This window comes from Borostomias antarcticus, assembly GCF_949987555.1.
Source record: "Borostomias antarcticus genome assembly, chromosome: 1".
Classification (NCBI taxonomy): domain Eukaryota; kingdom Metazoa; phylum Chordata; class Actinopteri; order Stomiiformes; family Stomiidae; genus Borostomias; species Borostomias antarcticus.
In genome coordinates, this window is record NC_140234.1 from 11567845 (window position 1) to 11638586 (window position 70742).

Sequence of the window (70742 nt, forward strand, 5' to 3'; positions counted from 1 at the left end):
CAACATTCTCCTTCACCGTCTGCACTCCACCATTGGACTCTCTGACACTGTTCACAAATGGTTTACACCACACCTCACTGGCAGAACTGAGCATGTCACCCAGGGAAAGGCAAAATCCCACACCCACAACGTCACCTGCGGTGTCCCTCAAGGATCGGTGCTGGGCCTCACCTTGTTCACACTCTCCATGCTCCCCTTTGGCCGTGTCATCAGCAGGCATGGAATATCTTTCCACTGCTATGCTGATGACACACAGCTCTACATCAAAGCCAACCCCACCCCCTCTGCACCTCTGCCATTATTCACATTGACCACCTGCCTGGAGGAGATGAGGCGTGGATGAAGCTCAACTTCTTACAGCTGAACAACTCCAAGACTGAAGCCATTCTAGTTGGCACACCCCACCAGGTCCGGTCATCCACCATCACCACCTTCTCTGGCCAGAACATTCCCCTCTCCACATCAGTCACCAACCTGGGCGTCAAAATGGACCCTCACCTCACCTTTGAGACCCACATCAAACAGCTGTGCAAGACGTCCTTCTACCACCTAAGGAACATCGCCAAACTCCGTCCCACACTAACCCTGGCAGATGCAGAGAAGCTCGTCCACGCCTTTGTCTGCTCCAGGCTGGACTACTGCAATGCACTCCTCATTGGGATCCCTAGTAACAGCCTCCAGAAACTCAACACAACAATAAATCCAAAACAGTGCTGCTAGGATTCTGATGAGGGTGTGCAAATATGATCATATCACATCAAGAAGCATCAAAAGGAAGTAATAGAGCAGTTTTATCTCTATGGACTCTAAAAAGCTATAGAACTCTATGAAGGTTATAACGAATATGAACACAAACAAGAAGCATATCATCACTGATGAACTACAAAAAGCTAATGAGCTGAATGATTTTTTCATCTTAGGTTCGAAACGCAGGACTTCTTTGGAATGTAATCATTTGCTTGATACCATTTCCACCTCTGACTTGAGTTTTAGGCTGGTAGTTGACCCACTCAAGATCTAGTCGCTCTTCAGGCGTACATGGACAAATAAATCCTCAGGCCCAGATGGCATCTCTGCTTTTCTCTTAAAAAACTGTGCAGAAGAGCTTCCTCCAGCATGGTGCCCTATCTTCCAGCGGTTGGTGGACTCACATATCGTCCGTGCCGTCTGGAAAAAATCCATTATTGTTGTTCTAGTTCCAAAGAAACCTTGTCCGACTGAAAATAATGACTATAGACCTGTGGCCCTGACTTCAATTGTTATTAAATGTTTTGAAAAATACATGGTGTCTGCATTACAGGCAGAGGTCAAATAAGAACTCGATCCGTTTCAGTTTGCCTACAGGCAAGGGCGGGGTACGGATGATGCCATTAACAGTATCACCCATTTTGCCATCAAGCACTCGGAAGATCCTAAGATTCCTACATGAGGAATCCATTACCCAGGTGTGCTCTTATAAATACCTGGGCGTTCACTTAGACAATACAGTTGGTTGGAACACCCATGTGGAAAGCTTGTGTTCTCATTTACAGCAGAGATTATACTTTTTGCGTAGACTCAGGGTGCATGGGGTGGACAAGATGATCATTTGTATTTTACCAGGCTGTATTAGAGAGCATAGTTATATATGGGATGACTGCATGGTATGGCAATCTCACTGTCAAATCTAAGCTTGCTCGTCTGGTACAGACTGCTAAGAAAGTCATGGGGAGAGAGGAACACCAATCCCTCCAGTCCATATACGAGCAGTCTGTTTCCAGGTAGGCACAGGGAATACTGTCTGACCCATCTCATATCCTATATGCTGAATCAAACCCCCCCAGGACCAAACTCCGCACTATGGGGGATCGGGCTTTCTGACCCCATCAAACCCCCCAGGACCAAACTCCGCACTATGGGGGATCAGGCTTTCTGACCTCATCAAACCCCCCAGGACCAAACTCCGCACTATGGGGGATCGGGCTTTCTGCTCGACTGCTCCCAGTCTGTGGAAAGCTCTCCCCGACCACCTGAGACTGTGTATGCTTTTAAACGAGGCCTTAAAACATTTTTACCAGAGGCTTTAGCTGATAACTCACTTTACTGTCCTTTTCGTTTCATTCTTATGTTTTGTACCTAGTTTTGGACTCGTGCAATACAAATAAAATGCATTATCCTTGACTCTCCACGTGTTGCACAGGGTTTCTCATCAGTCCAAGCATTACCTGTGTCTGTATTGTTTTTTTTGTGTGTTTTTTATCCATATAATCCTATGTGAAGGGCCATAAAGTGGAATGTCAAAAAATATTTAATTATAACCACTTTAGCACTGGTGTAAAAATTTGCAAATGGAACTAGCAAGAGCAGGTCAGTGATCGGAGTGATCCACGTGCCTCAGGCTCATCCTTGATAGCTTGCAAGTCAGCATTTTGTTGTACTGTGTAGACTCAAAATCTCATGGTTAAATATACCTGCAAGCAGCGATATGGGGGCCAAGCAGATGCAACCAGGGCATCAAAGACAACTAGGCTATAGTTATAGAGCTATGGGGCATCAAAGACCCCTAGTCTATAGTTATAGAGCTATATGGCATCAAAGACCACTAGCCTATAGTTATAGAGCTATGGGGCATCAAAGACCACTAGCCTATAGTTATAGAGCTATAGGGCATCAGACCACTAGCCTATAGTTATAGAGCTATAGGGCATCAAAGACCACTAGCCTATAGTTATAGAGCTATATGGCATCAAAGACCACTAGCCTATAGTTATAGAGCTATAGGGCATCAAAGACCACTAGTCTATAGTTATAGAGCTATAGGGCATCAAAGACCACTAGCCTATAGTTATAGAGCTATGGGGCATCAAAGACCACTAGTCTATAGTTATAGAGCTATATGGCATCAAAGACCACTAGCCTATAGTTATAGAGCTATAGGGCATCAAAGACCACTAGTCTATAGTTATAGAGCTATATGGCATCAAAGACCACTAGTCTATAGTTATAGAGCTATAGGGCATCAAAGACCACTAGCCTATAGTTATAGAGCTATGGGGCATCAAAGACCACTAGTCTATAGTTATAGAGCTATAGGGCATCAAAGACCACTAGCCTATAGTTATAGAGCTATAGGGCATCAAAGACCACTAGCCTATAGTTATAGAGCTATAGGACATCAAAGACAACTAGGCTATAGTTGAGAAAAAAGAGATTAAGTGTATTTCACAAAATCCAAAATGGCGGAAAATCCAATATGGTGGAAAATACGTCTCAGCATGAGCCCCGGAATCCAACGGTAGGCTACCTTGTTTTTGAAAAATCGGGCTGATGGCTCAAAAGTTGGATGCCTAAACGCACCTCCAAATTTGACACGTTGGTGGCGCTAGAGGGTTCGAGGTGTGGACATGACACTTGGTCAGGAGGGTTATGGCACTGTCCCGAATGATTATACCAATTTTCACAACTTTTTACCTTATGGTTCTATGGGCGGCCATAGACTCCCATTGGAAGAATAAGAAGAAAATGTAGAATCACTTAGGGTGCCTACGCAGCTTCACTGCTTGGCCCCCAATTAAGTTTTGTTCTTCTTCAGGGTGTGTAAAAGGTCTATCATATGGCAAAAAGTCTAGATTTGATGCACATACAAGAAACTATGCTTGAAGTCCAAAAAATGTCAACCTCAAAGTATTGGATCATTTGGTGCCATTTTGACAGATGTCCTTAATTGTAATCAGCCACTGATGGTCACTCTTACCTTGAAGTCTTAAAAACATACTTGGAGTGACTGTGTGTGTGTGTGTGTGTGTGGGGGGGGGGGGGGGTGGGGGGGGGCTCAGCCAGAATGAAACACTAATATGTTTAAAAAGGTTTTTATTGAAATGTCAACTCCTCAGGCACAGTCAGTCTTGGAGTGAAGCCCAATGACTGCCCTCTGCAGACCTATGGAAAGGTAAAACCAATTACATGGCAAGAATCTGTGATGGCACATTGGGCCTCATTCACCAACGATCACCAACGAAGTAAAGAAGTTCTTAAGAAGCATTTCTTCTTAAACTGTAGGCCTACTTACGCCGTTTCTACGAAAATTCTAAGAACAGAACTTGATATTGGTGAATGAGGCCCATTGACCTTTTAAGGCATACATTTATACTGTATACATACCCATTAAATATGATCCTTGAATCACTAGCCTTCTCCAGGAATCCTTGATGGGACCTGTAGAAGCACTGCCATACCTGCAAATATGACGTTTTCAAAGTTTAGATTATAAAAAGGTAGTGGGTTGACGTCTGTATTCTGAAACGGGTTAAAAGCTTTAAAAATTACCTTGTACGACTGGGCGGTTAGCCAGTCTGTGACCGGGTCTGGGGCCGAGGAAGGTAGCCAGTCTGGGGCAGGGGCTGAGGCCGGGGCTGAGGCAGGGAGGAAGAGTGGTATCCAGTCTGGGGCTGGGTATCAGACTGGGGCTGGTGCTCGGGCCGGTAGCCAGTCTGGGGCTGGGGCCGGTAGCCAGTCTGGGGCTGGGGCCGGTAGCCAGTCTGGGGCTGGGGCCGGTAGCCAGTCTGGGGCTTGGGCTGGGGCCGGTAGCCAGTCTGGGGCTTGGGCTGGGGCCGGTAGCCAGTCTGGGGCTGGGGCTGGGGCCGGTAGCCAGTCTGGGGCTTGGGCTGGGGCTGGGGCCGGTAGCCAGTCTGGGGCTGGGGCTGGGGCCGGTAGCCAGTCTGGGGCTGGGGCCGGTAGCCAGTCTGAGGCTGGGGCCGGTAGCCAGTCTGGGGCTGGGGCCGGTAGCCAGTCTGGGGCTGGGGCCGGTAGCCAGTCTGAGGCTGGGGCCGGTAGCCAGTCTGGGGCTGGGGCCGGTAGCCAGTCTGGGGCTGGGGCTGGGGCCGGTAGCCAGTCTGAGGCTGGGGCCGGTAGCCAGTCTGAGGCTGGGGCCGGTAGCCAGTCTGAGGCTGGGGCCGGTAGCCAGTCTGGGGCTGGGGCCGGTAGCCAGTCTGAGGCTGGGGCCGGTAGCCAGTCTGAGGCTGGGGCCGGTAGCCAGTCTGAGGCTGGGGCCGGTAGCCAGTCTGAGGCTGGGGCTGGTAGCCAGTCTGGGACTCTGCTTGAGGCTTGTAGCCAGTCTGGGGCTTGGGCTGGGGCTGGTAGTCGTTCTGGGGCTGGGAGCCAGTCTGGGGCTGGGGCTGAGGCCTTGGCTGGGGCTGGTAGTCAGGCTGGGGCTTGGGCTGGGGCTGGTAGCCAGTCTGGGGCTGGGGCTGCGAGTCAGGCTGGGGCCTGGGCTGGGGTTTGGGCTGGGGCTGGTAGCCAGTCTGGGGCTGGGGCTGCGAGTCAGGCTGGGGCCTGGGCTGGGGTTTGGGCTGGGGCTGGTAGCCAGTCTGGGGCTGGGGCTGGTAGCCAGTCTGGGGCTGGGGCTGGTAGCCAGTCTGGGGCTGGGGCTGGTAGCCAGTCTGGGGCTGAGGCTTGGGCTGGGGCTGGTAGTCGATCTGAGTCTGGGGCTCGGGCTGAGACTTGTGCTTGTAGCCAGTCTGGGGCTTGGGCTGGGGATGGGGCCTTGGCTGGGGCTGGTAGTCGGTCTGGGGTTCAGGTTGGGGCTGGTAGTCGGTCTGGGGTTCAGGTTGGGGCTGGTAGCCAGTCTGAGGCTTGGGTTGAGGTTTGTAGCCAATCTGGGGCTGGGGCTGAGGCCTTGGCTGGGGCTTGGGCTGGTAGTCAGGCTGGGGCTGGTAGTCAAGCTGGAGCTGGGGCTCGGGCTGAGGCTGAGGCTGGGGTTTGGGCTGGTAGCCAGTCTGGGGCTGGGGCTTGGGCTGGGGCTGGTAGTCGGTCTGAGGCTGGGGCTCGGGCTGAGACTTGTGCTTGTAGCCAGTCTGGGGCTTGGGCTGGGGCTGAGGCCTTGGCTGGGGCTGGTAGTCGGTCTGGGGTTCAGGTTGGGGCTGGTAGCCAGTCTGAGGCTTGGGCTGGGGCTGAGGTCTTGGCTGGGGCTGGGGCTGGTAGTCAGGCTGGAGCTGAGGCTTGGGCTGGGGCTGGGGCTGGTAGCCAGTCTGGGGCTGGGGCTGGGGCTGGTAGCCAGTCTGGGGCTGGGGCTGGTAGCCAGTCTGGGGCTGGGGCTTGGGCTGAGGCTGGTAGCCAGTCTGAGGCTTGGGTTGAGGCTTGTAGCCAATCTGGGGCTTGGGCTGGGGCTGGGGCTGAGGCCTTGGCTGGGGCTGGGGCTGGTAGCCAGTCTGGGGCTGCGAGTCAGGCTGGGGCCTGGGCTGGGGTTTGGGCTGGGGCTGGTAGCCAGTCTGGGGCTGAGGCTTGGGCTGGGGCTGGTAGTCGGTCTGGGGTTCAGGTTGGGGCTGGTAGCCAGTCTGGGGCTGGGGCTTGGGCTGAGGCTGGGGCCGGTAGCCAGTCTGAGGCTTGGGTTGAGGCTTGTAGCCAATCTGGGGCTTGGGCTGGGGCTGAGGACTTGGCTGGGGCTTGGGCTGGTAGTCAGTCTGGGGCTGGGGCTTTGGCTGGGGCTGGTAGCCAGTCTGGGGCTGGGGCTTGGGCTGAGGCTGGGGCTGAGGCCTTGGCTGGGGCTTGGGCTGGGGCTGGTAGTCAGGCTGGGGCTGGGGCTTTGGCTGGGGCTTGTAGCCAATCTGGGGCTTGGGCTTGGGCTGGGGCTGGGGCTGAGGCCTTGGCTGGGGCTGGTAGTCAGGCTGGGGCTGGTAGTCAAGCTGGAGCTGGGGCTCGGGCTGAGGCTGGGGTTTGGGCTGGTAGCCAGTCTGGGGCTTGGGCTTGGGCTGGTAGCCAGTCTGAGGCTTGGGTTGAGGCTTGTAGCCAATCTGAGGCCTGGGCTTGGGCTGGTAGTCAGGCTGGGGCTGGGAGTCAGGCTGGGACCTGGGCTGGGGCTTGGGCTGGTAGTCAGGCTGGGACCTGGGCTGGGGCTTGGGCTGGGGCTGGTAGTCAGGCTGGGGCTTGGGCTGGGGCTTGTAGCCCGCCTGAGGCTGGGGCTCGGGCTGAGGCTTGGCCTGGTAGCCAGTCTGGGGTTCAGGCTGCGGCTGGTAGCCAGTCTGTGGCATGGGCTCAGGCCGGTAGCTGGTCTGGGGCTGTGGCTGATAGTCAGCCTGGGGCTTTACACTGCTAGAGGCATCACTAGGAGAATTACTTGAGCACCACACAGAACTGCTGGGTAGAGGCTCATAGACATCAGAAGCAACTCTGTATCCTTCACTGCCCAAGGAAGGATTGACTGATTCACTCCAGGCCAGTCCATATTCGTCCACTAGAAAATTGAATCAATGTATTAGGAATTATACAAACAAATAGAAGTAGAAATTCAAATGTATGAAGACATACCTGTCCCTCCTACAGAATGACAACCAAAGACCAACACTGACAGCAATGTTATCCTGAAAGAAAGTAACTTATAAAATACTTTATATCGACACCCCAAGACTGATACAGCTGTCCCATTAATCTGAACAAGTAACAATCCAAAATTCAAACAAATTAAAATGACGTACCTTAACCCAAATATAAGGGGCTGTGCCATATTTTGCCTGAAATCAACCCGATAAACCCAATGAGCAAACTGGCTCCTTCCCAATAACCCAACCCTGTCTTCCAAGACAACCTCACATCATTATGTCTGGTCCTTATACAGGCATTGATTGCTGCCTCCTGCGTTCAGTCTGAATAGGCTGATTAGGACCAGCTTGTGGAGCTGCTTGTCATGTTTTGCAACAGGTGCCTCAAATTGGAAAGGAAGTATCTTTCTGGAAGTTGTTTATATGTCTTGAATGTACAGGTAAAGGCCTACTCTGGGGAAAAGTGTATTAGTTTGGGCAAAATGACAAAACATAAAAAGTAAAAGCCCATATGATCAGAGCGTGTTCTTTATTAAACTTTTCAGTCAGATCATATCATACTAAATCAAGGTCTGAGTGTCTGTGTAATATTAGGCAATACTGACATGTGTAGAGGGTGTCACATCTGCGTTCAAGCAATCAGTGGAATATCACAAACATGTAATTAGGGCCCGAGTACTGGCGGTGCGAGGCCCTATTGAAATTGTAAGGATTATTATTCTCTTACATCCTTTTCCCCCCAAAAATACCTTTTAGGCGGCCTAAACATCGATGAAAACGCATGAAACTTTGCAGATACGTCAGTCCCAGTGAAAAATGTGATATTTCATGGGTGACGGAAATGGGTGTGGCAAAGCGGCTCAAGAGCGCCCCCTGGCAAGCCCCACCTTCCAGTTTTTCGTAGGCAAACGAAAGTTGATAGACATAGCTAATTTATCCACACACACAAAAAAGTCTCTTGGAGCCATACCCTAAGTCTGACAGGAAGTCCGCCATTTTGCTCGTTTTTGACATTTCCATCCCTCGTACTTTAACTCCTCCTCCTACAGATTTAATCCGATCGACTTCACACTCGGTCTGCTTCATCTGAAGACCTTTCTGATTAAAAGTTATCCAAAAAATGTTACGTTTACTAAACACCCTTGTCGTGGCGCCGCGGCGAATTTTAATGTTTCGCCATAAAACAGGAAGTCCTCATATCTCCTCCATACATTATCCAATTTGTCCAATATTTCTCACGCTTCATGAAGGTTCTGTCCTGAACACATCTATGTGTCAGTATTGCGTCATACTTATAACGCCACCTATTAGTGAAACAGGAAGTCCTCAAAACTCCTACATACATTATCCGATTTGCACCAAATTGCTGACGCTTCATGAAGGTCGCATTCTGAACACATCTATGCGTCGGTATTGAGTCACACTTACAGCGCCACCTACTAGTGAAACAGGAAGTACTCACAACTCCTACATACGTTATCCGATTTACTCCAAATTGCTCATGCTTGATGAAGGTTGCATCTTGAACACATCTGTAAGTCAGTATTGCGTAATACCTACAGTGCCACCTACTGGTGAAACAGGAAGTCCTCATAACTCCTACATATGTTATCTGATTTACTCCAAATTGCTCAGGGTTGATGAAAGTCGCATCCTGAACACATCTGTGCATCAGCATTGAGTCATACTTATAGCGCCACCTACTGCTAGTGACAGAAAGTCCTCATAACTCCTACATACATTGTCCGATTTACACAACATTTCTCACGCTTCATCGAGGTACCGTCCTGAACACATCTATCTGACAATATTGAGTCACGCTTAGAGCGCCACCTACTGAAGTTTCTCTCAGAACTGGACACCAAAATAGCACACCCTTTAACAGCACCGCACCCCGACACGCTGCTGCTGCTTGCAGCCCTAGTTCCAAATGTCTTTTATGGTCCATGCTTGCGCTGGTTTATGGGTTGGATGGTATACTATTGGCCATATTTCCATGGTTTATAGATGGGTGTCTACATTGGTAGGGCTAAAAGGAAGAATGAATGTAGCAGAGGTGGTTTGGAACCCCATTCTTTGGATGATGTAATCCTGCATGACACTCTTAAGACAAACTCAATGACAGTTTTATAGCAGGCTACTACATTGTGCTTTCTGGTCACGGTAAGCTAGTAAACACTGCTCCCTGTAGGAATTGGCTTCACTAATCAAATTAATTTGAGTCTTGTTTCCCTTTCAGCCACAATGCAGTCACCAGCAGACCAAAGCTAGCTATCCTTCATATACAGTGCAACAATTGTAAAATTGTAGCACACAGACCATCAGCAAATGAGTAGTTCAGTGATGGGACTGATTCCACGTGCCAGATGTTTTTAAATAGCACATCCTTGATAGCTTGCGCATCAACATTTTGTGGTACAAACTAAAGCTCATTACTTATATGCTAATTTTATATTAGAGAGGTGAAACAGGGGTGCCCATAAGCATATATAGTGTTTGACAGAGAGGGAAAAGTCAGCTGGTTTAAGATGAGAGGTGAAGGAGAGAGAGGCTGGAGAAGCAATTGAGAATGAAGCCTTGGTCTACATCCATATCATGTTAACTAGCTGCGTGAAATACTACAGCCTTTTACCCACATAATTCACCTGCCACTATGCTAGAGCTTTATGAACCTCTCCTTCCAACCAGATCTCCCATAGGGAAACAATGAGGTCTGTTCTCTCTCCCACCTTCTCTCTCTCCCTCACCCAGTCTCTCTCTCTCTACATACCTCTTTTCTCCCCTCCTTTTCTTCATCTGTCCATCTTTCCCTCTCTCCTTCTTCCTTTCTCTATCCATCTCCCACTCTCTCTCATTCATTCTTTCTCTCTCTCTACCTCTGTCTCTCTGAGATGAACAGTGTAGCTTGTATGTCCAGTGATGTCTCAGTGGAACTCCAACCAACATCAACCTTGCTCCAAGTCCAACCTTACTTTCATTACTGCATTAAGTCCTCCTTCTCTGGCACCAAGGACACATACACACACACACGTGCACACACACACACACACACACACACACACACACACACACACACACACACACACACACACACACACACACACACACACACACACAGTAAGTAGGTGCACCGCAAGTAGTACTGCGCTCTCTCAGTTCTGCGCCTCAGAAATCACAGTAATTACAGAGAAAACAAAATGACAGGAAATTGTTCTGCCGCTTAAGAGCTATTTCTGACCAGGGCTGCATTGAGCGCCAGCTCTATTAGGCATAACTTCATGAGGATTGACAGACGGATGGATTAATACATCATCAGGCGTGTTCATTACAGCTGTCAGGTATAATGACCACACGTGAGTGGCAGTATAACTGTATATCATGTAGCCTACGTGTCTCTTTGTGTGCGCACGTGTCCATATGAAGGCTCCATCAAATGCGCCGGTCAGCAACCAGCCAACAAGATTGAATCTGAATACACATTAGTGTCTGGAATTACAATATGATCTTGACCAGAACACAACATCTGCGGTTGGAATGATAACATGGAAAGAAGAGTAAGTAAACCCCTCAGCTAGTGATAGTAGGCAGGAGGGTATGTGGGTCCCTACTCTGCTCTGGCTAATCTTTGGTGTGTACACACTCCAACAGCTCATATGGTACATGATGCAATCCTGAAAACACATAGGGGTACTGTATGGCCCCATGAGGAATAGATACACAGATTTAAAGAGAAGCCACATGTTAATGAGGTGGAATATGTTGCAGTGAATATAAATTCAGTACAATCGGTAGATTCAACTATGCACAGATACACACACACACACACACACACACACACTGCACCACAGACACGCAATGCCGGCTTTTCCATACATCCAGACCATAGCGCCCACCACTTTATCAGATCCACCTGCTACCTTCACTGCAATAAATTACCAATCCATTCAGTTCAGTGCTTCAATCATTCACACACTCTCCTGGGACCGCCTTTGCCTCAAAATCATTCTCCCTCTCATTCCTCTAGCCTCTCCTCTTCCACCTCTCCCTCCATCTGTCCATCCCATCCCTCTAATCAGAACAGCCTGTTCTGTAGCCGACAGCAGCAGAGAAGCTGATGTTATTTGCTAATTGCCGCAGACAGAAGGTGTGAGCTGTTTGTCGACTGCTTCTGTGTACACAGAGCCTGGGAATATGCTGTGTGTGTGTGTGTGTGTGTGTGTGTGTGTGTGTGTGTGTGTGTGTGTGTGTGTGTGCGTGTGTGCGTGTGTGTGTGTGAAAGTGTGTGTGAGTCAGAGTCAGTAGGCTATGTGTGTTCAGAGAAAGGGTTATTTGTTTTCCAGCTGTGAGCCATCTGTGATCGACTCGTATCCGTTGCTCCCCAGAGAAGAATGAGGGAGAAGGTGGACAGCTTAGTGAACCTGAATTGATGAAAAAGTCCCTTCGCTTGGATCCCTGAATCCAAAACCAACACCATGATGTAGCCTAGTGAATCAGTCAAATGGCCTACCCAGCTGATTTATCTGGGCACTTAAGAGGACATTGTGAGCATTTGCTTAGGCTAACGATAACCTCTGCCCCCCTCCACCCCAAGCTGGAACCACTGCCACCCTTTTGACACCCTAGGTAAAACGCTAGAACTGCTAACTTTACTGATGATGGAAGAGGTTAAAGCTTACCAAGATGTAGGCTACGCTTGGGCCCTAGGCTAGGACCTACAGTCATGACGGTGTGCTGTGGACACAAGGGTCACTACAGCCTTTGAACAAACGATTGTAGCCTACTGACAGGCAGAACAGGACCGATGTGTACCGATGTAATCTACTGGATGCTTCGAGCGCCATCTTGCGCATTGCTGAAGTATTGATTGCGAAGGCGCTGTGTTTGTTCCTCGAGCTACCCTGTAAACCGGACGGTTGCCAGGTTTGAGCAAACACTTCTCATCATCCCTGAGAGTTCCGTGTGAGCAGTGTGTATTATGTACCCTCCGTAGGGGGATATTTAAAAACATGGCAAGCCGGAAAAATCGCTAGCAAGCTCGAAGCTTCTGCCGAGTTGAGTGCTTTAGGAGTGTTGTTCTTTGGTTAAAAAAACAACAACACTGAAACAAACAACATTTGGAAAACATTCATAGCTTTCAATCGGGATATCTCAAGGGGTTATTCGATGCTCTACTGCTTCGTCTAGGGTTCATATCTGAAAACTAACCGTGGGTGACGGACCTCTGAATCAGAACTGTCTGCAGGGCAAGGTGACGTTAACGAACCGTCGGACGCCATTGCATTGTTTACGAAAACGGGCCCGACCAGCCCTTGGTAAAACGATAAACGGGACGTCCCATAGCGATGGTCAAACGTTAGGCCGTCTCTGTAATTGTTTGCAACAAGTTCGCATTTCATCAGCATTTCATCAGTCCCCATCTTGCTAGGACCAGGATATGACCCCACAATAACAAGTTCCCCACTGACATCTCGCTTCTCGTGTTCTCCTCAACGACAGGTGCGCAGAAATGTCTCACTACTCGTCTTCGCGCAGCTCCTCGCGGAACACCGACTGCAAGGTGTACGTGGGCGATCTGGGCAACGGTGCAGCCAAGGGTGAGCTGGAGCGGGCGTTCAGCTACTACGGCCCTCTGCGCAGCGTGTGGGTGGCCAGGAACCCGCCCGGGTTCGCCTTCGTGGAGTACGAGGACGCACGGGACGCGGAGGATTCAGTGAAGGGGATGGACGGGAAGTGAGTATGAACTGTTTCTAACACGATGGTTTTGCGGGTGGATGTGTCCTGAAAACCTTGAAAATGTGACTTGGATCATGACTTGGGCCATCTTTTATCCATAAACTGCAGAAAACTGCAAATCTCTTTCTCAACTATCACCCCTCCCTTCGTTCCTTACTTCCTCGCCTCTCCCTTTCCCAGGGTACTTTGTGGTTCCCGTATTCGCGTGGAGCTGTCTACAGGCATGTCTAGGAAGAGTCGCCATGGCCGTCCCAGTCGCCGCCACTTTGACCCCAGCGACCGTTGCTACCAGTGCGGAGACAGGGGCCACTACGCCTATGACTGCTACCGCTTCAACAAGAGGGGAGGGGGACGCCGCAGCAGGTAGGCTTTTTTGTTCATTTCCTGTTAGCCCATACCTTGGGCCATCGCAAGATATGGGCTAACATACTGTGTGAGTACCTTGCACCTTGCAGTACCTTCATATTTGCATTTACATAATTTCGCAAGAAAGGTTTCCCCAAAAGTTTTTTTTTGGCCCCTGAGACCAAACGGGCCCGAGTTGGGAGTGCTCGTTATCAACTGGTGATGGCCCAAGGTCTGGGCTAACAGGAAATAATAGTGGAAAAAAGGTAGCAAAAGACATCCTGTGGTGTGGGCCTAGCTCCCGGCCTAATAGAACTAATAGAAGTTCATTTCGTATCCACCAACGTGGGTGTACAGTGTTGTGGAAATTTCTGTCACGGAGTATTGTTCAGGAGAGAGTGAATGCCACCATTCTAGGTTTAACAAAGTGTATTACATGCAAGCAGGCAAGCAGCACAGTAGCCTCATACAATACAAACAGCACAATAACATACACACACCCCCAATAACCCGTCTGGAGAAGGAGACCAGTAACATACACACACCCCCAATAACCCGTCTGGAGAAGAGGACCAGTAACATACACACACCCCCAATCACCCGTCTGGAGTGAGAGACCAGTAACATACACACACCCCCAATAACCCGTCTGGAGAAGAGGACCAGTAACATACACACACCCCCAATAACCCGTCTGGAGAAGAGGACCAGTAACATACACACACCCCCAATAACCCGTCTGGAGAAGAGGACCAGTAACATACACACACCCCCAATAACCCGTCTAGGGTGAGAGACCAGTAACATACACACACCCCCAATAACCCGTCTGGAGTGAGAGACCAGTAACATACACACACCCCCAATAACCCGTCTGGAGAAGGAGACCAGTAACATACACACACCCCCAATAACCCGTCTAGGGTGAGAGACCAGTAACATACACACACCCCCAATAACCCGTCTGGAGAAGAGGACCAGTAACATACACACACCCCCAATAACCCGTCTGGAGAAGGAGACCAGTAACATACACACACCCCCAATAACCCGTCTAGGGTGAGAGACCAGTAACATACACACACCCCCAATAACCCGTCTGGAGTGAGAGACCAGTAACATACACACACCCCCAATAACCCGTCTGGAGAAGGAGACCAGTAACATACACACACCCCCAATAACCCGTCTAGGGTGAGAGACCAGTAACATACACACACCCCCAATAACCCGTCTGGAGAAGGAGACCAGTAACATACACACACCCCCAATAACCCGTCTAGGGTGAGAGACCAGTAACATACACACACCCCCAATAACCCGTCTGGAGAAGAGGACCAGTAACATACACACACCCCCAATAACCCGTCTGGAGAAGAGGACCAGTAACATACACACACCCCCAATAACCCGTCTGGAGAAGAGGACCAGTAACATACACACACCCCCAATAACCCGTCTGGAGAAGAGGACCAGTAACATACACACACCCCCAATAACCCGTCTAGGGTGAGAGACCAGTAACATACACACACCCCCAATAACCCGTCTGGAGTGAGAGACCAGTAACATACACACACCCCCAATAACCCGTCTGGAGAAGGAGACCAGTAACATACACACACCCCCAATAACCCGTCTAGGGTGAGAGACCAGTAACATACACACACCCCCAATAACCCGTCTGGAGAAGAGGACCAGTAACATACACACACCCCCAATAACCCGTCTGGAGAAGGAGACCAGTAACATACACACCCCCAATAACCCGTCTGGAGAAGGAGACCAGTAACATAGACACACCCCCAATAACCCGTCTGGAGAAGGAGACCAGTAACATACACACACCCCCAATAACCCGTCTGGAGAAGGAGACCAGTAACATACACACACCCCCAATCACCCGTCTGGAGAAGGAGACCAGTAACATACACACACCCCCAATAACCCGTCTGGAGAAGAGGACCAGTAACATACACACACCCCCAATAACCCGTCTGGAGAAGGAGACCATCAAACCTCAGTTGCTTCATGCACAAAGCAGTCTGCAATGTGAGAAATGATGGCCCAGATCTGCGGTTACAGTCAATATTTATACAGTCAAAAACAACCTTGGTGTCTGGGCCAATTAATAGCCCTCGCATCCCACCCCCCAGTCCAGCCGGAATCCTGTTTTGTCAACAGAGAGAATGGCAAGGCTGGGGCGCGAGCAGAGACAGTCACTTCTACAAAAACATAAGATTAGAGTACATAGCATTCTTTCTCTAGCCAAGGTATCAGAGGCCAGTTCTGTGGCCTAAACAACAGACACTGTTAAAGAGATCTAACCAAGGTCTAGTATGTCAAATTAATTCAAATAATGTCTAATAACACATATTTTCCATTACAACAGACACACACACACACACACACACACACACACAGGTGTGGTAGGGCGGTACACCTCTCCCTGAAATGCATTTTTTCAAAATTTGCTTGGGCAAAGGCGGAAATTGGAAGTACTTGCACATGAAACAAAAAACACTTTGAGTAGTAGTACTGAACTATGACCTTACCTGATGATCAGAGCCCATTTTCACAAAACATCCTAGCCTGAAAATGACTCCTAAATGGCCAAAATGAGAGTACTATGCCCTCTCCATCCCCCAAATAGTCCTGGCGCGTCATTTCATTTCCACTTGATTCTTAACTCGATCGCGCACGCTATGGAAAGATGCTTCACTTATTGTGTTGATAATTGTTTTGTCACAAACATTTTTAAAGGTTCATTTTTTAATTAATAGCCTTTATTAGAATGTGACAGTGAGTTTTAAGTAGGCCTATAATCGCAACTACCCTAAATTGTTCAAACTCCATTCCAGTCCAAATTTTCTATTTCCGACAATAGAGTAGCTTAGTATTACCCTATAAAGTAGCCAATGATGGATTCACCGACACACTTATGTAGCCCAATACATCCATGATGTAGCCCCACACGAACCAGTCATAGTGGTCATGGTCAGAAAGCAGGAACGTGAAACACGTTGCCATGCCTGGCAAAGAGGTCAACCCTGTTAACCCCTGTACCCCGTACATTTTAGGTGAAGCTCCTAACTAGGAAGTTTTAGCGCTAGTTTGGAGGACCTCTAGTGATTCCCCCAGATTCTCCCAGATTCTTTGTGAATACAGCCACAGGTACTGTCTGACTGGAGGTTGGTGAGAATCCCATTCGAGCATCTATAATATCAGGCTACATTCCATTCATTCATGGCCTTTCCCATCAGGTGCTAGAGACATCACGTTCTTTAATTATTCCCAGCAATATAAGGCAGACGGGTGCCCTAGGCTATGTATAAACTCCTAACTGCAATTTGTTCAAATAATAACTGACAAAACTTTGCCCTCAGGTGTCACAAAGGAAATGGACTGTCAGCTGTGTTATTCCAGTTTGTGCACTGCCATAGAGCCTGAATTAAAGTGCGCTAATGTGACCGCCCACTTTTCTTTTTTTGGGCTTCGGTTCAGAAAGTGAATTTTGCCTACATTCACTCCACTGACGTGTTAGAACATCCTTATATGAAGAGTTTTAAACCTGGAACCAAGCCAACTGGCTCAGAGATTAATCATATTTGTAACCTTGAGGTATGGGAACCGACATGGCAATATATTATATTTATACTACTAGCTTTGTAAGATTTTATCATAACCACTAGGGTGGTCCTTAAAATTGAAATTCGGAAAGTCTAAGCTCCAACCCCTGGAATTCATTGAAATAGTGGAGAAAACTCTCCTGGTGAATTATTTTCTCAATCGGACAACAATTACCCCTCCCTCATCGACCTTGAAGTTTCACCCTGAGGATCGCCAAGAGACGCTTTTTATCTGGGAATAAATAGAGCGTATAAGGATTCAAATGAAAATAAAAACAACAATCCTTGAAAATTTTTTGTGCCATTTATTCCCAAAATGTTAGCTTATAACACACTCCAAATTGCGTATAATGTATATTTTATTGCCACACAAGGGACGTTTGGGGCGATGCCCTTCCTCAGCGTGTTCTGGCCGAAGGGCATCGCCCGAAACGTCCCTTGTGTGGCAATAAAATATACATTATATGCATTTTGGAGTGCTGCCTATTTCTTTTCCTGTTTCTGAGTATGGACATTTCCATTATAGGAGCACCCATTCAGGGCTCTAAGGTGCGACCATTTTACTCGCATTTGCGACTAAAAATAGTTTTGTGCGATCAGAAAAAGCACACTGCGAGTACTGTTTTCAACTATTTCACTCGCATTTTGCGTCTAAAATAAATCCATGCAAATTGGATCAAACTAGAGTCAAAGTTTCGCGCACCTGTATACAAAACTACAAGTCCCACAACTTTTTTATTTATTTATTTATTACAAGTCCCACGACTGCAACCTGCAACGCGCAGAAATCTTGGGATGACGCGCGATGACAGCTCAGCTGCCCTCACTCAAAAACGACTTTGCAGACGCCGAATGCCCCTGCCAGTAATGTTAACAAAAAATAAAATGAAGCCCATTCAATCGTATTTTGCCCTGCAAAGTGGAACCAAGGAGGGAGAGGAATTCGGTGAGACCCAGGGGGAGTCGAGTCACTCAAAAATCGTTGTTTACACAAAGTTCTATTGATTAGATTAGATTCAACATTGCACCATAGCCTACCAGTAACTTACTGGATCCACATCAAAACATAATGAAATGCCGTTGACATCGTAAAAAGCGATTTCTTTCTGAAATGCATGCCATAACGATCCAATGACATGTTCCTTTGCATCTACATTAAACTAAGCTTTTCCACGGATTTTAAATTGTTTTAATAATTATTTGCGAAGATATTGGGCTTTCTTCCCACGTTTTTTCACGGCACCGGCAGCTATGTTTCATATCACTGCCTCGGTTCACAAAGCATTGTGTGAGTTTTCATCTACCCCTCGGTTTCAAGTCGGCATCTGAAAACCCTCGTTTTGGAGGGCTGTTTGAACTAGCCCTCGATATGCTCCCTAGTCCTAGAAGCTAAAAGTAATGGGACACACTACCCTACGCGTGAATGCGCAAAATGTAGGGGTGGGGCCTAGGGCTAGGGCTAAGGGGGGGTATTGGGATTGGGCCATAGTCTTCATTAGGACCAATGCACATGATGAAGTGTGTGGGAATAGTATAGTCTTCATTAGGACCAGTGCACCTGATGAAGTGTGTGGGAATAGTATAGTATTCATTAGGACCAGTGCACCTGATGAAGTGTGTGGGAATAGTATAGCAGGAGAGGATGAGAGCTCCTATGGTGAGCAGGTTATTATTGTTTATTGTTGTTGGCAGTAGGCCTAATGTGTGTGTTGCTAATAAAAATGTTATTTCCAATTTTTCGTTGCGCTCCTAAATTTCTTTCTGTGCTCCTAGTGAAAAATGTTAGCTTAGCGCCCTGTCATTGCATGCAAGAATTTAATAGTATAAGTGAGTTGAGCGCGTCCCTCCTTTTCTCATGAGCTTATAACACACAACATAGTGTTTTATAAATGGTTACCTCATTACACAGTTAAATGTATTAAACTATAACAAAAATCTTAAGAAAAATGTCTTTCTACCTCAAATACATACTACATAGTTTGTAGCGGCAGTAGCCCAACGTAAATCAAGTGTAACTGCAGTATATTTTAACACAACTTGGAAGTATCATTTTGGTTCCATGAACATAATCTGAGTCTCTTTAGAAGACCCTAACAGACTACACGATTCTGCGCCCCTCAAGGATCCACAAGACTCCTAGGCACGTCCGACTTGGTGCTAGTGCTCCTGCTGGGCCGCCACACCAGCATCCACGGTCTTCTTTCTGGAGTCCGGGAACTCCGCGCAGTTGCTCCTCATCCTGAGTTAGCCTTCGGTTGTACTCCTGGATGAAGGCAACTCCTCGCTCTGCGTGGTCGTTGATGACCGCTATCCCCTGCACGAAGGCCGCCGCTGTCCGGAAGTCTTCCCGCTCCAGCCATGTCGCGGAATCTTCCAGGCGCAGCTTCTGGAAGAACCGTCGCGTGTTGGTTGATGCCATGTCTTGCGGTTAGAGTCCAGAGACGGCTTGGCTGGGCAGCTTTGGGCGCTTTGCTGGAGATTCATCTGAATCATCTCCCACCGTGGTGTGAAGTGAGGTGAGGATTTGCCTCTTCTCCTCCACCGTGACCAGGGGGTCAAAGAGCGCCAGAGCAACAAGCTCCTCTGAGAGGTACCACAGGTGCCCTTGCAGCTTGGTCAGAGCTGCCTTGCCCACATCCCGGTTGACGTCCATGTAGGTCGTCAAATCCTTCAGCAGTTGCAGGTCATGTCGAGGGCAGCTGCGGCCTCCGGATCCAGTGTCCAGGCTTTCGCGTATAGGCGACTGACGAAGACGGTGATTTGCTGCAGGCTCTCCTCCTCCTTTGCTGTGAGCTTGAACTGGCTCCGGAACATCCACACCTTCAGTGCGTAGATGGCTTTGGACATCCACCTTGCGTGGTGAATGGGTCCGGGGGCTAGGAACCTTACTCCTCGTGGGGGGACCTGGCCGAGGAAGATCACAGTCAATTCCAGCAGCTCCCGGTAGTCGTCCTGAAGGCCCTTGTGGTTGATGAGGGTGCTCTGGAACCAGTCCTTGTCCACAGGGTCCAGCAGAGGATGCACATGGGGGTGGGAATCACCGGGCTCGAACTGGCTCCGGTCGATGAACAGCCAGTGATCTTGGAAGCGCTTGAACAGGGTCACTATCGGACCTGACGTGGGGCCCATGACTGTCGTGAAAACCGCAGCGAGGAGTAGCTCAAGGACATGATGGCGGCTCGCGAAGTACAGGAGGTCTTTCTTGAGCTGCTGTTCAATCAGGACACAAGCCCCGTTGTTCCGGCCAGTGTTGGAGGATGTCAAGTCAAACTACTTATTTGTTCTTTGTTTGTGAAATACGAAACGTTGCGTAGACTCGCGTAAAGTCGGTTGTGAAATGCTAGTTTCAACTCGCGTTTCACTACGCAATCTAATCCTGTAACTAGTTTACGCACGATTATTGTAAGGTTATGACACAACCAATATATCATTGGAATCGCAATATAGTTGGCTGTTAAACTGGCCAGGCTAAATTTTGCATTTCTACATTTCTGCAGTTTATTGACATTGAATCTAATGCTGCATACAGCCAAAAAGTAATTTGACTTTACTAAAATTGAGGGAGGGGTAAATGTTGGAATTTGAAAACAATACACCAGGAGAGTTTTCTCGACTATTCCAACGAATTCCGGGGGTTGGAGCTTAAAATAAATGAATAAAAAAATGTACCCCTCATGAAGGACCACCCTAATAACAACAAAACATTGACAAACCTTAGAATCGCGACGTTCCAGGTTGAGCACAGTCAAATAATAGGCCATTTTTTAAATGAGCTTAATTACACAAAAAGTGAGCCTCGCATATTACTCTCTGATTCCTTCTGGCTCCCTGAAAGAAACAGTCCCCTTTCTATTGACCTTCTAAATTGGCCCATAGGTGCAAATGTACCTGGATTGATAGGGTGCCTTCTGATTTACATTCTATTCACATTCTAAATACATGTGAGGTAAGGGATGGCCATGTGTGAATTGTCGATTTGTAAACAAGCTTTGTAAACAAAGCCTAAAGTAGAGGTATTTCCATGCATAAAGTAGCTGTCTGGCCAGCTACTCTAATCCCCCACGTCTGATTTTTATTTTCCCTAGCCTAATGTCAGTGCATTTTTGTTGTATTATCCTGTCTTGCTGTCGGATGTAGAATATCACATCTTCGCGTTCACACAGATCATTTTTTGAAAGCGTGGGCGCTCTCATTGTTGTTTGGATCACGCTGCTCTGCCAAAGCACTGCACCTCGCGACCCCGGAAACATGTCAGGGGAAAAGCAGTGCGCCTTGCTTTCAATAAACCTTCCAAAATGAAAACGTCTACACGGCTCTCTGAATTATTTATCGCCGTTGGTCTAAATTGAACAGACACGGATTGGTGTAACAGATTCTCCCCCCTTTCGTTCCGTCTTTTGAGGTAGTGATCTTCCGCAGCGGCCCGACTCCCCTTTTCGTCTGAATGGTGCGTTCCGCCAACACGGAAGACTACTGCTCTTCCTCCTCTGTTCTAGTCTACAGTATTTTCTGCAGCCTCTCACAAGCCAACCAAAGCCAGGGCCGGCCCATCCATTAGGCAAAAAGAAAGCATGACCACATCACAGCAGTGCTGTCCTCCCTGCACTGGCTCCCTGTCTGCTTCAGGATTGATTTTACGATTTTGTAACTTGTTTTTAAGGTTTTGAACGGCCTGTCTTCTCTGTATCTAGCTGAACTCCTTCGTGTTCATAGCCCGGTTTGAGCACTCAGGTCAAGCAGTCAGCTGCTCCTGGATGTCCCCAAATCCAGGCCCTAAACCAGAGGTGACCAAGCTTTTGTAGTTGCTGGCCCCAAGCTGTGGAAGAGCCTACCGCTGCATATTAGAACGGCCCAGACTTGGATGACTTTAAGTCTCTCACCTTTTCTCAATGGCTTTAATTACATGATGAGCTTAGCATCCCAATAATATATCTATTTTCTGTTCTGGTCTTATTTGCTATTGATTATATTGTATTTTGCTGTTTTAGTGCCTTTTGCCCATTGTACAGCACTTTGGTCAACCATGGTTGGTTTTAAATGTGTCGTCAACTGTTTTTCCGTTCAATTTAGGTCACGGAATTTCAGCTTTTTAGTCATTGAAAGTCAGGGAAAGGTCAGTCATTTGATATTTGACTTGTGGGAACCCTGCATGTACATTATTCTCTCTCTACCTGACACTTGTCACAGGCAGACAGGCGACAGGCTGTTAATGTCGTTTATCAAAGATTGTGGTCCATTTTGACAGGGGCGTGGTGGTAATAAATATTCAGGTATTTAGGAAATTTCCCTCCCCATGCCTGTAGGGAGCTGTTGTAATTAAAACATTTTTTTAGATATTTAGATTTAAACCAAGCTGAAACTTTTCACAAATACCATTTTTGTTTGTGTTTTACAACATTTGCGAGGGCAAAAAAAAAAAAACTCTATAACTTGTGCGTTTGTAGATCTACAGTATTTACAAGCTGAATATGATACTGACCAAACTATTGATAGGGTCATTCAGACAGACTTGTTAAGACGTAGTACTTGCGCCAATCGTACGTTTCGCCGTTGGTCTAAATTGAACAGACATGGATTGGTGTAACAGATTCTCCCCCCTTTCGTTCCGTCTTTTGAGGTAGTGATATTCCCGCAGCGGCCCGACTCCCCTTTTCGTCTGAATGGTGCGTTCCGCCAACACGGAAGACTACTGAAGAACTGCTGATGGCTCACGCCTCTTTTAAATGCGGAGGGGGGGAATGCTATCTAAACAAAGAGCTGCCATGGAAATATTACACCTCTATCTAAATGGGCAGAGCGCAGATATTGTGTGTCCATTGTGGGACCTATTTGCAGTAAATTTGCGGAAGCTCTGTCTAAAAATTGCCTGATGACATATAGCTGTGATTGTCCTTCAAATAAAAATATCAAACACATTGTAGTAAGTCTGTGTTAAGTTTATGAAATTTAGATAAATATCAGATAATTTCAAATTCACAAAGCTGCTCTGAATTCAGCACATACCTCAGAGGGTTAACACATTTGACTCTGAGCAACAGAAAAGGGCATGACGGAAAAAAAGGCAAAGGTACAAGATTTTGTACATAATTATTTTAAGTGTGAAGGAACTACCCATCCCATAAAGCATTGCGAATGGTACCTTTCCACTGACTTCCAACCTAAAATAATGACATTTTGTGGCCATTTTTCTTGTTGCTAGCTAGTTCGTTTACTTGTGGATGTCAATAAACATGTAACATCAAATATTGGACGTTTCTCATTCATTTAATCAAAATAATCAGACGTTGCTCTGTGTAAAACAATCGTGAAGCTCAGTTGTAGCCATGGTAGCAAGCAGGCAGTTATGTCTTGCGTATAAAATGGCAGACTGTGACGTGCAGTAAACATTTACATGGTAACAGCGATCATCTGCTAGCCAGTTGGCTTGATTCCATGCTTAAAACTCTTCATGTGAGGATTTTTTTGAAACGTTAATGGAGTGAATGAAGGCTGAATTCACTTCCTGGACCTCGCTGTTGCTCCCGAATTACAAGGCAATTACAAGTTCTGTTTCTCCTGCTTCCCTAGGTCACGCTCTCGTTCCGGATCTCGCTCGCGGTCCCGGTCCAGGTCCAGGTCCCGTGGTCGCAGGAACCGGTCACGCAGCCGTAGCGACGGCCGGTAAGTTGCCACGGCGAGCCTATCCGTATTCTCTCGCCCTCTACTTGCATACCATGGTGGGACGTCGGCCATTTTGCTCATACCTGTCCATTCCCTCCAGCTTTGTCGTTCCCACTTTCACAAGTGATGTGTGTATTGATGACTTCCCTACTTGTACTGATACAGATTCTCTCTCTCTCTCTCTTTCTCTCTCTCTCTCCCTCTCTCTCCACACACACACACACACACAGCCGCCATCGCTCATCATCATACACCAAGCGCAGGAGCAGGTAAGACTAAGACTGTGGTGGGATAGTGAGCGAGAGTGCTGTGTGCTCTGACTGAATTTACACGGACCCCTCCCTCCTCTCCTGGCGGTAGGTCTGGCTCCCCTGCCCGCTCCAAGTCCAGAAGCCCTGTGAGGAGGTAAGCTGGTAACACCGCCTCTCAAAAAATGGTATCCACAGTCTTAATTGGACTCCTTTTGGGTGTCGGGTTTTGCCTCTAATGTTTGTGATTTGTCTTGGGAAGGGGGTCGAGGGCACCGGCTGGATAGACAGAACCACGTAGCGGTGGGAACCGCCAGTTCGTCACAATCTGTAAACGTTAACGTGGTGGGTTGAGATCTGGTCCCCTGTTGTTGCCGTCGCTCCAGGTCTCGCTCCAAGTCGGGGTCTCGAGCCAGAGGGCGTTCGGCTTCGCGGTCTCGCTCTCGGTCTCACTCCCCCAGCCACAAGAGGGCCAGGTAAGTCGCGTCCCTAACCCCCCCTCACTGTCTGCTCTGTACCTCCACATGTTTACCTGTCTTTGTCCTCCAGCCCATGTTCTTAACACTACTGTTAATTTACGGTTGGCTTTGGATGTTCTAGAATGTTTTTTTTTTCCTAATGGGATTCTAGAAGGTGAGCTTGTCTCAGAAGGAAGGCCCCCCCCCCCCCTCCTCCCCACCTCCTCACACGCAGGTCTTAGACATGTCAGTCTACCGGCCAAACTCAAGCTGAGGTTCAGTTTTCTAGCCATCCATTGGGTAAGCGATAGGGCGGTAGACAGTCCTCCCTCCTTCAGCCTCGGACCTCCACCTACCACCGGCCTCCGCCTGAAGTCTACCCTCACCTCCAGAGAAGGTGCAGAGGAACCCCTTCTAGAGAGAGTCGCCAGAGAAACCTGGAGATGGATGGAGGACAGATTGGGATTTTGGGTTGGGGGGGGGGGGGTTGCAGGGAAGGGAAGGAAGATGGAGGTAGCGGTGTTCAGGGACTCCTCACCTGAAGGTAGAGCTAATCTGATGCATGTAATTTCCTGTTAGTCAGAGAGTCCCTTACACAACTAAGGAGGCTAGTCTCAGAGAGAGAGAGAGAGAGAGAGGGAAGGAGAGAGAGAGAGAGAGAGGGAAGGAAGGAGAGAGAGAGAGAGGCTGTTTTGGGGGACAGCTAGTGGGAGGGTTGTGGAGGTGGGAGGGAGGGTGGTGGGTCTTCTCTTTTCTCTTCTCCTTCAGATCCATCCATCCAGCCTCAATTTGACTATAGCTCTTCAGAGAGAACCTCAAAACCCCTCTCGCCCTCTTCCTCCTCCTCCTCCTCCTCTTCCTCCCTCTATCCTTCCTTCCTTCTCGATGGTGATCAGACTACGGTGACCTGCAGCAGGCCTGTGTGTTTCCATTTCCTTTTAAAGCGAGTGGGAGCGCCCAGGGTCAGCCTGGCGATGTGTACGTCCAGCGGGAGGGTGACCAGAGCTGGCCAGAGATCAGAACCCAGTCAGCCTGCTCGTCTCCTCTGCTCCCGGGGGGGGGTTTAGAGAGAGGTCGACCTTCCGTCCGTCCGACTACAGAGCCGACTGACAGACGCACACCGCCCGCCCTGCGCGCGCACACACAGTTGTTCCAAAGCCTCCTACTACTACTACTCCCTACCAGAATCAGCCAGAGTCACCCAGATTCAGCCAGCGCCACAGACCAGAGCCTGACGCTGGGCCGAGTTCAAACGACCAGTTAAAGCCCCCTACTACAGAGTCCGTCCCTACCTACCAGAGCTCTCCTCTCCGGCCTGAATGCTTAGCTTCTGAGAGGGTGAGACAAGGAGGGCTGACGAGAGATCAGACTTCAAGACCCTCCGAGTGTCTTCCAGTTCTAGCGTCCGTCGCTTCTCAGTTCATGTTGTTTCTGCCACTGTCTCCAAGGTAACCGAACCTGAAAAACAACAAACGAGTTTAAATGATGTCATTTGATTTGGTCAAAAAAAAAGCAAACAAACACGAAGGCTTGTTGTCTAGTCTTTCTCATGCTGTCCCTAACTTTGCTGTACACATATGCTAACTCTCAAGCACTACAGAGCATGCAAGTAAGGTTAAAAAGAGTGTGTTTGTGTGTTTTTACTGAGAGAGAGAGAATGTGTGTGTATGTGATAAAGAGGAATTTGGTGAGAATTTTATATTACACATTTTCTCATTGGTCTAATGCCGCATTTAATGACACCTATAATCTCATACTTCTCTCAAAGTACATATCTACCTGTCATGTAACTACTGTAATAAAAAAAACGTAGACCAATTCACAACTAATACTGCTGAAAGACATCAGATATCTCCATGGTGGCTTTGAACATGGTTGTTCTCACTGGTCTCAGTAGCCTATATTAGGCCAGCGTAGTGCTTGTGCTGTTCCCTTTGGGTTGTAAGTAAGTTGTAAATCTGCACTGTGTGCATGCTAGTTTAACCATGCAAGGTCAATGGGATACTGTAAAAAACTTGTCAAAAGACAAAGGGAAGTGGATTAGTTTTGGTCATTCACAAGGCCATAGGGAGTGGTTGTGATAATTGTCGGGGGTTGGGTGAGTTATTCATTGCCTATACAGTCTGCTCCTGCCTTAGTCAGGCAGCCTTTTGTCTAGTGAGGTTTTTTTGACACCCTTTTAGGCTGCTCACACTCAGACTGCCCTCTATTTCCTTGGCCTCAGGATTTTCTACCCCATGGGATCACACCCTTTGGTGTTTGGAGTTATCCACACCTCCGATCCGTAGACACTGGGTGCTCAATCCATCCATCATTTCTACTAGCTGCCCTGCTTTGTTTGGGTAATCTGGAGAGATTAAGAACCGGGGCCTTTAAATCTCTTTGTCCAGTTATGTAACCCCAACACCTCGGAAGACTCCTGGGCCAATGAAATGGGCCGTAGTAGTGGGGCTGAGAGCCCTGAGAGAGGCAGGCAGGGCTGGGGGGCGGGTTAGAACGTAGTACACGGGTAACCAGGCTGTTGCTGTTGTAGAGAGTGAGCACCCCTGCTCTCGCCTCGGACTCACTGACTCCCGTCTCTGTTTCAGTCGTTCAAGGTCTGCAAGTCAGAAGAGGACCGCAACCCCGGGAGGCGACTGAACCCGGATGAAACCCCCTTCCCCCCCCCCCCCACTCATAACCCCCGCAGCTCTTTTACCGGGGTTCGTTTGATTTGAATCTCCCCCCGTCTGCATAAAAGTGTTCGCCTGATTCGATTCTCTCCCACAGTGTTGATCTGAGCCGCTGTGTGTGGAGCTATTCTTCAGGATTAGCTCCACGCCCGCAACCTACCCGCCCCGCCCTGACCCGCATGCCTTGCCTGGTGATGATGTCACATTCCTAGAGACTATTCCTGATGTCTACTACTACCACTCCTGCCCTTTTTAGGATCGAATCAGATTAAAGGAATCATTTTCGTGATTCACTGGATTTGTTTTGAAAACTGAACTCTATATGTTAAGTATTTTTTAAATCTAGATACAGTGTGATATTGAGTTGAAACGCTGTATTGGTTCTCAGTTAGTGCTTTTCCCAGCTTGTATGACAGTGGCAGTTTTATTTTAGAATAAATCTCTGTACACATTACTTTCATGTCTTATTTCTTTAATTTCATAGCTTTCCTATGAAATCTAGAATGTTTGCCTGGTTTCAGTTGGGTCTTGTAGGTACTCACATTGCTGAGGTTGGGGGTTGGTGTGGGGGAGAGGTTCTCAGACTGTAGGCTCTAGGACTACATGCGCTTCCGTCATGCATGTCCTCTGGCTTCTAACAAAAAAGGACATTGTGCAGTTGTTTTGAGTTGTGTCCTCAGCGCCTCCAAGTCGTCCTCACCTTCCCTCAAGTAACCTGCTGGGCGTTCAATATGTTTATTAGCCATGGTTCACACATACTAGGAGTTTGACTAGGGTTAAGACATACGCTGTTGCAGACGGCATAGGACAGGGTACAGAACAGGACAGGACAGTGCAAAAACAGTACAAAAACTGCAAATGCAAAAAGTGCAAACAAAACAGTGCATTGTGCAAATTATGATATACTAAAAAAAAAGGGGGTGGTACAAATGCAATGTACATACTAGTGTGGTGAGTTTATGTACAGTGAGTGTGCAGAGTGTATAGTGGTGGATGAGCAGCATTATGTGCGATGTATGTGCCGTTATGGTAGGCTACTGTATGTGGTCGTGTGCAAGTGGTGCACGGGCAGCTCCCACTTGAGGTCCTGAGAGATAGTGGTGGTGGCCAGGAAGCAGAAGGAGTCAACAGTGGTCACTGGGGTGTCATTCAGTGTGATGGAGGGGGAGGGGGGCTGGTTTCTTTCTTAAATCTACAATCATCTCCACTGTGTTGAGAGCGTTGAGCTCCAGACGTTGAGCAGATTATAGGCTGCCTCGTCGCCCTCGGAGATGAGACCAATGAGATCTGTATGTAGTGAGATTAGACTATACAGAGTAAAGAATATAATAGTTCGAGAAATATGTACATAGTGTACAATATTGAATATACGCATACATACATACATACATACATACATACATACATACACAACACTCAGCCAGGTACTACCACAATTTTTCCATCACCCCACTACCCTGTGCTTCTACACAGCTACGGCATATGGTATTTGTTTATTTTATGCGATTCGTTCGTTAATTCTAGGTTTTATTTTCCATACAAGCAATCGCGTCATTGTTTTAAGCGCTAGAGTTTGATTGAGTTTTTCCTCTTCCAATCATGAGCTGCCTGCCTGTGTACCGAGCATTATCATTGGTTGCTAGTTCATATCGCTTGGAGATTGACGTGCGCGGTCCGCCAATCGGAGCACGCAGCGGGCTGTGGGGCGGGTCCAAAGGAGTGTCCTTCTCTTGACTTTTTCCGTCCATTTCGCTCCGTCACCACTATCAACCTTTTTATCTGGGACAACATGGCTACGCAGACGGGCCGTTATTACAGCGAAGGCGGTAGGGCAACGAAAAGACAAAAAACCGACGACGGAATGGCTACGGTAAGTGATTGTTCCGAGAAAAATAGTGTTAAAATCAGTAAGGATGCATTTGTACGCACTCTTTAATGTGTTTTACCTGAAACGAAGCAGACAAGTCATGGACATATGGCGTCATGGCCATAAAGAGCCCAGCTAACCTCAGCCAGCTAGCAAGAGAACGGGCAGAAGCGTTTAATACGATCTATTACTCAGCAAAACCCGTCTTATTGATTCTGCTTCTGTGTAAACCCGGGCTGTGGATCTCTATTGCGAGCACAAATCAACGTTAGCGTTATCTAGTAATCTTTTTATCCTTTATAAATGTTTCTTCTTGCTTTGAATGAATGGGAGGCGCCATTCGGGCCACGCCACAATGTAGCTTGTTAGTGAACGATGCTAGGTAGCCTAGCTCACGTTAGCTTGTTACTGAACGATGCTAGGTAGCCTAGCTCACGTTAGCTTGTGACTGAACGATGCTAGGTAGCCTAGCTCACGTTAGCTTGTGACTGAACGATGCTAGGTAGCCTAGCTCACGTTAGCTTGTTACTGAACGATGCTAGGTAGCCTGGCTCACGTTAGCTTGTGACTGAACCATGCTAGGTAGCCTAGCTCACGTTAGCTTGTTACTGAACGATGCTAGGTAGCCTGGCTCACGTTAGCTTGTGACTGAACCATGCTAGGTAGCCTAGCTCACGTTAGCTTGTTACTGAACGATGCTAGGTAGCCTAGCCGTTAGCTTGTCTAGCTGGCTAGCATCGCTTTGTTCAAACGGTCTTGCCAGGAAGTCGACGGCTGAACGAACGATAAAGTTGGTTTTATGTTCCCCAGCACATGACTAAATATATATAAGAAAAAGCCGACTGAACACTACATACGCTATGACCGTGTACGTAACGTCAAATAAAGAAAAGCGAGATTGAAAGATTGGGTTGTTTGAGGCCTTATGTTAGCTGATTCTGTGTGACCAGCAACATTTTTTTTTAGTTGGAGCGACCCCCTCCCCCCGTCGGTTAAGGCACACTTAACGAATGCCTCATTTTGTAAGGGTTACAGTACGTACAATAACGTGAAGGGATGCAGTGCGTATATTAATGTACAGGGAACAGGGAAATTACATGCACAGGGTGCTTCACATAAAATAGACATAAAATGAACAAAAAGTAGGGAAAATAAAATGGATGACTTTGGAGAAGTGTCATAATTCGAGGCTAACGTTATATTCATGGTACTGTTCTGCCTGTTAATGCATCATTTGACACATTATTTTTGCCACACATGATCTTACTTATAACTAGTTATTTCTCCTTTCTCAAATTGTTGCAGGAGGGCTATGATGACCCGCACAAGACCCTTCCTTCTGTGGTGGTGCACGTGAGGGGCCTGGTGGACGGCATCACGGAGGCGGACCTAGTGGAGGCCCTGCAGGAGTTCGGACCTATCAGGTGAGGGGCGATTGTGATGGACGTGCCTTTTAGCCAATCCATGTAAGCCCGCAATATATTTGCTGTTCAGCAATGCGTCTGCGTGATTTCTGGCGCTGCATTTATTTCTGTGTACATGCACAGCCTACGCTCCTGACGCACAGCCAAACAGCCTACGCTCCTAAGGAATGGGTGGGCGCGTGCGCGTTGTTAAAAGCATGTCAGTCTATTTTATTTATATAGCACATGTTCATACAAGCAAATGTAGCACACAGTGCTTTACGGAATAGGAAAAGATAAATAAACCAGTTTGAGTAAATGGTCTGAAGGACTTTACTGGGTTACTCACAGTACAATCAGGGGTTCCATTAACTGGTAATTACCGGTTTTTGTCCGGGAAAATTTGTTGGTCTGAAGGACTTTACTGGGTTACTCACAGTACAATCAGGGGTTCCATTAACTGGTAATTACCGGTTTTTGTCCGGGAAAGTTTGTTGGAAGTCCAATATTTAAAACTCTCCAGTCATCATGTCCATTGAAAAGGATTCTCTCTAAGCACAATTTGAATTGTATTAAAATAGGCAAAAATTATATTTCCACATTCTTGATTCCTTCTATACAAAAAAACAACTATTAATTTGTTTTTTTTAATGTGTAGGCTAAAGGCCTATGCGATGAATGACACAGCCGTAGCATCGTCGGCCTAGCGGACCACCATAGCGAGCGAGAGGCCAGGCTACCATAACGTGTCTAGCCTTGCCTTAATGTTATAAATCTAGACTACATGCAATGTGGTATTTCTTTATACAACCCAGCCTGCCAATCAATTGTTCCTCAATAAACGGTTATGTCCTCCTGATCCTCAGAGTCCGAATAAGTAGGCGTTGATTTGACAGGCAATTAGACGCGCTTATAAATATATTATTGATGAAAAGGGCAAAAGAGAAAATTTGAAACTCAACACTCCCAAACAAACTAACCACTTGCATTATGTGGATTAATACCATAAACATCTTAGTAGCCTACAGACATAAGTCATAAGTAAAGATGACTAAATCAAGTGAAATGCTTCCCGGTGAGACATCTATAGTGCATGTGAATCTTGGAAGCCTAGCATATAGCACACACCAACGGAAACCCTGGTTCCAATACAGTTTTATTAGACATTGCCCAGTGGGAATCAAACCAGCAGCTTGGTTGTGAAATTGGAATGACCAATAACCTTGAGGCACAGATACTGTGCCAACAGTGTAGAACAGCTGTTGCAGTACCTCTGACCTTGTTTTTATGTGAACGTGGCACCACAGTTATTAACTGCAATTGGAATATCATGCAAAATGATCGCAATTATTAATTTGTCATCAGTTGAACTGTGTTGTTGAGGTATATCTTGCATATGGAAACGTAATTGATACTTGAGGTTCCTGTATGTACCCACCTACTGCTTTTAGTTTTCTTACACGTGATGGAGATTCTTCTTCTAAGGTCCCTTCCTTCCAAGAGTTCCCGCGACCGTACGCATGTGTTAAGTTCCTCTAATGTCCCTCACAGCTACGTGGTGGTGATGCCGAAGAAGCGCCAGGCCCTGGTGGAGTACGAGGACATGAATGGCTCGTCCACGGCCGTCACCTACGCCAACGATAACCAGGTGTACATCGCCGGCCACCCCGCCTTCATCAACTACTCCACCAGCCAGAAGATCTCCAGGCCGGGCGACCCGGACGACGCCCGCAGCGTCAACAACGTGCTGCTGCTCACCATCATGAACCCCATCTACCCCGTCACCACGGTAACGGCACATTCGCTGCTCTCAAAGCCCCTCCTCCCTTTCATCCCCATGAGTGATAGCTGGCAGGCGTGTTGATGTTCAGTGATTGTGTGTCCGTTAACCGTGCTGGTGTTTAGTGATTGTCTTGTGTGTCTTATCTGACATTGAACGATCATTGTCCGTGTAGTGCACGTGTGTGTGTGATTCTCAGTGTGTCTTAACCCTTTTAACCCTGAAAATACAGTGACAACATTTCGAATATTAATAGGATTTTCCCTATAATACTAGAAAGCGCAGTTTCTCAGCTTTCAGCAATTGTTGGAGTGAGGAATTTTTGAGATTTGTTAGATATTTTGTAAATATTTGTTAGATATTTTTTTAAATGTTTCCGGTGACGTGGTGGTATTAAAAGGGTTAATGTGTGTTTTCAGGATGTCCTCTACACCATCTGCAACAACTGTGGCCCCGTCCAGAGGATTGTGATCTTCAGGAAGAACGGTGTCCAGGCCATGGTTGAATATCCTTTTACTGATGAGAGGAACACAAGTGAACGGGAAGTTTGTGAAAGTTGATTGGTAAAAATGAGTTTGAACCAAGGTTATATAATACTTTAGCTTTTTTCATTAGCTTTTATTTTTATATCGTTTTAACTTTTTGTTTTCAATTTCAGTTTTGATTAGTTTTAAAGCAGGTTTGCTAGTTTAGTTTAGTTATTTTTTGAAAATGCTTAGTTTTAATTTAGTTTTTATTAGTTTCAGTATTAGTTTTTTTATTCTTCTGTGCTATCCTCGTGAGACTATCCTGATCTCGTGAGCTCACGTTGTTTCACTCCATGTGAAACAATCCATCTGGCGCACGTCAGGTTACTCCTGCGCTGGGACACAGCTAAAACAAATGGAGGATAGATTTCATAACCACCCAAAATACTAGGCTTATGTATGAAATGAAAAAGACTAAAACTAAGGAAATTTTCTCTATAATTTCAGTTTATTTTAGTTAGTTTTGTAAACACACAATACAGTTTTAGTTAGTTTTTTTTTTTTTGTAAAGTCTAGTTTTTTTTTTTATTTCAGTAAACTAATGTTTTTTCACACCTAGTTTTCGTTTTTTAGTACTATAATAACCTTGGTTTGAACCCAGTACCTCTATTGTAGACATTAGAATAGCGAATCTATTATATAATCATCATGTAGACAGGAAACACAGTGCGGTAATTAGAACAGTTTAACCGTAAAATATATTGTCGACTGACCGCCTTTACCACATGCCTCTCGCTGTCTGGAAGCCTTTCCAATCCCGTAAGATCTCAGGAATCCTCTGTTGACTGTACGCTCACCACATACCTCCCTTCTGCCAATCTGTCTTTCATTGTACAACACTAGTGTTGATAGACGTAACGAGACGCTTGATTGTTTTGACACGGGGCTCAGAAATTCCGGGCCCTTAAACCAGTGTTGGAGGTGCGCCTGGCACTCTGCGCCCTGTTCTTGTGGCCTGGCTCTGCTCTCCCGTTATGTCCTTGACTCCCTGGCTCCACGTTCGACTCCGTGCAGAGCGCACAGCGGGCCAAGGCCTCCCTCAACGGAGCCGACATCTACTCTGGCTGCTGCACGCTGAAGATCGAGTACGCCAAGGTAAGGGAACACAGGCTAATACTAAAGTTATTCAGTGCAAAAGCCCGTTGAGAACAGAACTGGAGATCATATTGTCTCAGAGTGGAGAGTGCTTTATGAATAAAAGGAAGTATTGGGTTACGCACACATGTGGTGAGTTTTTGGTCGTGACGCAGACTCATTTTTGTTCTCCCCTCAGCCAACGCGCCTCAATGTGTTCAAGAACGACCAGGACACCTGGGATTACACCAACCCCAACCTGGGCGGCCAAGGTGAACACACACACCTGACTGGTTCCTTCTGACTCCGCCCAGTACCCTTACTGCCACTGTTTGGGGTTTGAGGGAGGGAGGGAGGGGGGGGTGTTTAGGTCTTCAAGGGTAACGCCACCGTGCACTGACCATGCTCAAGCGTGAGTTCCCGGATCAGCGCCCCCCTGCCAAGCACAGGAAATGGGTTGGGCTTTACCGTCTACCGCTTCTCAGAGGAGCTCGGGTCTTGTCTCGGTGGCGTTATGATTGAAGCGTTTGAGGCGTTGACCGTCGGTGTCGTGCAGACAGACACAGTAGGGGTCTAGAGGCAGCTGGATGGACGGACAGACGGACAGCTTCACTCGCTGCAGTTCCTGACCGCGCCCTAACATAGAGTTAACACATCTCACATTCCCCAGCCGGACGAGCTAGTCACTTGAAATTCCTACTAGGCTGGCTTGTCTGTTTGCCTTATGGGGTCCAGTTTGACCCGGCTGAGGAAGTCGGCCTGTGGTGGGAATCTGGGTATTAACAATGTCCTAGGTTCTGGGCCAGGGTGGCGACACGGATCTTTCAACACCCGCAGGCCGGTCGTGACGAGGGACAGGCTGCTATGTGGTTTGGCAACTCATTTATTATTAGACTGTTACTCTGACACTGTTTAGTCTGCCGTCTTTGTGAAGGACGACTACATTTGTGAGTTTGCCAGACCAGTCTGTCAGTCGAGACTCGTCACATCCAGCTGCCTCTAACGCACCTACGGAACAGGTGGCTGGTCAGGCCTCAACAGGTGGTTGGTTAGACCTCAACTACATCTATACAGCGTACTGATCTCATCTACAAAAGCTACAACTGATCACACTCGTTGGGACACGAGCAAACGATGACAACAGCACATTTCAAATACTTGCAACGGAGAGAGACAGACACATTGTTGCCGTCAACAACACAACAACAACAACGTCAACATCCAATCCACTTCTCGAGGACACATCCACTCTCCGTAGGGAACAGAAGAGACACTGCACAGTCCATTGATTGAGCCCTCTGACACGAGAGTAAGGAAGGCGCAGAGACTGACTGGTCCGACATGGCGTGCTAGCACTGACTGATACCATACCTCCCTCCAACACTCCTCATCTCCTCCGCACCTCCCAAGAAGACACGCTGCATCTCTTAACAGTGCGACACATTTCTCCACTCGGGCTGGCGGCGGGGAGAAGTGGCGTAATGTTTACTTCTCCAACCCTTTTCCATTGCCCCCCCCCCCCCCACGCCCTCTCCACCCAAAAACAACACCTGTGAATTGTCATCACCACCTAAAACCACTGATGCAATGGAACATTGTCTGATCGACTGATAATCATCTAGATGTGAAGAAAGACAGGTTAATCTAGTAGTGATAGATGGAACAGGGGTGGCAGAACACTACAACTTATCAACCATACTGATAATGAACCAGGCTGTCGGCAGCCCCGTCCGCGTGCCATTCCACGTGCTGTTCCAGGTGTTTATCAACACGGCAATGGGACATTGTTCACAACAACCAAACAACAACAACAACATCCAGAATCCTTCACTCCACCTCTGATGTCGATGACCCTACTGATTCCCATTGGTCAGGCTGTAGCGAATCACAGCTGATGGAAGAAGACACTGCTGACAACACCAGCGAGCATTACAGGCACATTCAGACAGGCCTATTGTGACCCACAGATACCTAGCCGCCCACGCATCACCACCCCGCGGACTCGGCTGTTCTCCTGTGCCTCCTATGTTCTTCCCTCTCTTCCTACCTGTTCTGTTCTTGCTACGTAGCATACTTCCCTGTCTAGCTTACCCCCCCCCCCCCTTCTCTTTCTGAGTACAGCTCCATTGTGAGATGTTGACATCTTGCTACCACCTATGTAACACCTTCCATGTGATGCAGGTGTGGCAATTTACGCCTAGAGAGGAAGATCCTCCCTCCCCAAACTGGGAAATGTGCTCAGTGGCCAACCAATGGTAAGGAGGATATGCAGCTTGGAGGATGGACCAATGGGAATTACTACTTGATAAAGGAATCAAGGTGGTTCCAAATGGTGGAAAAGGTGCTCTAGTGCCCCCCCCCCCCTGGAATGGAGGGATGAGTGGAGGATGGAAAGATGAAACGAACATGGATGGAGAGATAGAGGGGTGCCAAGTAACTGCAAATGTTGTGTCCACGCTGTAAGTAATCTGCTCCCCCCGTTTTTTGGGCAACTGTCGCAGCACAACACCTCCCAACACTCAAGATTCTCTCCACCACATGATTTTGAAGTGACTCCATTTTAGGCCCCTAAGCAGTGTGTTTTTTGAAGGGGATGTGTTTTGTGTGAGGGCTCTGTGCAGGCGGAGCCCCCAGTATTGTCCTGCCGTTTGTTCACTCAACTACTCTGCCGGTAGATTGTTTTGCCTTCAAGTTGTGCTTTTTACAATTGTGAACCCATCTGCTAAGCGGTGGGCACTGGGTGACCATAGCATCACCCAGTGATCTGGATATGGTGTATAATGTGGATGAGCAAACTGAATAAAACTGGTGTTTAGAATTCATTTTCAATTTGAGTGAATTCAATTTTAGAGAGAATTCACTCAAAATGCACATCAGGGTGCATACATCCAGAACGATTTAGTTACAAACACAAGGTTATGGTTGCCGCAGTATTTGTGTATTTTCAGTTATCTTCGCTCCGATATCCCTGTTCGCCGTTAGACAGCACTGTCGATTGTATAGCTGTGGTAAAGTAGGCTTCAGTTGACCCAGTTCTGATGTGGAAGAAGCCAACAAATGTTTAAAAGTTTAACATTCATTCTGATCTGAACACCTGTGTTGTAATGTGTAGGTGAATGTACCTGAGCTTGACTTTGTATGATATGTGTACCTGTACAGATGCTGAGGCAGAAGGCAATGGGAGCAATTCAGGTGTGTGTGCGCTTCACTGTTAGCTAGCCGCTCCCCCTCTCCTCACTCACCACAAGCCAATCCCCTCCCTCCCTCACCACAAGCCAATCCCCTCCCTCCCTCCCTCACCCGCCACAAGCCAATCCCCTTTCCCCATCCTCCTCAACCATTAGGCTGTACTAAAGTTAGCTTGTCACTGTTTAGCTTAGCGTTAGCATTCATGTTAGCTAGCTTTGGTTCTGTTCATTTGCTCAGCTATGCATTTACTGCCAAGCGCATGTCATTCATCACCTGATTACAGTGAATCTTTAGTGTGGCAATACTGATTTCAACCAATTTTTATGTTACAGAAACTGGCCCAATCTTAATGACCTAGTTGAAAAGCAGTTGATAGGCTAAAGTGCAGTTTTGGGATTAGTGTTGCAGGGTGTAACGACTTGCGCTAAAATTGGCTTGCTATAGACGGGGATTTAATTTCTTTCAACGTTGAATATCTACTCCGTATTGGCAGCCGAGGTGTAAAATCTGGCTTCAGAACAACAATACTAAGCGTGTATCTGCTGGGCTCTAAACCAGCTGATTCTAATCAGGTAGGCTTAGTGCGTGGGTGAAGCAAATGGTTATTTTTTTCTTCTGTGTTTTACACATCTGATTGACAGGCCATGTTTCCTGTCGCTTCTTGCACATTTATCTGTTGTTGCCCCTCCCCTCCTCTATCCCGTCTTCCTTTCTCTTTCCTCCCTGTGCACCTCCTCCTGCTCCTCGCTCTTAGATGTGAACGCCAACCCCAACAAGCGCCAGAGACAGCCGGCTCTGCTTGGAGACCACCCTCCAGAGTATGGTAAGCCTCTCGGCCTCCCCGGGATTCACACACGTACACACAGACGCAACTCTCACGCTAGTGAAAAACCTCTGCTCATTTTTCCGGTGGCGTTGGGAAGTTGGCTACCTCCTAAAACCTGAGCCCTTTGTTCACACCATGTGTTCAGTACAGTGCACTAAGACTTGTATAGCGGGTTAACTCCCACACAGTGGCTGCTAAGTGGTGCTGTTTAGTCGAAACTCGTCTTTTATCTGTTAGATGATACAGTACCAACTGTACCAGTCTTACTGGACACGGGCTTGATCATAGTGACGGGAAAATCCTTCGTTTTTGTTTTCTTTATACTTGACACTTGTTTGTTCATCCCCTGTCTTGTCCTGTCCCCCTCCCATGGCGCCGTAGGCGGACAGGGTGGCTACGGGTACGGATACGACGAGAGCTACGGCCCGCCTCCCCACGAGGGTCGCCGCATGGGTCCGCCGATGAGAGGGAGGGGCGGGCGGGGGGGCTATGGGGCCCCGGGGTACGGCCCCCCTCCCCCGCCCCCCGGCGAATACAGCGCCCACGCCGACTCCCCCGTCGTCATGGTGTATGGCCTGGAACCCCTCAAGATGAACGCTGACAGAGTCTTCAACGTCTTTTGTCTTTATGGCAACGTGGAGAGGGTGAGTGATGGGGGGGTGGAGCTGAAAATGGTACTCTACTAGTAACAGCCCTATGATGAGACTCGAGGCTTGTTATGCTACTCCTGTCCTGTAGGTGGCAGTAGTACCCTGTTTTATTCAATCCAACTCTTAAGCTTAGCAGGAAGAAACCCACTTTTCATTGAAGCAGGTCATGTGGCAGTTTTGCATTTGCTACATTAAATTTTACATTAGTCGTTTAGCAGATGCTTTTATCCAAAGCGAGTAACAATAATTGCATTTAACGTAGGAGAAGCCAATGTACTACTACTTGCCAGAACTCACGAGCATCTTTCTAAAACAAGCGACTAAGAGCATAATCTAGTGCTGAAGGCAAAGTGCAAGAATAGCAATCTAAAATACAATAGGTGCTTAAGAAGGTAATTTAATGGTTTTGATTTGATATGATGACGACTCTACTGAGAGCAGCCCCCATCTGTCTGTGACCCATGTGTGACCCCTGTCACCTCTCCCCCAGGTGAAGTTCATGAAGAGCAAGCCAGGGGCAGCCATGGTGGAGATGGGAGACTGCTATGCCGTGGACCGCGCCATCACACACCTCAACAACAACTTCCTGTTCGGACAGAAGCTCAACGTCTGGTGAGAAGGAAGTAGACTGTACTACCTGACCTGCTGAAGCTCTTCCTCCCTCCCTCCTCCTCCTTCTGATGACTCTTAACCGATAGTTCATCCTATTTATAGTCTCATCCTTCTCTCTCTCTTGGTTAGATTGCTGCCATGAGTTAGAGTCTGATTCGTTTGCCATAAACTAGGTATCGGCTCATGAGAGGTCTAGATGTATATTTTCTGTTATGAAGCTAGTAAATGAACTGCACTAATACAGCGCTTTTATCCAAAGTGCTTTTACGATGGACTCTCATTCACCCATTAATTCACACATATTCACACACCAATGTCGGCAGCTACCATTCAAGGTGCTAGCCTGCTCATCGGGAGCAATGTGGGGCTCAGTGTCTTGCCCAAGGCATGTGGACAGGAGTAGCCGGGATTCGAATCGCCGAACTGACGATCATCGGTCTACCACTGAGCCACAGCCGCCCAGCTAGTCTAGTGGGTTTTTACTAAGTCCGTCTCCTGCCTCTTCCACACGTTTCTCCTCAGCGTGTCCAAGCAGCAGGCCATCATGCCGGGCCAGTCCTACGAGCTGGAGGACGGCTCCACCAGCTTCAAAGACTTCCACGGTTCCCGCAACAACCGCTTCACCTCCCCGGAGCAGGCCGCCAAGAACCGCATCCAGCACCCCAGCAACGTGCTGCACTTCTTCAACGCCCAGCCCGACGCCTCGGTGGAGATCTTTTCCCAGGTGGTAGCACATGGGACATTTCCCAACTCATTTATGTCCCCAACATTGTGTTTTATAGTTGGACATTTTAAGTTAGGGGAGTTCTAGGATTAGTGTTATTGAGATCAAAATCTGCTTTGCTTTGGTGCCAAGAGGCAGCAGTTCATTAGGACATGTACATACATACATTTTGGCAAGAGGACTAAAGAAATCGCCAAAATTATATTTATTATTATATTTTTAAAAAAAAATATATATTTCGTACACTTTTTAAAAATATATATATATTTCGTACTACACCCAAAAGCTAGTAATGGTGCGTTCGTTTGTGGTCGGAGGTGGCAAGTAGCAAGTGGAAAAATACCTACCTCCGACCTGTGTGCATTTGAGCTATATACCATTATATCACAGTTACCTAGTTATATCTAGTGCATTCGAGCAACTGGGGGCTGAGAAACGTATCCGAATTTGCGACGAGGAAGTGTGAGTTCATGCGGCGTTTTATTTAATCATTCCTAGTAGCAAGTCGCAATTTGTCACCTCCCAGTTATAAACGAACGCACCATAAGTCAGTACTGATACTATGCACTCAAACTGATGTCTAATGATGACTGTTGTCCGTCAGATCTGCGATGAGCTGGGTGTCAAGAGCCCCATCAACATCAAACTGTTCACAGGAAAAGGCAAGTACACTTTGATTTACTGTCCCATCGGAAAAAAAACAACAACTTTTATGATCGTTTTCAGTATCCATGAAAAGTCAACTGTTTTCTTTCAAATTTGAAATAATCAAGGTATCAAACTACAAATGTAACTAAGCACCACCATCCGATTGTGACCGTGTAGCGTTGTAACGCTTTATTGACCTTGATGTCACCCAGGGGGGGCGGCGACCAGTGAGCGCAGCTCGTCAGGCCTGCTGGAGTGGGAGTCCATCAACGACGCCATGGAGGCCCTGTCCATGATGAATCACTACCAGATGAAGAACTCCAGTACGTCCAATCAAAACACATTCTGCGTAGGAAAGCACAGAATTATCTAGATTCGACTTCAGGGAGAAATCGAACTGAAACATAATAGAATGTCCAAGGGATGTGTTATGTAGTCGGGGTGTATTATTCATCTATATTTCTATATCTATATCTAGATCAGCTCTCAGGCCCAGATGGTTGGTACTGGGCCCCGGACTCTGGGACTAAACCATTCCCAACATGTTGCAGAGGATGGGACTAGAGTTTTTCCATGAGCTTGACATGCCTAACGCCCTCTGTTTTGCTTCCTCAGCTGGTCCCTACCCGTACACCCTCAAGCTGTGCTTCTCCACCGCCCAGCACACCAACTGAGCACGCTCCGCCCGTCGCCGTGGAGACCTTCCATCAAACCATCACCCCTACAGCTTCATTTCACCTGTGTTGACCAGACTGTTTGTTGTAGGGACTGTTTTGTCCTTATTCTTTGGTAGTATTATTGAGATCATAATAAACGATGAAAGAAATGTGATCATTATCGAAAAGAAACTGTTTTTATGCCTCACGGATTAATAAGGAAACAAGCTTTTTGTATAAGTATTGTTTTGAATCTTTTATGATGGCTCTCCCATGTTCAATTGTTGCTTTTTTTTTTTTTTTTATTATTATTGCTGCCTACTCAGTACTGCACCTGCGTACACCATGTTGATATGTAGAGGAGGGAGAGTGGTTCTTTTGTTGTAAGAAAAATAAAAATCAATTTGAAGTAAACTTATTTCTTATGGTAGACGCATGCATTTGACCACGCAGTGCACAGTGAGCGTACAGCACTGGAAATGTTAGTTTACACAAACTACCCCTTGTTCCAGAAGCGGACACCGGACAGTAAGGCAAATTAGATTATTATAATTGGTTATTTATTAACAAGGTGGAGTAGTCCATATCAGCGACGAAAGGAGCAAAAGGGCATGTGCAAAGTGCCTCCTTATAACAGACTGAACCTTGAAAATACACAAGATGGATCTGTGTCTGAACCTCAGCATTTAGGTAAGTCCACCGTGTACAATAGACCGGAATATTAAGAGCAGTATGTGGCCTCACTAGATGGTAATATCGATTGTACGTTCAAAGCGTCTCCAGTAGGGAGTGACGGTACACGTAGCCCATTACAGTCATTTAGCAGACGCTTTTATCCAAAGCGACTAACAATAATTGCATTTAACGTAGGAAGAGCCAATGTACTACTACTTGCCAGAACTCACAAGTGCATCTTCCCTCTAAAACAAGTGACTAAGAGCATAATCTAGTGCTGAAGGCAAAGTGCAAGAATAGCAATCTAAAGTACAGTGCAATATAATACAATACAATAAGTGCTTAGGAGGGAGGATTGTTGTACTAACCCCATCCGTAACCCCCCCCCCCCCCTCTCCTTTGCAACGCGACTGGACCTTCAAGGACACCGTAGTTGAAGACAACAGTGAGCTTGCGTATCGCTAGCCTGCCAATTTCGCAAGTTACAGTAGATTTTCTTAATAAACTTCTAGTTTTACATAGGATTTTTATTTTATTTGTCAATTGGGTTGATTCCCAAGTTAGCTTACGGCTAGCTCAGGGTTGGCTAGCGTGTAGCAAGTCAAGTGAACGTTTCGGTCCGCGAACTAGGTGAAAGGGCAATGTTGTCGCTCATTGTAAGATCAAGTCTAACGAAAAGTAAGTTTGAATGTTAACTCCTTTCAAAACAAACGCTAATGTGACGTTAACTAGCTGCAAGGCTTGAAATCTGAATAAGTTTGCCCTTGATTTACTCATTGTAGGGGACTAGGAAGGGCAGTGGATCCCTTTAGCTAGCTGGTAGCTATAGCTAGATCCTTCAGCAATGTGAACTAGCCAGGTGATAGGTTAGTTAGAGCAAAAACAGCAGACAAACTGTTCATTGTTTTGACTTACATTTCATACTCAGAACTATATGCACTGCAGCATGACTTACTTGTCTGTGTGGTACATTGACTCCCCCCTGTCCTCCTCCTGACACTTTCACCCTCCTATCTCCCCCCATCTGACTTTTCTGACCTCTCCCCACCTGTTCTCTCTCTCCCTCCCTCTCTCTCTCCCTCTCTCTCTCCCTCCCTCTGCCTCTCTCCCTCCGCCAGACAAGTGTGTGTGGCTGCCAGGTGTCCGTGCTATGAGAGTCATGTCGTCTGGGGGTCCCACCCCCCCCTTCACCACTTTGTCCATCACACACCCGGCAGACGCCGTCACGCACGTCGAGTTGCACCGCCCCGAGAAACGCAACGCCATGAACCGGGCCTTCTGGAGGTAGGACACTACTAACACTACTACACTGTAGGGCCCTGTCCCAAACCTACTACTAAACCCTAACCCCCATGCTTAGCCTTCTCAGGGGATCTAAAGAAACCTCAAGTAGGGCTGGGTATTGGCAATGTGTGTATGTATCATGATACAGGCTTAGCCTTCTGGAGTTAGATACTATAGGGCCCTGTCCCAGATATACTACTAAACCCTACCCCTCATGCTAAGCCCTCTGAAAGTAGGACACTATAGGGCCCTGTCCCAGATATACTACTAAACCCTACCCCTCATGCTAAGCCCTCTGGAAGTAGGACACTATAGGGCCCTGTCCCAAACCTACTACTAAACCCTACCCCTCATGCTAAGCCCTCTGGAAGTAGGACACTATAGGGCACTGTCCCAAACCTACTACTAAACCCTACCCCTCATGCTAAGCCCTCTGGAAGTAGGACACTATAGGGCACTGTCCCAAACCTACTACTAAACCCTACCCCTCATGCTAAGCCCTCTGGAAGTAGGACACTATAGGGCACTGTCCCAAACCTACTACTAAACCCTACCCCTCATGCTAAGCCCTCTGGAAGTAGGACACTATAGGGCACTGTCCCAAACCTACTACTAAACCCTACCCCTCATGCTAAACCCTCTGGAAGTAGGACACTATAGGGCACTGTCCCAAACCTACTACTAAACCCTACCCCTCATGCTAAACCCTCTGGAAGTAGGACACTATAGGGCCCTGTCCCAAATCTACTAAACCCTACCCCTCATGCTAAGCCCTCTGGGGCTTGTGCCCTGTTCCACACCTCTGAAGTAGGGCTGGGTATTGGCAAGGATCTCACGATACGATATGTATCATGATACATGCGTCCCAATAGGATATATATATCGATACATTGCGATACGATACAATACATTGCGATACTCTACATAATTTACTGGAACATTTAAAATACAGCTGAAAATACACCTCCATCCCCCTGCTCCCTGGAGGTGATCCTGAGGGCGGAGGGAATGGAAGGACATTTTAAATCCATTTAACATGAATAATGTATCTATGACCAAATTCCATCCTTCATTTTCTATATCTAGATCTATTCTCTGTCTTGCTCTGTATATGAATGAATGAATGAATGAATGAATGAATGAATGAATGAATGAATGAATGAATGAATGAATGAATGAAAAAAAGAAAGAAATGTTTATTTCCGTGTCTGACCATTCCAACATGGCCCATCCCTTACGGGATGACTCAGACACATTATTTAACAAAAACATTTCTGGTGCCATCATGCTGACACACTAATGAAAACAAAATAGAAATAAAATATACAAATAGAAAATATAATAAACAGATCAAAACAAACAAACAAACAAAAACAGGCGAGAGAGCGAGGCAAACCTTCTTATAGATTTGGGTATGGACATAGTGATGTGTATGATCCATCCTACTATGCGTAAGTTGCTTGTTTCCTTCTATTCCAGGCCTTATAGATATAGTTGGCTGTTGCAAATGTGTGATTTTCAAATAACAGTTTAATTATTTCGCCATCATGAGAATCTTGACACTTGCCTACATAATATGGTACTTTATCAAAGAGTGTATTTTTTCCTTGGGCAAAAAAAAGGAAAAACTTTTTTTTTTTTACTGTATCGATACAGTACCGCAAAAATCCATATAGTATTGCATAAAAAATATTGTGATGTATTGCTGTATGGATTTTATTGCATAGCCCTACTCTGAAGCCCCTAGCCCACTATGTATACATGTGGAGGTGGAGGTACCCTATAAAAGAGTCAAGACCATGGCATGGGAGTGGTGTACTCTATTTATAGCTGTTGCATGTGTATGCGTGGACATATTTACTCCTTTGCAGTTATATATACATTAATATTTAGCTATACAAGTATAACAGAGTGCCAAATGCCAGTCATGGATGAGACAGCTAGTGTATGTATGGATTCAGCTGGAGGAACTAGTAGCACATAAGACCAACTGGCCCTTGTTCATCCATTCATGTTTAGTTTTCTGATCAGGATTTTCTCTCTGGTCGCCATGCTAGTTTGTGTTCTCTTAACCCTCCCTCTCCCTCCTCTTTCCCTCCTCCCTCTCTCCATCCTCTCTCCTCCTCCCTCTCTCCATCCTCCCTTTCTCCATCCTCCCTCTCCTCCCTCTCCCCATTCTCTCTCCTCCTCCCTCTCTCCATCCTCCCTTTCTCCATCCTCCCTCTCTCCTCCCTCTCCCCATCCTCTCTCCTCCTCCCTCTCTCCATCCTCCCTTTCTCCATCCTCCCTCTCTCCTCCCTCTCCCCATCCTCTCTCCTCCTCCCTCTCTTCCCTCTCTCCATCCTCCCTTTCTCCATCCTCCCTCTCTCCTCCCTCTCCCCATCCTCTCTCCTCCCTCTCTCCACCCTCCCTCCATCCTCTCTCCCTCCCTCCATCCTCTCTCTCTCCATCATCCCAGGGAGATGGTGGAATGTTTTACTCACATCTCTGGAGACCCAGACTGCAGAGTGGTGGTTGTCTCGGGCGCTGGAAAGATTTTCACTGCTGGTAAGAAAGATCTCTCACTGAGGGTCTCCTTATAACAGACTGAACCTTGAAAATACACAAGATGGATCTGTCTGTCTGTCTGTCTGTCTGTCTGTCTGTCTCTCGTCTGTCTGTCTGTCTGTCTGTCTGTCTATCTCTCTGTCTGTCTGTCTGTCTGCCGTCTGCTTTTTGTCTCTGTCTCACTGTTCTATTTGTCTGTCTTTCTGTCTGTGCCTAACCCTAATCTATTATAAAACCTCCATGGTGTGTGCGTGTGCGTATGTGTGCGTGCTTGCGTGCGTGTGTGTGTGCCTGTGTGTGTGCGTGCCTGTGCGTGCCTGTGCGTGCGTGTGTGTGCCTGTGTGTGTGCAGGCATTGACCTGATGGACATGGCCAGTGACGTGCTGCAGCCAGAGGGAGACGACATGGCCAGAACCTCGTGGAACATGAGACGCACCATCTCCAAGTACCAGGAGACCTTCACTGTCATCGAGAAGGTCTGTGGTTTCACACCAAGGTTATAATAGTTTTGCTTTATTCATTAGTTTTTATTTTTATATCGTTTTTACTTTTTGTTTTCAATTTCAGTTTAGTTTTGATTAGTTTTAAAGCAGGTTTGCTCGTTTAGTTTAGTTTTTAGTTTTTGAAAATGCTTAGTTTTAGTTTAGTTTTTATTAGTTTCAGTATTAGTTTTTTTTTTCTTCTGTGCTATCCTCGTGAGACTATCCTGATCTCACAAGCTCATGTTGTTTCACTCCATGTGAAACAATCCATCTGGCGCACGTCAGGTTACTCCTGCGCTGGGACACAGCTAAATAAAATGGAGGATAGATTTCATAACCACCCAAAATACTAGGCTTATGTATGAAATGAAAAAGACTAAAACTAAGGACATTTTCTCAATAATTTTAGTTTATTTTAGTTAGTCTAAAGTCTAGTTTTTATTTTTATTTCAGTTAACTAAAATGTTTTTTCACAACTAGTTTTCGTTTTTTAGTTAGTTTTCGTTAACTATAATAACCTTGGTTCACACTAATGCCGGGCTCAGACTACAGGATTTTTGGGCCGATTTATCCCCGATTCACCCCTCCCGACAATCGGAGGAGAAATCTGGTCTGGAACGTTGGTCGGGGCCGATGATCGGTCCAGATGATCTTGTAATGTGAGGGGTTTACAGATCCAATCTTATACCTCCCGATCGGCTCGCAGACCCATCGGGGCAGCCCCGATAATATCAAACAAGTTTGATATTTAAGATTATTACGTCCCGACTTTACAAGTGAGACAGCGAGACCAGTGGTTCGTTGCTCCCTCGGGCACGATAAGATCCTGTAGTGTGTGCTGAGCCGTTATTTTCAAATCTTGCTGAGTGTGCTTGTTTGAGATGCGCAAGAAGAATGTCTGTTAAGATTCTCCTTATGTGCGTGATGTAACCCGATTTCGAAATTGGTTAGGATTTTAAATATCCTGTAGTGTGAGCCCGGCATAACCCAACAGTGTATGTAGTTAACACCCGTATGTGAGGGGGACGCATGCTGTGCCTATAACCTGTAACCTGCATACCAAGTATAGCTCAAACTCAAATTCCAATTCTTGTTTCACACCCTAACCCCTCTCTTCTACTCTTCCTTCCTCCCTCCGTTCCTCCCTCCCTGTTTCTCTGTTTTTTCTTCCCTTCCGACCCCCGGTCCTCCTCTTCTCCTGCAGTGCCCTAAGCCAGTGGTGGTAGCGATACATGGAGCCTGTGTTGGAGGAGGTGAGTTGGTGTGCGTTGGTGTGCTCCTGTTTTCCCTCTACAATACATCTCTGGGCTCTGTCATTCGCTCGCATGGCTTCTCCTATCACTGCTATGCCGATGACACCCAACTGGTCCTGTCATTTCCCCCTTCTGATACACAAGTGGAGACACGCATAGCTGGGTGCTTGGCTGACATCTCGGAGTGGATGACGACACATCACTTCAAGCTCAATCTGGACAAGACTGAGCTGCTGTTCCTCCCGGGGAAGGGCTGCTCGCACCGGGACCTGGCCATCACCATTGAAGACACAGTGGTGACCCCGACTCGGACTGCGAGGAATCTGGGTGTGACCCTGGATGACCAACTGTCGTTTTCCGCACATGTCACATCCGTCACACGCTCCTGCAGATTCATGCTCTACAACATCAGGAGGATTCGCCCTTTCCTCACTGATGAAACGGCGCAGGTACTCATCCAGGCCCTGGTCATCTCCCGCCTGGACTACTGCAACTCCCTCCTCGCTGGGGCGCCGGCGTCAGCCATTAAACCTCTGGAACTAGTCCAGAAAGCTGCTGCTCACCTGGTGTTCAACCACCCCAAGTTCTCCCACACAACTTCCCTCCTCCGTTCTCTACACTGGCTCCCTGTAGCAGCTCACATCCAGTTTAAAACTCTGGCGCTAGCCTACAGGGCAATGAAAGGAACAGCCCCCTCCTACCTCCAGGCCATGGTCAAACCCTATACCCCCTCCCGACTGCTACACTCTGCTACCTCGGGGCGACTGGTTGCCCCGTCACTCCGAGGCCCCTGCGGTCGATCGACACGGTCACGGCTCTTCTCTGTCCTGGCCCCGCAGTGGTGGAACGAACTGCCCACTGACGTCAGGACAGCAGAGTCGCTGGCCATCTTTCGTCGCAGGCTCAAAACTCACCTCTTCAAGAAGTACTACAACAATCCTCCCTCCTAAGCACTTATTGTATTTTATTGTATTATATTATATTGCACTGTACTTTAGATTGCTATTCTTGCACTTTGCCTTCAGCACTAGATTATGCTCTTAGTCACTTGTTTTAGAGGGAAGATGCACTTGTGAGTTCTGGCAAGTAGTAGTACATTGGCTCTTCCTACGTTAAATGCAATTATTGTTGGATAAAAGCGTCTGCTAAATGACTGTAATGTACTGTAATGTAATGTGTAACAGGATTGGCTACATTATCTTTCAAATTGTAAGCGCACCTGATTGATCTTTATTTAATCTAAACCATTCATATTCTAGTCGTGTAGCTGTGTTTAGTTTCCTGGTTCGTGACGCGTGTGTTCTGTGTTCCAGGCGTGGATCTGATCACGGCTTGTGACATCCGTCTGTGCACTCAGGATGCCTGGTTCCAGGTCAAGGTAGGTGTGACTTGAATACAAGCAATACAGCTTTATTGATATGACAGGCGACAGACGGTCTATTGTAATTTCCTGATCTTGACTGACAGAACCGCCCACCAATCCGTTCCGTCTCAAGTCTGCATCTGAGTGATATGATTGGTCTTCCTCTCATACAGGAAGTGGACATCGGCCTGGCGGCAGACGTCGGAACTCTGCAGAGGCTTCCTAAGGTCATCGGGAGCCGCAGGTACAGAGACCCCTTAGTCCACTGCTCCAGGCGTGGTCAGAACAGCGCTATGACTGGCTACAGCACGGTTATGACATCATTAAGACTGCTTATTATAACATTTATAACATTTTTTTTCCCTTTGCGTACAGCCTGGTGAACGAGCTGGCTCTGACGGCCAGGAAGATGTACGCGGACGAGGCCAAGAGCAGCGGATTGGTCAGGTACGAAAGTGTGTGTGCGTGCGTGCCTTTGCCCTCAACTGTTTCCATGTGTCTGCCCGTGTGTGTGTGTGTGTGTGTGTGTGTGTGTGTGCGTGTGTGTGTCTCTGTGTGCATGTCCCTGCTTCCGCCAACTCACCTCCCACCCCCCTTTGTGTAGCCGCGTGTTTGCGGACAGGGAGGCCATGTTGGCGGGGGCCCTGGAGATGGCGGGGGAGATTGCGGGGCGCAGCCCGGTGGCGGTGCAGGGCACCAAGGTCAACCTGATCTACTCCAGAGACCACAGCGTGGCCGAGGGCCTGGACTACATGGTGAGGGCCCCGCAACGCACCCACAAGCACCAGATAACTCAGAGAACATTGATGGTTTATGTTGATGGTCTGAACTTGATCCAGTTATTTGTTCACCATATTCCACTGGTCTAGTCTATAATGCTGCATGTGTCTGTCTGTCTGTCTGTCTCTCTCTCTCTCTGTCTCTCTCTCTCTCTCTCTCTCTCCCTCTCCCCCTCTCTCTCCCTCCCTCTCTCTCTCTCTCTCTCTCTCTCTCTCCCTCTCTCTCTCTCCCTTCCTCTCTCTCTCCCTCCCTCTCTCCCTCCCTCTCTCTCTCTCTCTCTCCCTTCCTCTCTCTCTCCCTCTCTTTCTCTGTCTCTCTCTCTCCCCCTCTCTCTCCCTCCCTCTCTCTCTCCCTCCCTCCCCCTCTCTCTCTCTCCCTCTCTCTCTCTCTCTCTCCCTCCCTCTCTCTCTCTCTCTCTCTAAAGGCTACTTGGAACATGAGCATGCTCCAGACCCAGGATGTGATGAAGTCAGCCCAGGCTGCCATGGAGAAGAAGAGCCCTAAGACAGTGCCTTTCTCCAAGCTCTGAGAGCGGCCTGGCTGGACTCACCTCCCCTAATCCTCTCTAACCAGAACTGGCCATGATAGGCCCAGTCTGGCCCTGGGGGGGGGGGGGGGTTAGAGGGGGTTGAGGAGGCACAGAGGCACTCACCTGTGCTTCTCCAGTGTGGGGAACGGATGGGTAGAGGGTGCAATGGAGGGAGGTATTATCTGTGTATCTGAGACCTGTTGCTCCTGCCCACTATGAGATGCTGTATCACATGCCTGTTTTGGGTAGGAGCAGGGGATGTGTTTGGAAGTGAACTCTGACCTGTCTCTCGCCACGGTCTGACTGAAGTACAGTAGATGTACAGTATGCTCTGCTGTATCCCCTGCATCCCAATTCTACAGGCAATTCCATATAGTGTCCCCTTGATGGATTTAAACTGATTACCATTTACATTGAAATGGAACACAGGGAACGTATTTGTGTGCCTTTTTATGTCCATCAGAATCACCCAAAAACAAGTCTGTCTGTTGAACTGTAGAGAGATACACACCTCTCTAAAACAGGTCTGTCTGTTGAACTGTAGAGAGATAAACACCTCTCTATCTCTCTGACCTCTCGGTCTCCAAGGTTCAGGTTAGATGCTCACTCTAATCCAGCCGCAGTTTTCTATAGAAATGAACAAATGAATGTTTTCTCTAATAAAAGATAAGCTGAACCAAGATTCCACAATTTTTCAACCTGTTTTTTTTTTTATCATACGACTCATACGACTCATACGACTCATGCGACTCATACGACTCATGCGACTCATGCGACTCATACGACTCATACGACTCATGCGACTCATACGACTCATACGACTCGTGACTCATGCGACTCATGCGACTCATACGACTCATGCGACTCATACGACTCATACGACTCATGCACTGCAGTAACAAAAGTAGTGATTCAGTGTCTTCCTCTGTGATTCTGGAAGTGGCCATTTACAGGTACAGTCACCAATAGTGATGGTGCGTTCGTTTGTGCTCGGAGGCAAGTCGCAAGTGGCAAAATACCTACCTCCGACCTGTGTGCTTTCGAGCTATATACCATTATGAGTTCATGCGGTGTTTTATTTAATCATTCCTAGTAGCAAGTCGCAATTTGCCACCTCCCAGTTATAAACGAACGCACCATGAATACTGGCTCATTAAAGGAAGTAAGTAAGACCTCAGAGGATGGGATTGTTCACCCTAGGGCGTTAACACACACACACACACACACACTTGACAGCGTGCTTCCTACTCTTCAGTCTTAGGGGTCTTGATGTAACCCAGTGTGGCTCAGAAATAAAATCACACTCAAGTCTGTCCTCATGTTTCTGTGTCCGTGTGTCTGTATGTGCCAGAATAACCCCCTGTGCTTTTGTGTTCCTGCAGTGGAGCGATAGAATCATGTTTGTTATTTGGGGGGAGGCAGACTGGGTAGAACTGACCTCTCCTCACAGCATCAAGCTGACTTCAGCACTTCCCCGCTGGGATCAGACATCTGTTCTCATAGAGAAGAAATGAAACGCATAGAAATAGATTTGAAACTAATTTGCATGATGCATGTATGTGCTTCAGCGCTCTTTACTATGAGTATGTATAATAACCCTGTCAATTAAACATTTAATCACTGAGAGAACCACGACGACGACTTTTATCATGAGCTTTGCTTGGATATTGAAGAAATCGAGATTTAAACAATAGGAATGTGACATACGAATGTACTTTCAGAATCCAGAGAGACGGGTCACTGTGTCAGAGTCCTACAGTGAAAGCTGTTCTCCCAGGACACATGCTCATTATTAACGGTAAAACCAGCAGTAACGTTGCTGGCTGTTGCAGCCATTCGGACTGTATGGCCTGGTACCAACAGAGACCCGGAGAAGCTCCTAAACTGGGTTTTGTCCCCACTACTGTACTCCCCATACGACTTCACAGCCATCTTTGACCTCAATGTCATCGTTAAGTTTGGTGATGTCAGCAGTGACAGGCCTGAACACCAATAATGATGAGAGGGCCTACCTGGAATTAATCTATAGCTATAGCATGTACAAAATACATCTATCCCCCCCAGTTATATATTGATTTATTTACAGCATATTCATATTTATAGCATATACATAATCCACACCGGCAGTTCATCTTAGGCTTTAGCTCATATTGTATAGATTGTATTTTTTTGTGCAGTTGGTAACTTGTGTATTGTAATTACCTGTAACTTTTGAGCACATCACGGAGCCAGCATTAATATTTCACTATGATTGTACTCACTGTACATTTGCATGTGACAAATAAAGATCTGAATCCACGGAAACAGACGATGGTCATAACTGGAACACTTGTCAGTAGAGGAGGTCAACTGATGTGACAAAACTCTCACAATGACTCAGATAAACGTAACACAATCATCATCATAATCAACTAACTTTCTCTCTCTGTCATTGTCATCTGTCTCGTTGACACCTCATACAGTATCTGGTCTCACCTCATACAGTATCTGGTCTCACATCATACAGTATCTGGTCTCACATCATACAGTATCTGGTCTCACCTCATACAGTAACTGGTCTCACCTCATACAGTATCTGGTCTCACCTCATACAGTATCTGGTCTCACCTCGTCAGAGCTCTTTCATAGGGGAAGAGGACGTCACCACTCATGTTATATTCAGCTCAGATATGAGTTAAATAACTCACAAATCTTAAAATACCTTGGATTAGGGCAGATATGAAATGGGGTATTATACCTGCCCTAATCCAGGGTATTTTAGGCCGTGAAACTGTTCAACTGGTAGACTGGGAGCTGTGGGAGTGAAAGGGAGATTTGCATAGGCAGGGTGGGGAGGATCTGCTACTCCCAGAATAGAGCAGCACTGTCACCAGATGTTCTCCTGCTCACAGGGACTTGAATACAAACTGTATAATATGTATAACGATGGCCGAAGAGCAAAACCTCCTATCTGCATAATTTTCTGATTGGCGGATTTCACTTTGGATGATGAGAACAAGGAAGGCTGCTCAAAAAAAGTTAATTTTTCAGATAGGAGGTTTTGCTCTTCGGCCATCGATAATACAAAAATGTATTATATTTCCATGAATTAAAAAACTATTTAATCCCTGAAAGTACATTTTCATTTGATTCAACTAGTTTGATTTTCACTAAGACCATTCCGTTTGAACATCACTGTCATTACTGCTAAATTGCAATGCTAAATGCTAACCTGTATTGTGTCATCTATGGATGTCATCTGCTATATTCAAGATCTGAAGATCAAAGTTATGTACTGTATAAAAATAACATGACAGCATTTTCATGATTAAAACCAAATTCACTGTTTTTGTTCAATGAGAAATCTTTATTAAACAGACTTCAATGCAAACAGCAGCGGTGATAGTGATCCATGTTGTATATTCCTTTATTAACGATGCTGATCCCAGACTTATGACTGTAACAGTGGTGCTGAAGTCACAGAGGACAGATGCCACAGAGAATCCCAGCAGCTTTAGTTCACACAAGTGTTCACTGACTGATTTGAGGAACTCAGAGTCCAAGCATGAGTGAACAGACTGTTTCTAACGTATATGACCACATGAGGAAGACTAGCCCAGTAGCACTACATGGTCTTCTCTTCAGCGTCACATGACTATGCAATGTTAACAATGTTGATGTATTCAGAAGGTCACTGACATCATGGATGTTTTATTGGTCTTTCCTACTTATCTGCACTTCTTCTAAATGTAATGATAATTCATCTTTACCCATCCAGTAAACAGCCTGCTGTTGGTGTTTCAATCTTAAACTTTTGAGATAACGTAAGAGATTCATATATTGTACTACATCAAGGATACTTCAAATTGAGTTATTCTCAAGAGGATGTCCCCAGCAGCTGAAATAGATCTGAAACTCTCATTTGCATGATGCAGGTATGTGCTTCAGTGCCCTGGGAGAGTTTATAGCCCTGTGAGTTAAACTCTTCATGACTGAGAGCTGCCCTTCAAGACAACAGCACCCAAAACAACCATGACTTTGATCATCACCTTTGTATTGATGCTAGCGCTCTTAATTCAGGGTGAGGCTAGTAGTAGTAAATTATTTAAAGGATTATAATACTGATGCCTTCAAGAGTCTTAAAATCTGAAACAAATAATATTGATAATACTGAGTGTAACGATTTCTTCAATATTACTTTTGCAGAAACCAGAGGACAGGTCACTGTGACTCAGACTCCTGCAGAGAAAACTGTTCTCCCAGGACAGACAGTCTCTCTGCAGTGTAAAACCAGCAGTAATGTGATCGGAAATTGTGGTATAGGAAATCGCCAGTGTCTAAGTTGGTACAAACAGGTATCTGGAGAAGCTCCTAAACTCATCATCTACTATGCTACAACACTTCAGTCTGGGACTCCATCTAGATTCAGTGGCAGTGGATCTGGGAGTGACTTCACTCTGACCATCAGTGGAGTCCAGGCTGAAGATGCAGGAGTTTACTACTGTCAGAGTATACATTGCTCTCCCTGTGTGTTCACACAGTGATACAGAGCCGTACAAAAACCTCCCTCAGTCAGACTGCACAGCTGGGACCTCCTGCAGGTGCCAAGGGGAGGAAGACATGATACAGACTGACCCTGTGTAGTAGAGCTGAACCACATTGAAGACAGGATCATATATAGGCCTATCATAGATTATAGGCTTTTTTTATTGTATTATTTTTTTATTCAAGTCAATATCTAGACTACTTACCAGAATAGACGGCGTTCACAAGGAGCACGAGGATCAGACAGTGAACAGGAGAGAGAAACATCTTTACCTTTCAAATCTCACTTCTTTAACTTTTAACTATGACCTTTGCAGGCCTATACAATCTGCAGGCGGAGCCTCGACCACCGTGCGTTCACTGTGCGTCCCAAGGAAGAGTGAAGTGTTTCAAAGTCGGGTCCCCCTCCCTACTGTTCTCTTCCAGAATTTATGGTCAACAAGTGTCAAATTAGGAACGTTATCATGACGCAGTGAAGAGGCGAGTGTCTCGTCACCAGTGTTGGGCTCGTTACTCAAAAAATGTAATATATTACTTATTACTCATTACCCTTTTTTTTAAAGTAATATCGTTACTTTACTTATTACTCCCAGCCAAAAGTAACTAGTTACTTATTTAATATATTACTTTCCATATTGACTACCTTTTGCAGCGTGCTCATCACGGTCCGGTTCTCTTTCCACCAACTTCATGTTGCTGTGTTGGCGTAGCAAATGTTTCAGGAGATTTGAGGTGGTGTTTCTGGCACAAGAAAGAGTCTTAGTAGAACTTACACACAGTTTACACTTGACAACATTCTTGTTGTCTTTCAGTTCCAGGAAATCGAAATAGTGTGCGTATTTCCAGCCATGGAATGTTAACGTCGTCATGTTCAAATAGCTACGCTCGCTCGCTGCTTGCCTGGTTATAATGTGACGGGACGTGATATGAGCGGAACGTTCTTCAATCTGAAATCAAAACTTTATTTCACCCTTTGTAAAACGAAAATAAATAAACAGAGCAGGCCTATGACAAAAGTAATGCAGTAGCGAGCTTTCTGGGGGCAAGTAACTGTAATATTATTACTGAAATGTGATTAGTAACTCGCTACACCCCTCGTTACTGGAAAAAGTAATATTATTACTGTAGCGCGTTACTGCCCAACACTGCTCGTCACCCCGACTGTCGCCTATCTGCTGAGGTGGCGGGAAGCCATGAGAGGACCGCGCCAAGGGCGGCAAAAGATGCTGCTGACACAGTAGAGACCCCGCACCCACGCTGCACTGACCCCACTCTACCAGCAGGGGGAGACCAAGGATATAGCAGCCTACAGTCAACTTTGCTCCACTTTGACCAGATTTGCACTAGTAAAGTCAGGCCCTATGAGAGTAATTTGCATAGTGGCGTGGTTTGTTCATAGACAGTACATGCCTCAGTGCTCTGGGAGTGTTTATAGCCCCGTGAGTTTAATACTTAATGACAGAGCTGTCCTTCATGACAACAGCACCCACAACAACCATGACTTTAATCACCATCTTCATATGGACTCTTGCCGTCTACATACAAGGTATGGGCCTTCTATGATATACCGTAGTTATAAATGCTTTAACTTCATCCAATTCATGTTTTTAAGTCCAAAGATTCTTTGTTAACATTTATTCCATTCTCTCTTTTACTACCCAGAGATCAGGGGAGAGATCACTGTGACTCAGGCTCCTACAGTGAAAGTTGTTCTCCCAGGACAGATGGTCATGGTTAACTGTAAAACCAGCAGACCTGTAGCAGATCGTTGTCCTGGCTCTTACACCTGTATGGCCTGGTATCAACAGAAACCAGGAGAAGCACCAAAACTCCTGATACCTTATTCAAATAAACTTCAGTCTGGGACTCCATCTAGATTCAGTGGCAGTGGATCTCATAGTGACTTCACTCTGACCATCAGTGGAGTCCAGGCTGAAGATGCAGGAGTTTACTACTGTCAGAGTTTACACTACCCTAACAATGTCTATGTGTTCACACAGTGATACAGAGTCGTACAAAAACCTCCCTCAGTCAGACTGCTCAGTGACTGCTCTGCTACAGCTGGGACCTCCTGCAGGTGCTGAGGGGGAAGAGACAGTGTCATGGAACACTGGTCTTAGTTACACTGAGACGGATCTATCAGTGATGAGGACACATGATGTCAGCTAATCCACACTCATGTCAAAGCACTCCTGAAAACACTGCAGCAGATAGAGTTGTTAATAATACAAAATGGCCACTAAAAAGACAAATCCATAACAATAAGCATTTGTTTGCTAGTAATAATAATAATAATAATAACTAGAAAGTACATTTCCTGGAGAAAATGTGAGGTGGGCTAGCTGCTGCAGTTGTATGTAACAGCTACTGCTAGAACTACTACGGACCAGGCAATCTCCATGCACCCACCGGCGAAGACCGTGCGTCTCTAGCCCAATCAGGGGCTGAGTTGTGGGGTCTGTGGTGTGGACAGTGGCATGGTGGTGAGACTCCGCCCCCTCAGGTCAGAGCTGGTCGAGGACAGTGCACCCCTCTCCAGGCCACCTACCCGCCCGCACCGGTGAAGACCATGTGTCTCTAGCCCACTCAGGGGCTGAGTTGTGGGGCCATGGCGTGGATAGTGGCGTGGGGGTGAGACTCCGCCCCCTCAGGTCAGAGCCAGTCAGGGACAGTGTAGCCCTCTCCGGGCCACCTACCTGACTCAACCGGTGAAGACCGTGTGTCTCTAGCCCACTCAGGGGCTGAGTTGTGGGGCCCGTGGCGTGGATAGTGGCGTGCTGGTTAGGCCCCGCCCCCTTGGGTCACAGCTAGTCGGGGACAGTACAGTGACCTCTTGACAATTTCAATGCATCCACCAATGAAGACTGTGTCTCTAGCCCACTCAGGGGTTGAGTTGTGGGGCCCGTGGCATGGATAGTGGCGTGGTGATGAGACTCCACCCCCTCAGGTCAGAGCCAGTCGGGGACAGTGTACCCCTCTCCGGGCCACCTACCTGACTCCACCATGAAGAAAAAAGGACCACCGCGAGACCACCACGCCACCACGAAGAGAAAGAAAGAAAGAGAGAAAGAAAGAGAAAGAAAGAAAGAAAGAAAGAAGGAAGGAAGGATGGAAGGATGGAAGGATGGAAGGAAGGATGGAAGGAAGCAAGGAAGGATGGATGGATGGATGGAAGGACGGATGGAAGGAAGGAAGGATGGATGAAAGAAAGAAAGCAGGATGGATGGAAGAAAGAAATAAAGAAAGAAGGATGGATGGATGGATGGATGGATGGATGAAAGAAAGAAAGAAAGAAAGAAAGAAAGAAAGAAAGAAAGAAAGAAAGAAAGAAAGAAAGAAAGAAAGAAAGAAAGAAAGAAAGAAAGAAAGAAAGAAAGAAAGAAAGAAAGGAGGATGGATGGATGGATGGATGAAAGAAAGAAAGAAAGAAAGAAAGATAGAAAGATGGATGGATGGATGGATGGATGGATGAAAGAAAGAAAGAAAGAAAGAAAGAAAGAAAGAAAGAAAGAAAGAAAGAAAGAAAGAAAGAAAGAAAGGAGGATGGAAGGAAGGAAGGATGGAAGGAAGGATGGATGGATGGAAGGAAGGAAGGAAGGAAGGAAGGAAAGAAAGAAAGGAAGGAAAGATGGAAGGATGGATGGAAGGAAAGGAAGGAAGGATGTAAGGAAGGATGGAAGGAAGGAAGGAAGGAAGGAAGGAAAGAAGGAAGGAAGGAAGGATGGAAGGAAGGAAAGGAAGAAAGGAAGGAAAGAAGGAAGGAAGGAAAGCAAGGAAAGAAAGAAAGAAAGCAAGAAGGAAGGAATGGAAGGAAGGATGGAAGGAAGGAAGGATGGAAGGATGGAAGGATGGAAGGAAGGAAGGAAGGAAGGAAGGAAGGAAGGAAGGAAGGAAGGAAGGAAGGAAGGAAAGAAGGAAGGAAGGAAGGAAGGAAAGGAAGGATGGAAGGAAGGAAAGATGGAAGGAAGGAAGGAAAGGAAGGATGGAAGGAAGGAAAGAAGGAATGAAGGAAGGAAGGGAAGGAAGGAAGGAAGGAAGGAAGGATGGAAGGAAGGATGGAAGGAAGGATGGAAGGATGGAAGGAAGGAAAGGAAGGAAGGAAGGAAGGAAGGATGGAAGGAAGGAAGGAAGGAAAGAAAGAAAGAAGGAAGGAAGGATGGAAGTACGGCAAGGAAGGATGGAAGGAAGGAAGGAAAGAAAAGGAATGAAGGATCGAAGGAAAGGAAGAAAGAAAGAAGGAAGGGAAGGAAGGATGGATGGAAGGATGGATGGAAGGAAGGAAAGAAAGGAGGAAGGAAGGAAAGAAAGGAGGAAGGAAGGATGGAAGGAAGGAAGGAAAGAAAGAAGGATGGAAGGGAAGGAGGGAAGGATGGATGGATGGATGGAAGGAAGGAAGGATGGAAGGAAGGAAGGAAAGAAGGAAGGAAGGATGGAAGGAAGGGGAGGATGGAAGGATGGAAGAAAGGATGGAAGGAAGGAAGGAAAGAAGGAAGGATGGAAGGAAGGGAAGGATGGAAGGAAGGAAGGATGGAAGGAAGGAAAGAAAGAAGGAAGGGAAGGAAGGATGGAAGGAAGGAAAGAAAGAAGGAAGGAAGGGAAGGAAGGATAGAAGGAAGGAAGGATGGAAGGAAGGATGGAAGGAAGGAAAGGAAGGAAAGGAAGGAAAGGAAGGAAGGATGGAAGGAAGGAAGGAAAGAAAGAAAGAAGGAAAGATGGAAGTAAGGGAAGGATGGAAGGAAGGATGGAAGGAAGGAAGGAAAGGAAAGGAATGAAGGATCGAAGGAAAGGAAGAAAGAAGGAAGGGAAGGAAGGAAGGAAGGATGGATGGAAGGATGGAAGATAGGAAAGAAAGGAGGAAGGAAGGATGGAAGGAAGGAAGGAAAGAAGGATGGAAGGAAGGGAAGGAAGGAAGGAAGGATGGAAGGAAGGAAGGAAGGAAGGAAGGAAGGATGGAAGGAAGGAAGGAAGGAAGGAAAGAAAGAAGGAAGGAAGGAAGGATGGAAGGAAGGGAAGGATGGAAGGATGGAAGGATGGAAGGATGGAAGGAAGGATGGAAGGAAAGAAGGAAGGATGGAAGGAAGGGAAGGATGGAAGGAAGGAAGGAAGGATGGAAGGAAGGATGGAAGGAAGGAAAGAAAGAAGGGAAGGAAGGATGGAAGGAAGGAAGGAAAGAAAGCAAGAAGGAAGGAAGGAATGGAAGGAAGGAAGGAAGGATGGAAGGAAGGATGGAAGGAAGGAAAGAAGGAAGGAAGGAATGAATGAATATGAATGCTACCACAGTAGTCAATAAAGGGTGCCTGTACAGAGAGCATGCACGTGTCCCCAAATTCAAATCCCAACTGACACTGAGCATCCTCTCATTCACTTCAATGGAAAGGCATGTTGGCTTCAGACAGCTCTCTCTCAAAAAGTATAAAGGTCACAGCCTAGATTTTGACACCGTATGAATCCTGAGAAAATGCTGAACATTTTAGGCTATTATATGTCCTTGTAGCTTAAAAACTGTAGGCATGGCGACGAGTTAGAAAAAGAGTAAAAATGCAAAATTAGCAGCTCAAAAGCTAGAGTGCGTTGCCATACGTTTCAATGAGGAGCGCAGTTGCCGAACAAATTGTCATACAGCGAAAACTATAAGTCACACTGCTTAGATACTTACATTGTACGAATCAGCAGAGTTGTGTGAATGTTTTGATGTATAATATGTGTGTGAGCTTTCAAAACTGTAGGAGTGCCAGCAGTTTACAAAATGTGTGAATATTTTCAAAGCAACTGCTGCCACCACTCTAAAAACATAACATTTCTGAACATTCCAAAAGAATTTCAAGCAGTTTCAATAGGACAAAAAAATGTTTTAAAAGTTAAATTTCTTAAAAACTATAACAAATATCAAAAATCTGAATGGATCCGTTCAAGAGCTGAACGTCATGAACATTTTAAAGTTTGAATGAAGTTTCTAGCACAAAGTATGAAGAACTAGTTAACGTCCAAAAAAGCGGGGAGAATAATAAAGAAAGAAATAGTGGGAATATCACAAGTTGGGCTAGCTTCTGCAAGCTAGCCCACCTAATAATGCATTTTATTTCAAGGCGCCTTTCATAACACCCAAGGTCACCGTACTTTGATAGAAATTTCAGGGCCTACACAAAGAGATAGGTTTCAGCTGTTCTTTACTGCCCCGGCCACCCTTGTATCAACCTACTGACCTCCTTTGAAGCTTGTAATAACAGACCTCTGCCTGTGCATTTCTTAGTTTACGGCAGGATAACCTCTCCAGGATTAAATCTGGCATTCACAGTACATTGTTAAAAATACGTAAACACAGACACAGCATTTACAAAGTTACAACATATAGACAACATACAACAAATAAAATCTGTTCATTCTGAATATCTGTCTGTCTATTATGCACATTTACAAATACTACCTTTACAAATACTTCTTCTAAAGTCTCTTTAACATGAAGACTTGCGAGGAAGTCACCACTTACTGTACGTTTCTGTGTTACATGAATCTCAGATATGATTAGATGACTCACAGTACCCCTCTCACATCTGGCCCAGTCCAGGGTATTTTAGGCAGTGAAACAGTTCAACTGGTAGACTGGGAGCTGTGGGAGGGAAAGGGAGATTTGCATAGGCAGGGTGGGGAGGATCTGCTACTCCCAGAATAGAGCAGCACTGTCACCAGATGTTCTCCTGCTCACAGAGGCGTACAAAGGCGGTTTATGTTTTATTAATCTTACAAAATAATTGAAATACTTCAAATCATTGAAATTACAACATACATTACCGGCCTATGTTATTATAGTAAGCTGTCCTATAAAGCTATACTGTATGTGGTGTAATTACAGCTACTTTAAGTAGAAATGCTGAATAATGAGTTTGGTTCCAATACGAGAGATAAACACCAATGTTTGCGATATTTCACATTTGAATTGTGTTATCGGAAATGATTGCTAGTATGTACCTCTATCTATGTGTGAACTATTTCTGTCATCAGATTTTAAGATAATTCATTTTTGTTGTACCTTAAAATGTGTTTGTCCACAAAATGCAATGATATCTTAAACATTCATGTCAATGTAAAATAACTGACATTTCTCAAAATGGATATCGTTTTGCTCTTTAAATGTTAACCTGTATTGTGTTGGCTTTAGATGCCATCGGCTATTCAATTCTGGCACCAATAATGTACTGTAAACCTACAAAGATACATGACAGCAAATCATGATTTTCCTCAATAAGACCAAATACACTTCTGTATGGTTCAAATCTTTATTGTCTTCCAAACAAAGAAATACAGGCATAAAAGCGAAGCACCTATGCAGAGTGAATAGTGACCAACAGCAGAGCACATCAACACTAGCACTGATAAGACTTCAGTGTACAGAGTAGAGTGACACTGGGACTCTAGCAAAGCTCCATGTTAGTCTCCATGTGAGCCATCAGTAGGATGGAGAATGGCTGAGCGCAGAGCAGAGGACTCTGCCCCTCTCCACAGGGGGGGGGGGGGGCTACTCAGAACACTGGTCTCTCCTCAGTGTGTGAGTGACCGGAGACTGGGAGCTCTGCTGGGCCTCACAGGTCACCTGCAGCGCCTTGGTCCACTCCTGGGCAGTGAGAGTCAGGGTGCTGCTCCAGCTGTACAGGCCGTCCTGGTCCAGGAGCCCCCCGCTGGCCTCCTGGCTCTTCCTGCTGCTCCCGTCCACTTCCCAGCTGATGGTCCAGTCTGAGGGGAAGCCCTTGTTGGCCAGACACATCAGCGTGGCTGAACTCTTACTGGACAGCTCCTCACCAGAGGGGGGCAGGACCGTCAGGGTGGGGGCACGCTGACCTGGACACAAACACAGCGCATCCGTTAATGAAAATATACAGCAGATTATATAGTGGTGTTTTTTTTGGGGGGGTGTATGTAGTCTATTTAAACTAAACTTTATTCTCAATTAAATTCTAAAGAAATCCATTCAGCCTATAATTTACTAACATGACGATGGAATATTTTGACAGAGAACAACATTAATACAAACAATAAACACGTTATGTAGGCCTAATTATAAAAAATACATTCTACCTTCTAACAAGTGGAAGACCACACATGAATAAATACTTTCCTACAAATACTTCAGTAAAGCAATTAAAGTTTTGTATTTGAAATTCTGAAATGCTGAATTAAAGCAGTTTCCTGCACCAAATGTGAGATAAAAACATTTCAGATCTATAAACAGAACAAGCAGCGTGAGCAACTATGAACACAATCAAACTTTTAAATGAGAAAATCATACTAATGATGTAAAATACATTTTTAAGAAGGTTCTGAGGCTCTGTCAATGCTGTTTATGATCAAACCAGCCAACTGTATTTAAAGAAGAAACAAAAAATAAAGTTTATCATCCCCCATAAATATATGTGAAGTGTCAGGCTTTCAGAAAGTTGAATTGATCAGATATCAGTAAGGTTTGTCACTTACCTCCAACATCCAGTTTGGTGCCGCCACCAAAAGTGTACCACAGTGATACGATTCCTATTACTGCCTGTACAAAAACCTCCCTCCTGTTCCAGATAGCTACACCAGAGGTTTTCTACTCTTTGGTGGAATTTAAAAGATTGCACTCACAAGAAATATTCAAACGGTATTCTATTCATAAAATGTACAAAAAAAAAACGTTAAAAAAATCTTGAAAAAAAAAATGTGTATAAATAAAAAAACATAATTGTTAAAAAAGAAAAGACAAACGAACTCAGTGATGTGTAACTACAGAGAAGATTGAAAAGTTATTTTCATCAGATACTTACTTCCAACTTCCAGTCTGGTGCCTCCACCAAAAGTCCACCACAGTGATTGACTCTGGTTAAGTCGCCGTACAAAAACCTCTCTGTGTTGAGGTGCTGCAGCTCTACCAGATCACACAGCTGCTGTCTGCTTCAACCAAGACACACTATACAATAATACTGAACACTACTGAACACTGTACTTATGTACACTATACTACTGTCTTCAATAGCATGTGAAGTGTTGATTGAGTTCAGTCTTTAGTGCATTTGTAAGGCCAAACTTTGGTGAACTATTTCAAGTGTTGTCCTCATCAGAGTCCATAACAACAGAGCAGCCAGGGTCCAGCATTAGATCCAATGTTTGTATTCCTCCATATTGTCCATAGGACAGAGAGCAGCAGCAGCGGTGATAGTGATCCATGTTGTATATTCCTTTATTAACGATGCTGATCCCAGACTTATGACTGTAACAGTGGTGCTGAAGTCACAGAGGACAGATGCCACAGAGAATCCCAGCAGCTTTAGTTCACACAAGTGTTCACTGACTGATTTGAGGAACTCAGAGTCCAAGCATGAGTGAACAGACTATTTCTAACGTATATGACTGCAGGTGCTAGTTTAAGTGACCGTTCCAATTTATCTGTAATTCATATCAATGTGTCAACCTCTTATAATACTTTGGACTTACTAGTTACTACAAATTAAAGAAACCTTATCTTCTTGCAAGGCCGGTCTGTCTATAATGCAGCCTGTCAGGCTCACACTGTGCATTGTGTCATGTTTTGATCACTAAATCAACTTCCTTCTATCAAATGAATGTCACACAAATGAGTGCAATATACATTGACATTGCAGGGATTCTAGACACATATAATTGAATTCACAGTATATTTAGCATCTGCCCTTTGCGTGTGAGTTGAGTTCAACATTGTTGTAACACACGTGTGTTTGTATCAGTTATGAGAACATTTGCATAGAGAGGACGCTTTGCGTAGATATCATATGCTTTGGTGTTTCTGAGTGTTTATAGCCAGGGCTGTTCAACCCTTGTTATTCACTGAAGCTAAAACTCAGGACAACCATGTCTTTAACCTTCATGTCCATCGTGTCACTGGCAATGTTCACAAAGGGTAAGTATTTTGATTTAAATTCCACTTCAAATTATTTCAATTTGAAAATATCAAAGCACAGAACCTTGATTGTGAGAAAGAAAGTGATGTGATGATAACAATAACACAACGTCTTCTTTAGTCAAATAATTCAATGTCCATCTTCTACTTTTCTCATCAAAAGTTAATCTTTCACTTTTCTCCGGGTGCTCAGGTGACATCCTGCTGACCCAGAGTCCTGAGGTCGTTGCAGTCCAGCCTGGACAGTCGGCCACGCTCAGCTGTAAAGCCAGCAGTGCCATCGATGAAGACCTAGCCTGGTACCATCAGAGGCCTGGACAAGCTCCGAAATTCATCATAAACTTTTATTCTTCCTTTACGTCAGGCAGATATCAAGGCTCTGGATATGATATTGATTTCACGTTAAGAATTGCTAACGTCCAAAGCGAGGATGCAGGAGATTACTACTGTCAGCAGCATGAAGCTACGCCGTTCACACTGTGATACACAGCCGTACAAAAACCCTCCAGACTAGGAGGAAGAACCCTGGATTACATCTGCTCTCTGGAGAATAGCTCACACCTTTATCTCCACTCTACATAAACACTACAATTATCATTATCGGAAGAAATATTATTATTATTATTATTATTATTATTATTATCATTATTATAGTATTATAGAATAATTCATAATAGGGCTGTTGAATGTTTTCCATTTAAGTGACCAGGATTGAGGTAAGAGCTATGAATTCACAGCGTGAACATAACATCTATGAATACGTTCATAACTAGGTTTATATTTCAGAAATCAACAATCATCATTATATTACTCTAAAACATCATTATATTACTCTAAAACTATATGGAAATAATAATTGGACAGAGGGACATGTGATTTCCATGGACACCAAGAAGATCAACAATGGGGATCCAGATGAAGTAGATTAATTCCACACTTACCTGGGACTGTCCCTGGAGCTCTGACCTGTCCCTGGAGCTCTGACCTGTCCCTCTGACCTGTCCCTGGAGCTCTGACCTGTCCCTCTGACCTGTCCCTGGAGTTCTGACCTGTCCCTGGAGCTCTGACCTGTCCCTCTGACCTGTCCCTGGAGTTCTGACCTGTCCCTGGAACTCTGACCTGTCCCTCTGACCTGTCTGACCTGTCCCTGGAGCTCTGACCTGACCTGTCCCTGGAGCTCTGACCTGTCCCTGGAGCTCTGACCTGTCCCTGGAGCTCTGACCTGACCTGTCCCTGGAGTTCTGACCTGTCCCTGGAGCTCTGACCTGTCCCTCTGACCTGTCTGACCTGTCCCTCTGACCTGTCCCTGGAGCTCTGACCTGTCCCTGGAGCTCTGACCTGACCTGTCCCTGGAGCTCTGACATGTCCCCCTCATTCTCTCACATATTACTCTCAAACACCTCTTCCTTGTAGGGATGTTTTAAGACTAGAGAACATGTAGTAGGCTCCTTCGCTCCTTCACCTGATTTGTTGCTCTCTTTGCTGTTTTCCAGTGCTAGTATTGACGTGTTCTGCTGTTGGTCACTATTCACTCTGCATGTGTACTTTGCTTTGATGCTGCTATGTTGTTTAGAGGAGAAATGTATTGTATGGAAACTGTTTATTCTACATTCATGTAGGAGAGTGAGAGTCAGGGTGCTGCTCCATTCACCATTCTTGTTCATGACGATGAATGGTGAAAATCATCAAGGATATCTTAATGATTGTAGTATTTTTTATCTGAGTGATTGTGAGGGTTTAGTCACGTCACAGTTGACCTCCTCTACTGACCAGTGTTCCATGACACTGTCTCTTCCCCCTCAGCACCTGCAGGAGGTCCCAGCTGTAGCAGAGCAGTCACTGAGCAGTCTGACTGAGGGAGGTTTTTGTACGACTCTGTATCACTGTGTGAACACATTGACATTGTTAGGGTAGTGTAAACTCTGACAGTAGTAAACTCCTGCATCTTCAGCCTGGACTCCACTGATGGTCAGAGTGAAGTCACTATGAGATCCACTGCCACTGAATCTAGATGGAGTCCCAGACTGAAGTGTATTTGACGAGTGTATCAGGAGTTTGGGAGCTTCTCCTGGTTTCTGTTGATACCAGGCCATACAGGTGTAAGAGCCAGAACAATGATTTGCTACAGGTTTGCTGGTTTTACAGTTAACCATGACCATCTGTCCTGGGAGAACAACTTTCACTGTAGGAGTCTGAGTCACAGTGATCTCTCCCCTGATCTCTGGGTAGTAAAAGAGAGAATGGAATAAATGTTAACAAAGAATCTTTGGACTTAAAAACATGAATTGGATGAAGTTAAAGCATTTATAACTACGGTATATCATAGAAGGCCCATACCTTGTATGTAGACGGCAAGAGTCCATATGAAGATAGTGATTAAAGTCATGGTTGTTGTGGGTGCTGTTGTCATGAAGGACAGCTCTGTCATTAAGTATTAAACCCACGGGGCTATAAACACTCCCAGAGCACTGAGGCATGTACTGTCTATGAACAAACCACGCCACTATGCAAATGACTCTCATAGGGCCTGACTTTACTAGTGCAAATCTGGTCAAAGTGGAGCAAAGTTTACTGTAGGCTGCTATATCCTTGGTCTCCCCCTGCTGGTAGAGAGGTGTCAGTGCACGGTCAGTAAGTAGTGAGCAGTGTGGACTGAGAGCTAGACTACTAGACTGACTCTGAGTATAGAGGGCTCCACTGTGCAGGACAGCTGCTCACTGCTGCTCTGTTCCTGACTAGGGTTGCAAATTTCAAGGAAATTAATTAATTGATAACTGTTAACCTTAACAAACAATAGTCGATTAATTGATAAGAACGTCCCGCAACGGACTTAGCTTTGCTCGCTTCATTTTTGTGTCTTCTTCCGCTGTCGTTGAAATTTCCTGGCATCCCAATTAGCCTTCACTACATGGCGTGGCACCCTCATGTGCAGTCAGACCTTAAATCATGATTACATTTCACACAACTCCTGTTGATAACATTTGTTCAAAAAAAAAAGTTATGTTCCATTAACAAGCAATTAATCAAGTAAACAAACCTTAAATTCTTATCAGCAATTAATTGATAGTCGATTAACTGTTAACATCCCTATTCCTGACTGATCTCAGCTCCCTCCTCTCCTGTGTCCCTGATCAGACGCTCAGCCCCTCCTCCACATCCATCACCAGCCAGCATCCAGAGAACCAGCAGTCTACACTCCGTCATGCACTCAGGGAACAGCTGGCATTCTGCACCGAGGTCAGAGTGATCAGCTGTTCAGAGAGAAGCCTGATGGGCTGTGAGTCACTGCTCTGATTGGGGAATATTTTATTATTATACAGCCTGATCTTAGTTTGTGTTTCTCCGTGAGCTTCGGTGGACAGATAGGTGAGAATGTATAACAAATGTCAATCATCCAAGAGATAAACTCATGGAGACTTTGAAGATCGGAGGGCTTCTTGTTAGCAGAGATAAGTAGTTTGTCTTCAATGTGGTTCAGCTCTACTACACAGGGTCAGTCTGTATCATGTCATCCTCCCCTTGGCACCTGCAGGAGGTCCCAGCTGTGCAGTCTGACTGAGGGAGGTTTTTGTACGGCTCTGTATCACTGTGTGAACACACAGGGAGAGCAATGTATACTCTGACAGTAGTAAACTCCTGCATCTTCAGCCTGGACTCCACTGATGGTCAGAGTGAAGTCACTCCCAGATCCACTGCCACTGAATCTAGATGGAGTCCCAGACTGAAGTGTTGTAGCATAGTAGATGATGAGTTTAGGAGCTTCTCCAGATACCTGTTTGTACCAACTTAGACACTGGCGATTTGATGAACTACCACAATCTCCATCCACATTACTGCTGGTTTTACACTGCAGAGAGACTGTCTGTCCTGGAAGAACAGCTGTGACTGCAGGAGTCTGAGTCACAGTGACCTGTCCTCTGGTTTCTGCAAAAGTAATATTGAAGAAATCGTTACACTCAGTATTATCAATATTATTTGTTTCAGATTTTAAGACTCTTGAAGGCATCAGTATTATAATCCTTTAAAGAATTTACTACTACTAGCCTCACCCTGAATTAAGAGCGCTAGCATCAATACAAAGGTGATGATCAAAGTCATGGTTGTTTTGGGTGCTGTTGTCTTGAAGGGCAGCTCTCAGTCATGAAGAGTTTAACTCACAGGGTTATAAACTCTCCCAGGGCACTGAAGCACATAACTGCATCATGCAAATGAGAGTTTCAGATCTATTTCAGCTGCTGGGGACATCCTCTTGAGAATAACTCAATTTGAAGCATCCTCATGTAGTACAATATATGTACATTATCTCAAACGTTATCTTACGTTATCTCAAAAGTTTAAGATTGAAACACCAACAGCAGGCTGTATACTGGATGGGTAAAGATGAATTATCATTACATTTAGAAGAAGTGCAGATAAGTAGGAAAGACCAATAAAACATCCATGATGTCAGTGACCTTCTGAATACATCAACACTGTTAACATTGCATAGTCATGTGACGCTGAAGAGAAGACCATGTAGTGCTACTGGGCTGGTCTTCCTCATGTGGTCATATACGTTAGAAACAGTCTGTTCACTCATGCTTGGACTCTGAGTTCCTCAAATCAGTCAGTGAACACTTGTGTGAACTAAAGCTGCTGGGATTCTCTGTGGCATCTGTCCTCTGTGACTTCAGCACCACTGTTACAGTCATAAGTCTGGGATCAGCATCGTTAATAAAGGAATATACAACATGGATCACTATCACCGCTGCTGCTGCTCTCTGTCCTATGGACAATATGGAGGAATACAAACATTGGATCTAATGCTGGACCGTGGCTGCTCTGTTGTTATGGACTCTGATGAGGACAACACTTGAAATAGTTCACCAAAGTTTTGCCTTACAAATGCACTAAAGACTGAGCTCAATCAACACCTCACATGCTATTGAAGACTGTAGTATAGTGTACATAAGTACAGTGTTCAGTAGTGTTCAGTATTATTGTATAGTGTGTCTTGGGTGAAGCAGACAGCAGCTGTGTGATCTGGTAGAGCTGCAGCACCTCAACACAGAGAGGTTTTTGTACGGCGACTTAACCAGAGTCAATCACTGTGGTGGACTTTTGGTGGAGGCACCAGACTGGACGTTGGAAGTAAGTATCTGATGGAAATAACTTTTCAATCTTCTCTGTAGTTACACATCACTGAGTTCGTTTGTCTTTTCTTTTTTAACAATTATGTTTTTTTATTTATACAAACATTTTTTTTCCAGATTTTTTTCAAGTTTTTTTTTAGTACATTTTATGAATAGAATACCGTTTGAATATTTCTTGTGAGTGCAATCTTTTAAATTCCACCAAAGAGTAGAAAACCTCTGGTGTAGCTAGCTGGAACAGGAGGGAGGTTTTTGTACAGGCAGTAATAGGAATCGTATCACTGTGGTACACTTTTGGTGGCGGCACCAAACTGGATGTTGGAGGTAAGTGACAAACCTTACTGATATCTGATCAATTCTGATCAAAACTTTCTGAAAGTCTGACATGAGATATATTTGGGGGGGATTAACAGTTATTTCTTTATATAGTTTTTCCACAAAACAGTATTGGCAGAGCCTCAGAACCTTCCCGAAAAATGTCTTTTACATCATTGTATGACTTTCTCATTTAAACGTTGGATTGTGTTTATAGGCGCTCAGTGTTTGTATCAAAATGTCTGAAATGTTTTATCTCACATGCAGGAAACTGCTTGAATTCAGAAAATGCAAAACGATTGAGTTACTGAAAATATTTTTTATTGAGCAGCATTTCTTCATGTCTTGTCTTCTACTTGTTAGAAGGTAGAATGTAATTTCTAGAATTACGTAACACTTGCCTTCTGTTCTGTGTCAAACTATGCCTCAAGTTAGTAAATAAGGCTGAGGGGATTTTAAAAATAATTTTATGGAGAATAAGTTGACTGGATATAGATTGAACTGACTACAAACATCCCCCCCAAAACCGCCACTATATAATCTGCTATATATTTTCATTAACATGCGCTGTGTTTGTGTCCAGGTCAGCGTGCCCCCACCCTGACGGTCCTGCCCCCCTCTGGTGAGGAGCTGTCCAGTAAGAGTTCAGCCACGCTGATGTGTCTGGCCAACAAGGGCTTCCCCTCAGACTGGACCATCAGCTGGGAAGTGGACGGGAGCAGCAGGAAGAGCCAGGAGGCCAGCGGGGGGCTCCTGGACCAGGACGGCCTGTACAGCTGGAGCAGCACCCTGACTCTCACTGCCCAGGAGTGGACCAAGGCGCTGCAGGTGACCTGTGAGGCCCAGCAGAGCTCCCAGTCTCCGGTCACTCACACACTGAGGAGAGACCAGTGTTCTGAGTAGCCCCCCCCCCCTGTGGAGAGGGGCAGAGTCCTCTGCTCTGCGCTCAGCCATTCTCCATCCT

General features: G+C 46.1%; 3 protein-coding genes and 2 gene segments (V, D, J or C); 4 read left to right on the forward strand and 1 right to left on the reverse strand.

Moving 5' to 3' along the window:
* Positions 1–12332: 12332 nt before the first annotated feature.
* Positions 12333–27471, forward strand: LOC311314786 (uncharacterized protein). Of its 2 annotated transcripts, XR_014630646.1 has the most exons (9): positions 12333–12540; positions 12789–13022; positions 13206–13388; positions 23567–23659; positions 23890–23928; positions 24020–24064; positions 24294–24383; positions 25310–25813; positions 26954–27471. XR_014630646.1 is itself a non-coding variant. In XM_084445280.1 (8 exons), the coding sequence occupies exons 2-8, from the start codon at positions 12799–12801 to the stop codon at positions 25362–25364; spliced, it is 729 nt and encodes a 242-aa protein (XP_084301406.1). In that variant the 5' UTR covers positions 12333–12540; positions 12789–12798; the 3' UTR covers positions 25365–27471. The 2 variants fall into 2 exon arrangements, 1 of the variants encoding a protein (XP_084301406.1); XM_084445280.1 differs by having other exon boundaries at positions 25310–27471.
* A 1336-nt stretch (positions 27472–28807) lies between these two features.
* On the forward strand, positions 28808–41360 carry LOC311314733 (heterogeneous nuclear ribonucleoprotein L-like). 2 transcript variants are annotated; one of them, XM_084445199.1, is made up of 14 exons: positions 28808–28907; positions 30210–30328; positions 31859–32096; positions 32507–32592; positions 33613–33709; positions 33888–33960; positions 36848–36880; positions 37632–37700; positions 38085–38347; positions 38844–38965; positions 39488–39692; positions 40294–40351; positions 40550–40660; positions 40953–41360. In XM_084445199.1, exons 1-14 carry the CDS (start codon positions 28827–28829, stop codon positions 41009–41011), a joined length of 1614 nt encoding a protein of 537 aa, XP_084301325.1. In that variant the 5' UTR covers positions 28808–28826; the 3' UTR covers positions 41012–41360. The 2 variants fall into 2 exon arrangements, with proteins under 2 accessions (XP_084301325.1, XP_084301326.1); XM_084445200.1 differs by having other exon boundaries at positions 39488–39689.
* A 293-nt stretch (positions 41361–41653) lies between these two features.
* ech1 (enoyl CoA hydratase 1, peroxisomal) lies at positions 41654–49997 on the forward strand. 2 transcript variants are annotated; one of them, XM_084445246.1, is made up of 10 exons: positions 41654–41683; positions 42787–42952; positions 45411–45499; positions 45851–45975; positions 47186–47234; positions 48548–48612; positions 48771–48841; positions 48973–49044; positions 49202–49352; positions 49802–49997. In XM_084445246.1, exons 2-10 carry the CDS (start codon positions 42819–42821, stop codon positions 49904–49906), a joined length of 861 nt encoding a protein of 286 aa, XP_084301372.1. In that variant the 5' UTR covers positions 41654–41683; positions 42787–42818; the 3' UTR covers positions 49907–49997. The 2 variants fall into 2 exon arrangements, with proteins under 2 accessions (XP_084301372.1, XP_084301371.1); XM_084445245.1 differs by lacking the exon at positions 41654–41683 and adding an exon at positions 42112–42346.
* An 11946-nt stretch (positions 49998–61943) lies between these two features.
* Positions 61944–65695, reverse strand: LOC311308355 (Ig kappa-b4 chain C region-like). The segment is given in 2 exons: positions 65632–65695; positions 61944–62263 (listed from the first exon to the last, which is right to left on the reverse strand).
* Positions 65696–69750: 4055 nt separating this feature from the next.
* Positions 69751–70735, forward strand: LOC311314822 (Ig kappa-b4 chain C region-like). The segment is given in 2 exons: positions 69751–69787; positions 70362–70735.
* Positions 70736–70742: the final 7 nt, after the last annotated feature.

What these genes read in the sequence shown, in the direction of transcription:
- ech1 (XM_084445245.1), top strand. Translation starts at nt 42,310, where the DNA reads ATGTTGTCGCTCATTGTAAGATCAAGTCTAACGAAAA. An exon ending in ATGCCTGGTTCCAGGTCAAG is followed by an intron (nt 48,613 to 48,770) that starts GTAGGTGTGACT and finishes CCTCTCATACAG; the next exon opens with GAAGTGGACATCGGCCTGGC. An exon ending in CCGAGGGCCTGGACTACATG is followed by an intron (nt 49,353 to 49,801) that starts GTGAGGGCCCCG and finishes CTCTCTCTAAAG; the next exon opens with GCTACTTGGAACATGAGCAT.
- LOC311314786 (XM_084445280.1), top strand. Translation starts at nt 12,799, where the DNA reads ATGTCTCACTACTCGTCTTCGCGCAGCTCCTCGCGGAACACCGACTGC. An exon ending in GTGAAGGGGATGGACGGGAA is followed by an intron (nt 13,023 to 13,205) that starts GTGAGTATGAAC and finishes TCCCTTTCCCAG; the next exon opens with GGTACTTTGTGGTTCCCGTA. An exon ending in CGCAGCCGTAGCGACGGCCG is followed by an intron (nt 23,660 to 23,889) that starts GTAAGTTGCCAC and finishes ACACACACACAG; the next exon opens with CCGCCATCGCTCATCATCAT.
- LOC311314733 (XM_084445199.1), top strand. Translation starts at nt 28,827, where the DNA reads ATGGCTACGCAGACGGGCCGTTATTACAGCGAAGGCGGTAGGGCAACG. An exon ending in CAGGAGTTCGGACCTATCAG is followed by an intron (nt 30,329 to 31,858) that starts GTGAGGGGCGAT and finishes TGTCCCTCACAG; the next exon opens with CTACGTGGTGGTGATGCCGA. An exon ending in CTACCAGATGAAGAACTCCA is followed by an intron (nt 40,661 to 40,952) that starts GTACGTCCAATC and finishes TTGCTTCCTCAG; the next exon opens with CTGGTCCCTACCCGTACACC.